Below are 72089 nucleotides of genomic sequence, written 5' to 3' on the forward strand. Positions count from 1 at the left end.
GAAGTCTCTTTATGGGCTAAAACAAGCTTCCCGTCAATGGTATTTAAAGTTTCACAAGATTATTATCTCATACGGTTTTATTGAGAATCTTGTTGATCAATGTATATACTTTAAAGTCAGTGGGAGCAAATACATTTTCTTAGTCCTATATGTAGACGATATTCTTCTTGCAAATAGTGATTTAGGATTGTTACATGAGACTAAACAATTTCTCTCCCAAAACTTTGAAATAAAGGATATGGGTGAAGCCTCTTATGTCATTGGCATAGAGATTCACAGAGACAAGAAACAAAGAGTCTTAAGACTGTCTCAAAAGGCCGACATTGAAAAAGTTTTACAGAGATTCGGTATGAAAGATTGTAAAGTCTCTGTAGCTCCTATAATCAAAGGTGATAAATTTCATAAAGGACAATCACCTGAAAATACATTGGAACAAGAGCAAATGAAAAGTGTACCTTATGCATCTGCAGTGGGTAGCTTGATGTATGCTCAAGTTTGTACCCGTCCAGACATATGTCTAGCAGTTGGATTATTGGGTCGCTATCAAAGTAACCCAAGACTTCAACATTAGATAGCTGCAAAGAAGGTGATGCGGTATTTGCAAGGAACCAAGAATTACATGCTAATCTACAGGCATACAGAAAATTTACAAGTGGTTGGCTATTCAGATTCGGATTTTGCCGGTTGTGTAGACACCAGAAAGTCTACTTCTGGATATATCTTTCTTCTTGCTGAAGGAGCTATATCTTGGAAGAGTATGAAGCAATCTATAGTTGCTACATCTATTATGGAGGCAGAATTTATTGCGTGCTATGAAGCAACGACACAAGCCATATGGTTGAAAAATTTTATTTATGGTCTTAAAATTGTCGATTCCATTCAAAGACCAATAAAGATTCTTTGTGATAATACCGCTGCAGTGTTCTTCTCAAAGAACAATAAGAGCAGAAGCAGAAGCAAGCATATCGACATAAAGTATTTAAGTGTGAGAGAGAGCATCAAATATAATGTGGTGTATATTGAGCACACCAGTACAGATTTGATGTTAGCTGATCCAATGACCAAAGGTTTACCAGTAAAACAGTTTCAAGGTCATGTGGATCGTATGGGCCTAACTAAAGTGTAATCTCTTATGTTACTATATAGAATAAAGTTGAATTCAATTTTAGTTTTGCGCATAAAGTAACGAATTTGTCATATCCATTAGGTGATTAAGTTGGACCCGAATGACTTTTAATAGTTGTTCATAAAGTATTTTTAAGGGATACTATGTATTGTGACACATGGAAGGGAAATGTTCACTATAACGAGCAATACCACCATGATTCGTATATAGGATACCTTAACAGAATTAAGGGCATTATTTTGGTCATTTCGGTTTTACCTATTAAGTGAACCAAGTGGGAGAATGTTAGACTTTTAGTTTTCCTAGAAAACCTTTGTCTTCCCTAAAGTGGTTCACTTCATATAAGATGATGCACTTCATCTATCAAGTATAGGTAATTGCCATTCATAAATAAAGTTGTGACCCTTGCTATTTTTTTATGGATGAAATAATGAGGGTAGCCTAAAGGTTGTAGGAGTAATAAATGAGGGTCCCTAGTCTTGCCTATATAAAGGGGCTTATGTTTTCCATTAGAATCACCCAAAAAGTTCTAAGGCAAAAGACTAGAAGTCCATTCCCTACAAAATCTCTAATCTCTTTTGTAGATCTGAAGCTTTCCAGTTATCAATCACAAATGGCCGGAGGTAAAAAATCCTATAGATCTTTTTATTCATTACAACTTTTTCTTACAAAGACACCATGAGCCTGGCTTCTTCAAGCCATTCTTGAGTCTGCCTGCTGCTCATGTTGCTCCTGCTGCTGCACTCAAAATGCTCCTCGTCCATGACCTGACTTCCGGCGCCGCCAGTAAAGTTATAAGCTTTTTTCTCAGCGTTCACAACCCCAAAGAACATGTCGTTCATGAAATTTGTTAGGTCCGGAACTGGTCGTTCTGCTTTAAGACGAATATCCACTAGTTTCTTTTGCAGGGTCATAGACCCAGCTTTGCTTTCCCTTGAACCGTCTCTGCTGAATCTCAACTTGTCCATGGCACAGCCCTCAATCCAAGCCCACACACACGGACGCCCGCGCGAAGAGAGAGAGAGAGAGAGATGTTGGCTGAGACGAAGATGGAGTTTGGCTATGTTTGAAACTTTGGGTTATTGATAATATATAGGTATGGAGGGATATGCGAGATGGACGAGAGAGTTTTGTCGGCAATTTCCGCTGGTCGTGTGTTATTCTGTGAGTTTTTGCATGTGTCTCCATGCGGTACTTGACAAGGATAGCAAACTGCATATATATGCAAATAATTATATATACATATATATAAACATCAAAATGTAAAAGTTTCGTACAGATTTTTTATAAAAAAATGGATCCCATCGTAAAAAAAGTATGAAAATTTTAATTTTTTATAGGTTCACTTTCTTATAAAAAAAATTACACAAGATATATGCATTTAAGATTTGTCTTTAACATTATTCAATTATTTTAATTTTTTTTTTTTTAATTAGAGGTACGTCCAACTCAATGTACGATCATTATTTTCTTCAGTTAGATCATGTGCCTTCGGCTTAAAGTGGAATTGATGAAAGCCTCTATATATGAATGGGAGAGGTGATCTTTTTTATTTTACAATAATGTTGAGGACAATTAAGGCCAGGGGATTCTCTGAATGGACAATCAAAGCGGATATATAGACGATATTTGTGTTCATGATGATCAACAGTACTCAACTTCTCCATCAATATCAAACATTGGAAACTCGATACCTAGCTATTTATTGGGTCAAATTAAGCAGGTTCGGATAAGGCAATGTAGGTTTAGATGAGTAATGCTAGATATAATTATAAAATACGTAAGTGTCGCACAATTATTTTAAAAAAAAGAGAGTTCACTATTAAAAAATTAATTTTTTCATATAAATTTTATATTTACTCACTTTTTAAAAAAAAGTACGCGCGCACTTTATAACTGCAAATATAATTTTTTTTAAATATATATATTTTTATATAGATCTTACATTTATCCACTTTTTAAAGGAAATGTTGATATTTGCACACCAATCACACCCTAAGACTAGCATTACTCTATCACAAATTTCTTCATTCCTAAACATACAAGTTACAAAGTTGAGTTAATCTATATATAGTCCCCATTTGGAGACTACTCATGCAAGCCCATCTAATTATGCTTAAAAAAAAGTTTAAATTACAATATGTTGCTTAGATGACCAACATAAGATGGAGCAGTGAATTGAGTTATATTTAAAAAATTAACAATTATAAATCAAATATACAATATAAAATATAAATAAAATATAAAGCAGCAATAAATATAAAGAGTACGGGTAAGAGAGAAACAAACTCAGTATGTTAAAGAGGTTTGGCCTCACTGCCTATGTCATTGCCTCAAGCTACTCCTCGAGAATCCCCAAATTCACTATTCAACCTTCTTCAGGTAGAGATAGAAACCTATTACACTTTTAAACAACACTGCTACAAAGAATCCGTGTAGAAAATCCTTTACACTTGCAATTACCTTACAAGTGGTGATTCAACTATTCCCTATATAAAACACTTTCTACATACACAAGGGTTATACACACTATTTTACTGATACAAGAGCTGATAGTGGATAGGTTATCAAAAAAATACTCCCCAATGAGTGAAATAAGAACAATACAGCGCAAACTATATCTCTCTCAAAATAAAAAATGTTTAAAACTTAATACTTAGAGAAGAGAGAATGAAAGATTTGAATGAATGTTGTAAATGTGAAACTCTCAAATGATCTATTTATATAAGACTTCATATTCAAATTTAAAAAGATTCACATGTCAAAAACAATATCATTCACTTTTTTAAAAAATTCAAATAAAAATTTCTTCTTTTTCATTTGTCAAATACAACATCATTTATTTTTTAAAAATTTCAAATCTAATATTTTTACTTTTCGCATATGACAAAAGGAGTACACTTTATTTTTCAAAATTTTCAAAAAAAATCTTCTACCTTTTACATAAGTCAAAAAGAGCATCAATCACTTTTGAAAATATTCAAATAAGACATACACATGTGAAAGATGACAATCAATCATCTTTAATATTTTCAAAATTTTCAAACAAAACCATTTATTTTTTGCATAAGTCAAAAAGAGCATAAATCACTTTTGAAAATATTCAAGTAAAGCATGCACATGTGAAAAATGACAATCAATCATCTTTAAAAATTTTCAAATTTAATTTTCAAAATATTCATGCACATGTGAAAAATGTATTTTAATGCTTTATGATAAAATATTAATTTTGAGTATTAATCCTAATTTCGAATTTTTAACAGATTTACAATATTATTATATGAGATTTAATGTGAATTTATTCACTTCTTGCTCATGCTTGGTTCCTTGATGTGCTTGACTCCATTGTGTAAACAACTTGAACTTGAAACTCCTTTATTTTTTGAATTCATTTGTTATCATTAAAATTTATGTGTAGATATATAATTATACGAAATTTGAAACTTTGGGTTCAACACAATAATATCCTTTTTAAAATGAACACGCAATCCCCCACTCAGGACTACAAATAGAATTTCTCTAGAAAGTTATCCCTATCAAAATCTTTTTTGCTTCTTGTTAGGGGTTAAAAATAATAGGCCCATGCCAAGCCCAGCCTACTAAAGAGTTATCATTAGGAAGTAAGTAGAAAAATAAATGAGGAAAGTAAGTTAGACACGCAAGAGAAAAAACTATCATTCCTCACCACTTCAAAGGGGCACGATAAAAGAGGGAGCCAATCAGATAAAAGGGAAAACTTCTTCTAGACTGTAGCGGCTTTTTCAACCTCATGTTGAGAGCTCCAGAAAAAGAATATTTTCTAGAAAATAGATCTCCGACCTCTATTGTATGGTGAGAAATGAGAGATCATGAGATCCTATCAAATACTTATATTATTGTATATTGTCCTCCAAACGACCTGTGGACGTAGGCGTAATATCGAACCACGTAAATCTATGTGTCTTCATCTCTTTTTATTTTTTCTATATTTATTTTCTATTCACCGCTTATAAGGGCATACATACAAGTATCATACAGCCGCTACGGACTATGAAACCACACCAATCAAGGTCCGAATTGTTACCATTGTGCTAGTTTTAGACATTAACACTTCTCTTTCAAATATTTTTTCCCTTTACAATTGAAAAGACGGCCAAATCTGACCATCTAGGGCCATCAATCACATAAAACTTTCTCTCTTCAAACATTTTTTCATCCAAATAAAAAAAAACTTCCTAGGGCTCTTCCTACCTATTCATCTTCTTTCTCATTTTCATCACCTAACTTCAAAACCTTAACCATTATCCTACCAATAAAAAAAAAAGATCTATCCCTGCCCCATAGATCCACCCAAACAAGACCAACCACTCCAGACATTGATAGTACAACATGGCCAAGAATCAAGACCCACCTAACTTAAACCTCATCATATCCCAAACTAAAGCTCTATCATGGGATGATATCACACTTGAAAACGAAACAGAAGCTGCTGAGCCGATTTCCAATCATACTCTCATAGGAAAAATGATCTCTTCAAAACCGCTAAACAAGCACACTTTCCACACCATAATAAAAGCAATATGGAGTTTCATTCCGGGCCTTATTATTGAAGATCTTGACATCAATACATATCTCTTCACCTTTCCATCCCAATAAGACAAAAACCATATCTTCTCTCAAAGACCTTGCAACTTCAAACGTTACCACATGATCATAAAGGAGTGGAATCCAACCCTTAGCTTCAATAAGGTAGATCTCCAATTCTCAACATTCTGGGTACAGGTGCATGGATTATCGTTGGAAAAGATGAATTCAAGAAATGCAGGAAAAATTGGCAAGGCCATGGGGCAATCGTTGGAGATAGACCCCATCACTGAATCCACATACACTGTCAAATAGTTTTTGAGAATAAGGGTAGAGGTAGACACAAAAAAACCACTCCTTGACAGTATTATAATGCCAAGAGTCCGTAGGATGCCAGCAAAAATTTCTTTCAAGTATGAGCGCCTCTCTGAGTTTTGTTATATGTGTGGTTGTCTAGGCCATCTATTTCAATCTTGTCCCAGGTACAATGAAAACATCACCGAATTTCCATATGGTCCAAGCATAAGAGTGGATGGAAATGATCCACGAAGACACCTCAACGAAGAAGAAGTTTCGGGGCCAACAAAAATATTTGATCCCCATCTTTTCAAATCCCCAGCTACTCTACCTCTCATAAAAATCAGAGAACAAAGTTGTTATGGAAATTCTTTGGGAAACAAGCTAGTAGATCAAGCAAAAAGAAAATAAAAAATCAATGAAACATCAGTACGGGCTAAAAATATTTTTATCAAAGAACATATCAGTAGCAGCAGCTCAATAGGTGAGAAGGGAGATACTGTTCATCATCACCAAGTTACTCTTCCATGCAACGAAGCATCTGCATGCTTATCACATTGGACACGTGGAACACAAATGAGGTACCAGACAACTCCTACTGTTACATTTAATGAAAGCCAAATGGAAGACAAAACAATTAAATTCCTGCACCCACATAGCCAACAACCAGTCAACCTACAAAGCCTCACATCTCCCCCTCTTCCACCAACAAACTCACTACTTCTTTGAACACGTAGACAAGACAAATCAGATACATTACAACTCAATCACTCCATCACCGACATGCCCCCCAGTTGAAACAGAACATTCAATAGCAACCGACAACTTCAAGATAAATACCGAAGTATCCTATCCAATAGACCCACCATCGTCCTTACGCACACAATTCCTTCAAAATCTTCAACCAAAACCGAGCCCTACTCTAAATCAACCAATCTGGCCTACTAACCCAACAAACCAACAATCACACAATTAAAATTTAACACTTCTCATGAGCCCAATAGGAAAAACCTGTATAACAACCAGCCCATTCCTCCTAAAACAAACTTCTCCACAACCAATACACATGCAAACCCATATCACAACAAGCCCACCCACCACGCAAATCAACCCATTCGGTAATCTCTTCACCAACCAAAATGAAAAACACATAGAAAAACACACAGCAACATCGCACTTACCACAAACACCGAACAATCTGTCAACATCTACCCCTGAACTCCCAAACACAGAGTACCAAAGAAATAGAAAGAGGAAAGAAGCATTATCAGAAGAGAGTAGAAATAGCAGTGACCAATACCCCTCCAAAAAATGCATCATCAGTTCTGGCGTGAAAATATTCGAGGAAGAGAACAGCTTATTCAAGCCGACCCAGCAGCAAAAAGATTCCAGCTTCAGTGCAGAAATACATCGTGCAGAAAAAAAAGAAAAAAAAAGTGCAGCAATCAAATTCTCAAAGGACAGCAGATTTAGCCCGTACAAAAAACCAACTCAAGAATCAAAGAGAAATTCCTTTGCAGCTCAGACTTTGCATTTATTCCCATTAAATCCAATGGCCGATGTGGTAGGGTCTAAAATACCACCATCTCAACCATGAAGGTAATCACATGGAATTGCCAAGGCTTGGGCCGGCCACATGCAATGAGGAGTAAAGGCCAGTGTCAGGACCCATAATCCTGATGCAATTTTCTTCTCGAAAACTCTTGTTCTGAATGTGAATACTGTTTATATTGTAAAAGGATTTTCCCAGTATATACATATTTCCCCAACTAGAAAATGGGGAGGTCTTTTGTTTATATGGCGTGTTGGCGTAGATGTTGATGTAATCTTTACTTCCTGTAATATATTATCTATGTTGGTGTACTCGGATCCTAGCCACAACTCTTGGATGTTAAATCTTGTTTACTACCTTGCTCAACGCTAAAAAAAAAAAATCATATTCTGGGAAAAGCTTAATTCCATAACTGATTCTTATCATGGCCCGATCTTAACAATAGGAGATTTTAATTCTGTCCTTAACCAAACTAAAAAAATAGGAGGTAGACCAGTAGCAAACACATTCTATCATACAGGACTCTAGCTTCATATGGATAAATATGGTATGATAGATTTAGGATTTTCTGGTCCAAAATTCACTTGGTCAAACAATAGACATGGTTCCCATAACATTCGAGAAAGACTTGATCGAGGTATCATGAACCTTCAATGGAACAATTTTTTTCCAAATGCCTCTATCAACATTCTCCCAAGATGTGCCTCAGACCACTCTCCCATGTTACTTGACACAACTAGCACTCAAAACCGTCCAAAGTCTTTTAAATTTGAGGAATTCTGTACAAGAGACCCTTCAAGTGTAAAAATTGTTAAAGAGTTTGGAATTTAGATGTCAATGGTAATCCAACCTATGTTCTAACAAAGAAATTGAAAGCAACAAAAATGGCCTTGAAATACTGGAATAAAACCTGTTTTGGCCACATCCAAACTCAGATAAAAAAAATCAACACCGCAATTACAATGATACAAAGCCAACCCCCAAATCAATCTAACATCATCAGAGAAGAGAACTTAAAGGAAAATTTGAATGAGCTCTTGAAAAGAGAAGAATCCCTTTGGCGACAAAAATCTAGGGTCACCTGACTTACCACAAGTGATCTCAACACAAATTTTTTTCACGCTTCAACCTCCATATGAAGAAGAAGAAATAAAATAGAATACCTCAAGATAGGACCTCGACAATGGACTTCTGACCAAAACAACATTAAACAAATTTTTCAGGAACACTTTAAAAACATTTTCAATACTTCAAATCCCGAATTTCTTGAAAATCTTGAAAACCTTTTTCCTCAAAACATCTCAAATTTAGAAAATCATTATTTCAGTTAAATACCAGATGAGGAGGAGATTCTGAGAGCAATTTGACAGACTCCTCCGACCAAAGCTCCAGGCCCAGATGGCTTCACCGGTTTTTTTTTTTTTTTTTTTTTTTTTTATAAATTCTACTGGGAGGTCATAAAAGGGGATATTCTCTCTGCTATTAATAACTTCTTTACACAAGGGAAACTTCTCAAAGAATGGAATCAGACAAACATTACCCTTGTCCCAAAAACAGAAAGCCCTAATGCTCCGCAACACTTCAGACCAACTAGCCTTTCCAATGTCTATTATAAAATTATTGCAAAAATCCTTTCTAACAGACTCAAAACAATTATGCTAAAACTTATATCCCCGTTCCAAACGGCTTTTGTTTTGGGAAGGCTCATTCAGGAGAATACAATCATGGCCCAAGAAATTTTTCATACCTTAAAAAAGAAAAGAGGTAGATAAGGATTAATGACCATAAAGATTGATATGGAAAAAGCCTTTGATTACATGGAATGGAACTTTCTCTTGTCAATCTTCAAAACTCTTGGTTTTAACCAAACCTGGATTAACTGGATAAAAGAATGCATTTTCATAGTCTCTTATTCCATCATCATAAATGGAACTGCTACTGGCTATATTCTTCCCTCACGAGGAATAAGGCAATGAGATCCTTATCCCCCCTTTCCTTTTTATTCTTAGTAGTGAAGTACTAACAAGACTTATCATTAGAGAAGAAATGGTCAATAAATTGAAGGTGTCTCCTACTCCAGAAGGGGTCCGTCTATATCTTACATCCTGTTTGCATATGACCTTATCCTTTTTGGCAAAGCAGCTACTCAAAATGAAAATACATTTGCCCAATGTCTTGACACATGCACTGCATGGTCTAGCTAAAGAATCAATAATGGGAAATTTTTTATCCATTTTAGCAGGAATAATCCGACTCAAATTACCCGTGAAATAAAAAGGATCTTGAACTACAAATCCTCTCCTCCCAAACTGAGATACCTCGGCCTTCCTTTATATCTTGGCGAGGAAAAAAAAAAAAATTGTTCAAGAAATAAAGGAAAAAATCCAAAACAGAATTCAAGGTTGGAAAACAAAAATCATTTCTCAAGCAGGAAGAACAGCTCTAATAAGATCGATAGCCAATGCAATCCCTTCCTACACAATGTTAATTCTTTAGATGCCTACCTCAATAACAAAACAAATGGATAACTCCTGTCGTAATTTCTGGTGGGGTAATAACCAAAACACACGCAAATTCACTTCAAAAGCCTGGAACTCTATATGCATCCCAAAGTCTTTAGGAGGTATGGGTATCAAGAATTTCTCGATCTTTAACAAAGCCCTTATTTCAAAATTTGCATGGTCTTTGTTGAATAACACAGATACCCATTGGAAAAAATTTCTAGCTAGCAAATCCTTGAAAACTTCTTCATTTGAGGAGGTCAACTATAAGGCTTCTGATTCCTGGCTCTGGAAAGGTTTTCTAAAATCAAGAGATTTCGTTAAGAAAAGTATGTGTATCCAGATCAATAATGGAACAACAACAAGAGTGTGGATTGACCCTTGGATCCCCAATATGCCTACTTTAACACCTCTCCTCAATCCAAATAACTCAAACATTGATCATGAAATAAAAGTGGCTGAACTAACTTTGGAAGAACCAAGAAGATGGAACAATCTATTTCTTCAAGCACTCTTTACTCAAGATTCAATAAATGCCATTCAAAAACTTCCTCTGTCCACAATAAATTATTCCTCCATAGAAGATAAACCCAAATGGATCAATCACTCTTCAGGAATTTTCTAGGTCAAATCAGCCTACACTGCTCTAGCATGGCCCCAAAACATCAGTCAATCACAACTCCCTGAAGAAGACTAGAAAAAATTGTGAAAAATTAAAATACAAGATCGACTAAAACACTTCCTCTGGAAAGTAATGCATCAAATCCTTCCAACCAAATCAAGACTTAAAAGATTTATCCCAATAGAGGAAAATCAAGATCTTTGTCCCTTGTGCAATACTGAAGAAGAGAGCATGTCTCACCTATTCTTCAACTGCCCTTTCTCTCGAATTCTATGGAGACAATCTAGATGGCCAATAAACATTGAAAATTTTGCTCAACTTCTCATCTACAATTGGATCTCAATTATCCTTAATCCCTCAAGAAAACTTGGGATACCGCAAGAAGAAGCTCACCCTTTCCAAATTTTTGCGATCCTTGCAATGGATAACATCTGGTTCACTAGAAACCAAATCACCCATGGTGCTCAATGCCCTCCCATTAACTGGTTTGTCACAACAGTCACGCAAAAATTCAAAGAGCACCTAGCAGCCTGGACCTACATAGAAGCTCAGCATGAACCTACATGGCAACCACCGCCAACGGGATTTTACTCACTCTCCTAAGATGTAGCTGTTAGACAAAATTGAAAGCATCATAGCAGCTATATGTAGAAATGAAAAAGAAGCTCATTTCTTTGCCCAAGCAAAAGTCATCCAAAATACAAATCCCAATATAGGAGAAGCTTTAGCAGCACTAATGGCAATAACAGAAGGTGAAAAAAATAGGCCTTAAAAAAATCATCATTGAAGGAGACTCAACACAAGCAATTTTGGCCATCAACAACCAGAAAGCAGCAACAGATTGGACCATGCAGACAACCACAAGAGATATTCATTTCTTGCTACAAGGCTTAGAACAGTGGATCGCGAAAAAAATTCATCAATCACAAAATTGATGTGTGCATCAACTAGCGCAATGGGCAGCTTCTAAGCAAGTCTTTGGAAGCATACCCCTAAACTAGATCCCTCCAAGTCTCCTGGATTTTCCGAGTGGAAAAAACCCTCTCTTTGATACTGTTTAATTATTGTAATATTAACCCGCTACTCTTTTGTGTTAGTGTTTTTATTTTTTTATTTTTTTTTTCATGAATGCATATATTGCTTGGAAAAAATAAAAAAATAAAAAAACTTCCGAACAATCTGCGGATCCAAGCATGCAGTTAGCACCGGCTTACGCGCGAGACTATCCATAGAGTTTGCATGCCCTTTCCATGACGCTAGAGGACAACCAGAACTCAGAAAAGTATAGTAATGGAAACAAAGAAGAATAAGACAAAGGGAAATGTTGCCTGCATGCCCCATCTTCTAATCCTTCGAAAATATCCACGGATTTGAAACCAAATAAACAAAACAAAGTCCATGCATAATTAATTAAAGTATTAAACCCCGCCCCAAGCATATCCATCTCTGTAACGTCCTCACAACCCCATCCTTTCAAAGTGATCAGGAGCCATTTTCTTGTAAGCGCCAGCAAATACTTTGAGCCTTTGACTATTTCTGCTCACTTTTTTACCCATAGTTTTATTCAAAAAGAAAACGCATAATTGTTCTTTTGGGTTCTTCTATAAAAAGGGACGTACCGAAAGTACAAGTACTTTTTCCCATCCCAGGGTCAATAGATATAGAATTACATCATCAAAGCCTTTACCTTTGGGTGACTGATTGCAAGTGTCAATGGAGCCAAAACGTGGAACAACTATCTTAGGTTCACTTCTTCTCTTCTTTTGCATGGCAGCAACTTGTTATGGAATTGTTCTCTTCTCTTCTCTGCCAAGAACCCTGCAAGTCACTGCTTCATTCAAACAAGGGCAAGGTACCAAACCTCTCTCTCTCTCTCTCTCTCTCTCTCTCTCAAAAAAGAAGTCTCTGTTTTGTTTTTCATTTCCAACTTCTCAAGAATAGTCTGTCGTTTAGTGATTTTTTTGCTGAGATGAGAGCGCGCGCGCACACAGAGACTGTCCAAGAAAGTTAATCAACCATACAGAATCTGCAATTTTTATCACTTGGGTTTCTTAAATATTGAAACTTGAGTTCATTAGAGTGAAACCTTTTATGGATCAAATTTATAGTTCTGAAAGCTGGTGTTGATAAAATTACCTTAACATGGGGTCTGAACCAGAGCCTAGCGGCTGGTACTTGCCCGTCAGCCAGGTTGACCGAGCGTGGAGGAAGACGGTTGACAACCTAGCCAAAGACAAGGCATGTCAGTTCAATATCGTTTCTAGTCCGTACGATAAGCGGAACCAGACCCTTTAGTGGACGGTGGGGACGGTGGAGCGTGACGTGCCCTCGGGTACGTACTTCGTACGTGCCTTTGGCTACGACTCCGACGACGTCGAGGTGGCTTACGGTCAAACAACCGATGCCAAAAACACCACCAATATGTTTGATGTCCAGGCAATCACCGGCCGCCACGCGTCGCTCAATATTGCCTCCGTCTGTTTCAGTGCTTTCTCGGTTCTGTCCTTGCTTGGGTTCTTAATTGCCGAGAAGAGAAGGGCAAAACTGTCTGAACGGAAGTAAGAGTTGACGCAATATAACAATAATAATATTCTTAACCCCTTTCACCTTTGTCCAATAAAATCGTTACTAGTAATTTGCATGGTGTAGTTTTATGGGAAGTGGGAACATGGTGAAGATAAAATCTATTTAGATTTTAGAAGTGTTATTTCATATCAATTATGTTAAAAAATTATGTGTTTTTATTTTTTTTAAATTATAAAGAGTCTCACTATAAATGATGTGCTAAAACACCAACTTCTATGTAACAAAACTCGTTTGTAATATACCGAAACTTATAGTTGCATTTTGGCTATCAAAACTTAATGAAATCTATTACATTTTGAGAAATAATAGTTGGAAAAGTCTTGTTGCAGGCAGAATGCGGACCGAGTTGCGCACCATTGCTGACGTGGATAAAATGAAACGCGGCGTTTTGCTTGGACCGGGAATTCATTTCCTCTTCTTCAACTGTTTTCCTTCGGTTTTCAATCTTTTTTCCCTCTTTCTCACTCCAAACTCCCCAATGCACTGCAAGTAGCAGCCCCATCAATCACCTCCTACGCTCACTCCCTCTTCTATGTTCTGTCTATGCGAAAACCACCCCCCCTCACTCTTCTGTCTATGCGAAGTCCCCGCCACCCCACCCTCACTCTCCCCTCCCTACGAAACCCCCCACCCTCACTCCCCCTTCTCTGCGAAGCCCCCCCCCCCCCCCAAAAAAAAATCCTCTTCCTTAGCGTCAACCACGGCTTGCATGCCACCATCGCCGTCGTCCAGATATCGCACCACAACGACGGGACAGACACGGTGGTAGACGCAGTAATCGCTGACGCTGCCGAGCTTACTGTCTCTGGCGCACCAAATCCCCTGCTCCCCATGATGATGGCGTTGAGGCCTAGCCTCTCAACCTCCAGACACAGCCTCTCCCTCATATCGTGGTCCTCCACGATGTGGATCTTGTATGGGATCTGCGTCTCCCGCAACGGCCTTGCTAGATCTGCGGCTTTCAACGCCGTGAATGCGTCGAAATCGTCCTCCACCTTTTGCTCGGACGCTTTGGTGGCTGTGGTGGTGGTGCCGTTCTCGTCAACAACTTCAGTGGAGGATATGGAGAGGTCGATAGAGCCGAAGAGGATGGAGGTGGGGCTTACATGGAGGAGGATGACAGCGTCACCGGGGTGGATGTAGTGGTGGACGGCCCAACGGACAGCGTAGGCGGACTCATCGGAAAGATCGACAGCCACGACGAAAATGCAGAGGACGTGCTCGCAGAGGCTTCAGCGGACGGACGGGCGGGAGAGATGAAACAAATATTCTGAAGCTCGTTTCGTGTTTTCCCTCTTCTTTTTACTGTTTTGATTTTTTTTTTTTTTTTACTTACCACGTCATCAATGGTCCGCATTTTCGTCCGCGGTATGCTTGCATGTAGAACGACACATAATAGTTACAGTTGCAAACGCGCAAGAAAAGTATAATAACTTTGAAAAAAATGAATAAATACGAAACTCACAAGAAAAGAAATTAATTTTTTAATAGTAGATCTCACTCTTTTTCAAAGTGACTACATGACGTTTGTTCATTCTACAACTGTATGTAACATTATTCTAAAAAAATGTGTTTTTAAGTTGTTTTTCTATGATTAATGTAGTCACATAGTAGCAAGTAGTGTATTTATAATCCTGACTGCTAAGTAGTGAAAGTCTTATATGGAATGGATTTGGTTAAGGGTTCAGATGGGGTTTGGTACGAAAGTGTCTCTGTTTGTAGAAAATATGTAAGAACAAATCTGTTTGATTGTAATAATATTGACATATTTGGCCAACATTGTCAAAGACCCAAAGTAGCAGCTAAAAATGTGTCCTACCTGTCTTTACTTGTTTTGATTGGTACCTTAGAGTAACATAAGACTAGTTTTTTAGGGTTGTTTTTTCCTATAACCAATGATATCAAAGTCGCTATTATAAGGCTAAAATATGAAACATCATAAGAAGAAAACACTCCAAACTCCAGCAAAATAACCTGATCCATCACTCTATCTGTCAGATTAGCCTGTAATAAATTGCACATAGCAAGATCATCTACTAGTTCTCCATCGGCTTGTTGAATGATCATATGTAATTACTCTCTCTAAATCTCTATATCAACAAATGAACAAATTAAGAGTGGGATCAAATTTGAGAGCTAGCCTGCACAATCTCAATTAATGGGGAGACGGAGTATTTCAAAATATATGATTTTAGTGCATGATGATCTTCCAATAGATTAACCTGGATTATAATTCCTTTAAGTTTTTGTCTGAAGTATAGGCCTAAGTTGAAGAGAAATATATATGTAGTATAATTGTGGAGCACACACTTTGTGTTTGTGTTTGTGTTTGTGTGTGTGTCTGTGTGTGACTGTGTGTGTAGCTTTTTGGGTGCTGGAATTAACAAAAAAGCTATCAACTGATATGAAGCAGTATGTCATTGATCCTAGAGAAAGTTCAGGAGTTAGTTGCTTAAGCTACAAGTTACTGACCGACCTGCCACAATTTGCAGATATTTGGAGTAATTATACGCACTAATAGCATCACATTGCTCTTCAGCATGACCAAAACAATAAGAACACAGCAGGTGAGCATGAAATTTTGAAAAGGGCCACGCATGGCTGGTGTTTCACAAGGCCGGTACAGGTAGCTATAGATCAAGATAAAAACACAAGTATCACATGAAGTACAAGGGATATTAGAACTGAAAGAAGATCTAACAGAGAGTATATGCAGGGTTACCCATCATAAGCAGAATTGGGTAGAGCAAAAGAATTTGTTCTCTCCGATATTTTGCAAGGGAACCCAGCTAAATCTTGAATACTTTCAATGATTCCAAATGAATGGTTTTGTGGAGATAATGTACACTCCACATTGTAATTAACAGATGAGTATCAGGGTTCTTTAACACTGTTATTCTCATAAGTCTGATTGAGGCTGAAAACACATGTCCATGCTCTGCATTCTATCTGTACCAATAAGTGATAGCCTGTCATCATAAACATTCACAAAACCGAATGCGTCCGTGCCTGGAGGGCATTCTAGGGCAGCTTCAAGGACTCTGTGGTGTATTCCACGGGAGTCAATTGAGTGCCCACCTTTGTGATCATGTCCAGCTAGACAAACCTTTACACAATTGTATCTGTGTATCACATCCATCACTTCATCGTAATTCCAAAGAAGAGCTTCTGTATTTGAAGCACCAGGATCTAGAGGTAGATGGCAACAGATCACCACTTTCTGTTTTAACTCAGATGCTTCTTGAAGTATACCATCTAACCATTCCAATTGTTTTTTCCCAACTGCTCCATTGAACTTAAGGAACCTTCTCTCAAGGCCCACTAGTCCAGATGGACTGTTCTTTTCAGAATTTGGGTTCTTTTCACGAAGAAAATTGAAGGCTTCCAAAGTGTTTGGATGATCTTGAGGCCAGCCAATGGCACTGATATCATAGCCATCCAGTACAATGAATCTGTATTCTGGAGTTGGTGTAAAATCAAAATAGGCATGATCATTATGACTTGGAATCTTCAACAAGGGAATTAACTCGCTGCGTGGAAGATTGTAGAGGCAGTGATTGCCAATCATGTGATAGACTGGGCCATTGAATTTGGAGAATTCATTGACAACTTTCTTCACAGCAGTAAGGGATTGGATCTTTGGGCAAAATCCATCAACAATGTCCCCAAAATTGATTGCAAATTTAAGCTTCTGGTGGTGGTTCCAGTTTTGAACTGCCCTCTGCAATACAATAATGCTATGCCGATAATATCGTGGAATCCCAATAAATGAGCGACCATCAGGAATATCAGCATACTGAACGTCTGATATAACTCCAAAAGAAAAAAGAGGTTGCTTCTCTTGTGCACCTGCTGACCCATCTGTTGAGCCCATGGTGCAGCTAGCATTAAGAACCTATCAAGTAAAATGAATGAATTTCAATGAGCCAAACTTATCTAGTGTAATAGTAAAGGATCAATGAAATTGCAGGGATGCTTCACTTAATATTGACCAGCGCCTCACCACCCACCAAAAAGGCAAAAGAAAAAAGGAACTGTGATCCTAGCAGTTATGACGCGTGTGATTTTCAAGTTGAGGGTATTTTTATAAGAAAAACTAGAGTTTGCGCTTGAGGCTTCTTTACACACTTGTAAAGAATCTCCATTCATATCTCTAAAGGGTAAATAGAATCACCAATGCATGAAACGTTCTGTGAAAATACAGTTAAAGAAAGTTCTGTGAAAAAAATGTTCATAATGTAGCTAATTATGGGCTATTTATCATTAAAGAAGTTAACTCTCTCCTCTTTTTATTGAAAAAAGGGGAGGGGGGGAGGGGGGGAGGGGGGGGGGGGGTGTTTTTAAAACGCTAGGAGATAAAGAACAAAAAACTGGATTAAATGAAAAGCAACTTCTCCAAGTAAATAGTGAGGCAAAAAAATTATAATGGCCTACAATTATGTTGGAGGTATAAAGCTCCAAGATTTGATGATTAGCACATTTAGAAACCCCAGTTCAAAAACTAGGACAAAACAAATAAACATCTGAAAAGAAATTCAATACATCAAGTTAAGAAGTGCTGAAAAAAATTTCACTACGTTGCAGAAATTGGTTTCATAAGCCTCCAACAAACATTCCCAAAGCCCCCATGGGAAAGAGGCAAAATTTAATTTGCTCAATAAACCTGCTTTTATAAACTCAAAATTAATGGTTGAACTCCATTTTTTTCATAATGTTAACAAATAATGAAGCATGTCTACAAATCGAAATATAACTCCAAATTAGCACATAGGGGGATAAATATGCGTTCTAACAAACATAATAATCACCAATCTAGGACATGTCATCCTACATAAACACCAAATTATCACAAAAGCAATAAATAAATCAGGAGACAGAAATTTGGCGACGAAGTAAAACTTTTTTCTTCTTCAAAGGTAAACCTTCTAGTCTAGGGCAGCAAAACCCAGAACATCAATCCACAAGAAGAATTAAGTTTTACAAATAACTCCTTTTACAACTCCTTGTAACAAACTCCTTTGCTACCAGACAACAACCCACTCTGGAAATTTATTCTATATGGCTTCCTCTCCCAAAACTATGGTGGCTTCTTCTTAGATGTTAAATAATAGAATTCTTGCATGGCGGCTTCTGCTTGGATCTAACAACTCTAAAAACTAGTCTATCCTAGCACTCCAATCAATGACCTGATTCCTTAACAAAAACTCAAGGTGAACGTAAAAAAACTTATAGGAAGTAAAATTCTCCTATCACGAGTGACATAGCCTTCTCCTCTACAGAATTTCATGCATAGAGACCCTTTAAATAAACTGTAAAAGTTGCTGACTTTTGTATGAATTCAGAATCCTCAATACGGTAAGTTTTGAGGTGGACGGTAAGATGCAAAGTTAGGAATTCTCTAGAGTTTCACGATTTTTATTGTGGTGCAATTAAACTTCTCTCCGTTTGGACATTCATACAAGCTATTCTGTCCAAATTCAGAAAAATAAGTCCAGACACCCATGATAATGTCCAGCTGTGTATCTTATATTCAAGTTCTTGAATGCACATATAAGTCTGGATATCGAATTTCTCTTGAGAACCCCGTTTTGACACACTAAACACTGAAAATGAGAACTTTCTGTGAAATACAAAGTTATAAAATTTTGAATAAACATTTCAACGTCACCAAGTTTCCCTTCATCCAATGTATAGATCAAGATATATTTCCGTTTTAACTTTGACTAGGTTTTTCCCAAAAAACTACATACATAAACTGGAATCTTTCAAGTCCTGTATCGAATTCATCACCAACTTACCCCTTAACACTGAATATTTTAACACAAGAACATGTTTTGACACGTGAATTTGCCAACAAAAAATAAAACATAACAATCAACGCGGAAACCAAATGATCCAAGCAAACAAACACAATACAAGATTTAAGTAATGATTGTTGTGCCGGCTAAAGTACTGATTCTTGTTTGGTGCACCAGCAGCAGTGTTAATTAAAATCAATCCAAGCAATCGTATAGAGAAGAGAGTACCGAATAAAACATGATTGAGCATAAAACCCTACGTCTATTGACAAAGAAGATGATCAAACAAATTATATTATAAAATTCAGCCTCTAGTACACCCAAAGCGAACTACCGATGGCATCTTTCAGATGCAAAAACCATCAAGGTACTCCTTTACATGGAGAGCACACCTTAGGCCCAAGCCACTCAATGTTCAAAACAGATCCTGTTAATAGGCCCCAGCTTTTATACCTTTGCTCAAAAACATGAAAACTCAAATGAATTAATTGACTCATAATAGAAATTTGAGGCGCTCATTTTAAGCAAAGATTACAAACATAAATGCACATGGGACAATGAAATCTACAATACAGAGCTCAAATTCTTTGTAGATAACCGAAAAACTAAGTCGGTGGGGTAATGGCAAAGAGAGAGAGACCAACCGAGAAAAGAGAAAGTAGCAAAGAGCAAGTGTAAACGGAGAGAGAGAGTCAAGAAGTACGTACGGTTCGTCGACGATGAGAAAAACCGATCAGTCTTCGGCGTCTGGTGGAGACAGGAGAAGGAGGTTGCTTTGGGTATTTATAGGACGCATCAAAACGCGGAGATCCTGTGCTCCGCAGAGAATACACGACAGCGTTTTGGTGGAGACGGAATTTGGAACAATACACTGTCGGCATTGCTTTCATCGAGGTGAGAGGTTGTTCCGCGCGTGAAGTTAGGTAGTTAGTTGCGCTAGACAGAATTACTAAAATACCCTTTCTTCCACTTATAATTACACACTTGCCAATTGAATTTCATTTTTTTTTTTTTTTTTTTTTTTTTGGGAATTGCCAATTTACCCATAATATATTCATACACCCACCCACGAGATATATATTATCTGCTGGAATGAGACGCGTGGTGCATAATTTCTCTCGATTTTGTTTATTTTTCTTTATAAGTTGTTTTCTAGATTTTATTTCAAATTATTTATATATTTTAATCATCTTATTTTAAGGAAAGATGATCTGAGAAGGAAGTAGAAAATTCTAACATTTTTGAAAGAAGATCGAGTCCAAATATCTATTTATTTAATTAATTAATAATGTTAAATACAGTTTTAATATGTGTAATTTCTTATATTTTATTTGAATAAAAAAATATGACTCATTATTAAAAAGTTAATTTTTTTATGTGGATATCAGATTTGTCTAATTTTTTTTAAAAAGAGTGTACAAGATTTATACTTCTTAAAATTGTACATATCATTTTATTTAAGAGAAGTGATATTTACAGTCTTAAGGTGTATAAACCACGCGTATTTCCTTTAAAAAAAATTGAGTAAATATAAAATTCAAATAAAAAAATCATTTTCTAATGTTGGACAAAAAATTTTTTTTAAAGAAAATATACAAAATGTACACATCTTAAATTTGTATCTAATATTACTCATTATTTAATTATTTATGGGCCTGGCACTCCTTTATGCCAAGTTTTTAAATGGTTTGATGCTTGAAAGAAAATTTTAAAGTTATGGACAAAAGAAATTATGGATTTGAGTTTTCGTGGATGTCAAGTTAAGAGTATGGAAATTAATGTCTATTCGTTTTATTCAATGCTTTCTAATATTTGTTCTTTTAGAAATGATAGTTGTCTTAAATTTGTAAGCATCATACAATTATTTTAAAAATAAATAAATAAATACGAGATCACATAAAAAAATTTTTTAATTTTTTAATAATAAATTTTACTTTTTTTCAAAACGACTGCATCATATTTATAATACGCAACATTACTCTTTTAAGAATTGAGTTTTTCTTTACGTGGGTCTTAGATTCGTACACTTTTTTGAAATCTTATATAAGTTTAATGAAATTAGACTATTCAAATCTGATACCACTTAGATTCTCATTTGGTCAAACATCTTAACTTTGAGTAATATACGCACACAATCTGATAGCAGTTGCACCTGCTCAGATTTTCTCATAAGGTCATGGACAGTTTCTCATGGTCAGATTCCTTTTGCTGCAGTTTCCAAAAGATATTTTGAATGATTTGCGAAAGAGCAAAGCCTCATAGAAACAAGCCCAGGATTCCAAGATGATGATCCTGATGACTTTAGAATCAAGGTACCTAGAAGATGTGCAAATGAACTTATGTATTTGCAAATGAAGTTATGTTTCATCAGTTTCTATCAGCTAAATAGGCGATTATTAACAGGTGGGTATTTACTAGACTCTTGAAGGTATTTATTGAAGGAATTCATGAATCCTGTTTTGGAAGAACACTCCCCATCTTTGGTGTTAAGCTTGTTTTACATTTGGCCAAGGGATTTCTGGAGGAGAACTCCCATTACAGAGCACAATTATTGGTGTTTTGTATGTTAGTTCAGAAGTGGTGCCACTTCTTCCTTCCTTTTCGGTTTATTGAGTAGTTAATGCTGCTCGAAAAATTCATTCGGACAGAAATCAATGTTGTAGAGTGAAAGAAATGTGTTTTTGGTTGATGCACTTTTGCATTTGTATTCAGTCTACAAAAAATAATATCAGAGATTACCAACAAAGAAGTTCTTAATATCATTAAGGAGACAGCTCTATGGCAATGGATAGATAGAAAAAACATAACAAACAGATGACTATGGATGTCTTATTAAGTAGAATGCAGCACTGGTACAAGGAGAAGAGATGTTTTCCTCCGAATGAGTAGCCTATAAATCTCAGTCATGTCAAAGTCCTCCACAGTTGCACCATCAGGCAACTCCCAGTCAAACCAGTAGAGGAGATTGGCCAACACATATTCAGCTTCTATGATGCTGAATGACATCCCAGGGCATGCCCTTCGTCCCCTACGAGAGGGGATGAATTGGTCATGATGGCCTTTGAAAGCAACGGAGTTGTTAAGAAATCTCTCTGGGAGAAACTCCTCTGACCTGTCCCATAACTTGCGATCCCTTTGAATTGCCCATGTGTTGATCAAGATGGTTGTTCTGGGAGGAATATCATAACCTACAAGTTTAGCACTTGCAGATGTGCTGCGAGTAGCCATAACAGGAGGATGTAACCTCAAAGTTTCTTTGACAATGCACTTTAAGTACTCCATTTGATCTAGATCAGCCTCATTTACTTTTGATTTTTCTCCCACCACTGTTCTTACCTCTTCTTGGGCTTTCTTCATCACACCAGGATTTTTCACAAGCTCTGCCATTGCCCATTCCATGGTTGTGGCAGTGGTATCAGTTCCTCCCACAAACATGTCCTGCAAGAAGACAAAAGAAGTACTTAGTTTTGGTCATGTGTGTCTGAATGAGTGAGTGAGTTGGAGAGATACCAGTAGGAGTGCTTTGATATTGTCTTTTGTGATATCGATATCAAGCATGCCATTCTTCTGAATATGGAGAAGAATATCCACAAAATCTTTCTTATCAGATTGGTTGCTATCCCCTCTATTTTCATGTTCTTCAATTATTTGATCAAGGACTGCATGTAATGCTTTAGAAGTCTTCCTCAATCTTGCAGAAAATCCGGTCAGAACATCAACCCATCCCAGCCATGGAAAGAGGTCTTCAAAGCAAAATGCTCCTATTACTTCCATTGCCTTCCTTGATAACTGCCCACAATTCATGCTACCTTCTTCTCCTCCATACTTCTGACCAAGGGAGGATCTAGAAGTTATGTCGTTTGAGATAGTAACAAGCATCTCACCTATTTCAATTGCTGCTCCATTCATACACGAGCTTCGTATCTTCTCGACCATCTCTGCAACTTCTTCTTCTCTCACAAACTGAAATGCTTGCACCCTTTTTTGGCTTAAAATCTCAAGAACACAGATTTTCTTGGCTTGTCTCCAATACTCACCATAGGGACAAAAAGCAATGTCAGTGCATCCATAGAAAAGTACATTTGCTGCCCTTATTTGGGGCCTATTCAAGAAAACCACATCATGGTCCTTCATGAGCTCCCGAGCTATTTCTGAGGATGAAACTATAAGAAATGGGGAATTTCCAAAGCGTAATAGCAGAATAGGGCCATACTTCTCAGAAAGAGCATGGAGAGATTGGTAGAGGAGTGTCCCTATCTGGTGAAGGTTGCCAATTATTGGCAATTTAGGAGGAGAGGGAGGGAAATTGAGTTTTCTACCTCTAGTGAGCTTAAGGAGATGCAGTAAGGAGAAGAGGAGAAGCAGGGAGAAGAGGAAAAGATTTAGCAGTGTGCTTGAATGTAGAAGTTGCCACCATTTATGCAGCAAGGTCATTGGATCCATTCCTTGTTTAGCTCTTCCTTCTGCTTCAAAGATTTTGCGGTAAGTGTCTAGATAATCACAAGTATTTGACACATAACAAACATCAGCCTGGTTTTAGCCTAAAGATTATAAAACCTTAGCAAATTTCAAGCCCACGCTGCACTGGTTTTGCCATGTGAAATCAGAGTAGTTTATACCTAGAGTATAGTATGGACACAGCGCTTTTGGATGATGGTAACCACCTGCTTATTTTTTCAAGGCCACTTGTTCAAGACAAAGATTGTCAAACCTCTTATTAAATTTGAGGACCACGGTTGAAACTGAGTCATATTGTTAGTATATAGTTGGGATTTTTGAATCTCTCTTCCAATCAATTTAGAGTTTTGGGACAAGTGTGATTTAACGACAGTGAACTTCACGTGTTTGTCTCTCTCTCACACTTAAGACTCTTAAATTCGGATAGAACAATCTTGGCCCAACATACGGGGATAGATGATAGAAGTCCCACTTTCTTTCCTTTTTTAACTTCAATCGTACTAATGAAATATCTGTATTGGTCTAAATAGGCAGGTGACACTGATTTGACATTTGAACAACTTAACCAAATTTCAGCCCGAAGACGATTAAATTTCTAGCAATGTCAATGCTATCGCATGCTTCAGTGCTCATGCCAAGTGAATCCGAATACCGAAAATGTCTAAAATATCGAGGTTGAAGACAGTGTCAAAGTCTTTTTTAGACAAATATTCAATGTAGATTCTTTCACAAAATGTCTAAAATATTCCAACTTCACTTTCACAAAATCAGAACATAGAGTCTTTTCTTTTTTTAGCTGTGTACAGTTGAAGCCTCCTCCTGGCTTTCTTTTTCTATCTTTCGCTCCTATTCTTGAATCTTTGTTGCTTCTGAGTGTGGTCTGAGCTGTTCGACCTTGATTAGATTTGGAACGGTAGGCGTGAATTCCTCAAAGCTTCCGACCATAGGACAAACCCATGTGAGGTGGGTCATTTTTCAAGGAGATATATTGGCTTCCTAAATTGTTTTGTGCATTAATTATGTAGGACCCAGAACCTGCTGTAACCCATCTCAACCGCTACTTTTGTTCAGCGTGTCTTGGATAAGAGGTTTTCCTTCGGTAGTTCCAAAGCATTTTCAGCTCTTCAATCCATGGAGCAAGCAATTGACCAATGTTTAACAGTAGTGGAACCAAAAGTTACTGGTGCTATGAATGCTAAGGTGTTGAAGGAGTTTGTTGGCTGAGATTTTGAAGCTGCCTTACAGCAGATGGGTCCCCTTAAATCCCCAAGGCCAGATGGCTATGGGGCCTACTTCTACCAGGCCTACCGGAGTGTAATAGGAGAGAAGGTATGCAAAGCTATCTTTAGTTTCTTGAATGGGAGGGGAGTTTGAACTGTTGTATTAACTTTACTCATAGTGCTTTAATTCTAAAGGTTGATAATCCCTCTAGCAGTTTGTGAATTTCGACTCATTAGTTTGTGTAAGGTGCTACATAAGCTTGTTTCCAAAATGCTAACTAATAGGTTGAAGAAAGTCCTTCCATCCCTTATTTCAAACAGTCAAAGTGCTATTATTCCGGATAGATTGATCATGAATAATATCATAATTGCATATAAAATACTACGTACCGTGAAAAGCGATCATGAATAATATCATAATTGCATATAAAATACTACGTACCGTGAAAACCAAACTAAAAGGAAAGGAGGGATGCAATAAAGCTAGATAATATCATGTAGCATATAAAACACTCCTGCTCTTTTCTAATGTGTTAAAGCTTTAACAAGTATAGAACACTTGTTTATAAATTTTACCACATTCTTCTTCATTCCTTCCCATCATAAATGATGCTTTAGATCTTGGTATATATTCGTACTACCGAAGGGCTACATAGAAAGTGTTGTGAGCTTCCTTAAAATCCTCTCTTAATACCCGGATGGCTAGGATCATTTTTGATCGACTAGGATCACTTTTTGATCCTTGAAATATAAAAATAGTTTAATAATTTCATATTAACATTTTTAAATTCATTAACAAATTGAAGTATGTCCGTACACGTTGCCAATAATATAATTACCGCGTATTTACCGTACCCTATAGCTAATATATTGTGTATCAATGAATAAGGCGCAAGGGAAAAGCCTCATCTGATTCGGTAGTGACTTCCGTAAGACTTTTCTGAACATGATTCTATAACATGGAAGATTAGAGGAGAGATGGCAAGGCTCGCAGAGTCAGGGTCTTATTAAGATTTTAATATTTAAAGAAAATTCAATCCATCATTCAAATAGTTCACAACTAAGTCAAAATACCATTTCCTTGTATATACTTCAGAATTTTGTTAGCTGATGATCCAAAGACTAGCCACTAGGTACAATGCAACCTAAAAACTACCAAATCAAAATGATCAAAGCAGCGATTGAATGGAGAGAGGTATGCCACAGAGGTGAGAGTGTGAGACAATCTGGACACCGGCAGGCCACCTTTCAGTCAGTGCGTGATATTTACAACATTCAGATTTTAACATCAATCCTTGGACTGGCCAAAAAGATGCCCGGCTGGAGGCATATTCCCAGCAATTCCCTCTTCCTTGTAAACCCACAAGAAGCGAAACCTCAATGTGCTGGACCGGACTCATCTCCTAAGATGGTCCCTAGAAAAGAATGGATGCCTAAGGGCCTCACGAGCTGTTAGTCTATCCGACGGATCGTATTTAAGCAACCCCTGCAATAGATGTATGAGATCCCCCGCTGAATGATCAACATGCTGCATTATCAGGTTCTGGAAACAAAATATTGAAGATAATAATAGATTAGTTAGCATAAAACTTTGCAAAGGTCATATTGGAATTCATGCAAGTATTTGATGTGTAGAAACCTGAAGCCGGGGAAGCTTCATTACAGCCTTAATACTCTCCCTTGAAGTTGCACCATCTGGCCAATCCAATCTACCTCTTCTAACATACTTCTCTGCATGTCGACTGGAAGGACCAATCCAAATAAATGAGATTAATCATTAAATATTCCCTTCAAAATCAAAATTGAAGTGTAGGAACCTCTGTGTACAACTTACTCTACTCTCTTCAACATGTGTTGTGGTAATGGACCAAACACCCGCACCATCATAGCTAGATGTTCCAAATTCTCGTGTGTTTGAAACAATGCCTCGCCCTATAAATTGGTCCGTATAATATGCATAAATATAATATTAATCATTCATAATCATACTGTCACAACTAAAAAGATTCACAGAAGTACCGTGCACAACTCCACTATGATGCAACCAATACTCCATATATCACAAGGATAACTCCATCCAAGTCCTATAAAATCGTTGAAAAAAATTCAGTTCAAATGCTGTAATATAGCAAAAAACAAACATGAAATTTTGTTTCCAAATAAAAAACTAACCAAGGATGACCTCAGGTGCACGGTAATGTCGTGTAGACACAATATAACTCTGATCTTGACGCTCATAAGTTGTACTGCCAAAATCAATCACCTTGATGGCACTTGACTTGGGCACTCTTTTAAAGTAGGAGCCATCTTTCGGTGATCGGGAAGAATTCTGCATGTGGCAGCATATTTTAGAAGAAATGCTCTCCAGAGCCATTCATTTGTCAAAAAGCAAATAGTATAAGCAGCAAAAATAAAATGCATTTAACGGTGCAAACAAAATGCCAAAGCCAGGCATGGCATGTTGTTACCAGCTAAAACTGAATCTTAATGTCAACCAATATATATATATATATATATACATATACATAGAGAGAGTGAGTCAAATAAACAAAGAAAAACACCTTATAATCCCTGTAATCAGGAACTTTCACATATTCTGAAGAAACTAGGAGTACATTCTCTGGCTTCAAGTCAGTATGTATCAGATGCAAGTCATGCATAACTGCAAATGCCAATTAACACGAAAATATTCAGGAAACAAAACCAGAAAAAATTAGACGCTGGACCCAGTCAGTGAAAGCATTGCAAACCAACATCATTCATAGCCTATTCCAATGATTTTATGTATTTGATGAATGAAAGAAATGGAGATAAAAGTGAATGATGTATATGACCCAACAATATCACTAAAGAGTAAATGGAGATTTTTTTAATCAGTATATAAAGTAAATGGAGATTAATCAGCATATCACATTCAGACCAAACAGACTAAAGAGATAATAGCAAGGCAGAGAATCATATTAAAAAGTGAAAAAGTAACTAGCATAGAAAATTACTACACACATGCTACACATTCCAATAGTTGTCTGCCAATCTCACGGACTAGATCAATGGGAAATGAGCGATAATTGTTTTTCCGTAGAAAATCGTATAAGCTTGGTCCAAGCTTCTCAAACACCTGTGGACACCATTTGAATTCACCCACAAGTCTTAACCCCAAATTATTTGTGAGTTGGGGAAATTAATCCATGATGAAATCAATCATATACTTACAATACAGATATGGTTACGATAGTCAAACCAGTTCCGTATTTGCACACAACTGCAAGGAATAAACCCATTTAACAATTGCCAATTGCCAAAGAGCTCATGAAAGCTTCTTAATAGTACCATTATGGGTAGAAAAAAAAGTTAACCAATAAACAAAGTACTCACCGGTTGCCACCTTTATCATGTTTACCAAGTTGTTGTAGCATTTCAATCTCTATCATAGCTGCTTCACGATACTTCTTAATTCCACGGACAATTTTGATGGCAACCATTTCCTTCTTTTCTCTATCCCAGCACTCCAAAACCTGTCCAAAAGTACCTTCACCCATTTTGTTGTGGATCTTGTCTGCAAACATCAACAAAGACATAAAAACGTTTAGAAAATTAAAGTAGATACATCTAGAAATTGATTTAATAAAATCGATCCAAATACAAACCCACAACCAATAGACACCTAATTTCCTGCATGCCTAGTTATATGTAGATCATAACCATTTCTAATTGAAGTCGAAAGAATTTAGAGTGAGAAATCTAACATAACTGTGACGTATAAACTTAAACCCTATCCTACTGCAAGAACAAAAACTAGTAAATAAAAATATATGAAAAGGAATTGTTAGCATTTTCAATTTCATAAATCTGACAAACAATAAGCATAAATGTCTTTAATGATGGTAAAGTGAAATTACAGCGAGAAGTTAAATTTTCTCCAAGCTCAAACATGTAATGCCCATCTTTGTCATCATCTCGCCTTGGGGGAGAACCATTTCGTGCCACTCCCTTCTCATATAAAGATGAACAAGTGGTATGGTCTGAGGGTGCTCTTGAAGGTGCAAAGCTCGTAAGATTCCCAACCTCTTGTCCACAAAACATTCCTACCTGAGCCTACACACAGCCATCCATTCATGTACCACTCAAGAGATCAAATTATATTCACACCCCTCCCCATTTCTTAACAACCTTTGCCAACATCCCTTGATTAAAAATTCCCAAATATCACAGTGAAACCATAACAGTATAAATTAAAATAAGGAACCCAGTAAATCATGTAGGAAGAAAGGTGTAGACTAAGCACACAAATAATATATATTGATCCGAGTGTTATGGGCAAGACAAACGAAATAAATTTGGATCAATATATTTTTAATGCGTAAAAATATCCATTGAACTTTCCCTTTTTTGATATCTTTTTCACAAAATAATGAAAACCAAATAGAATTTCTCCAGAATAAATTAATTTCACTGATTCTTCAACCAAAAGAACGAGTACCGCTATATGGTCGGAATAAAAAAATCCAGAATATACTCGAACCAGAAATTCCAATCAAATAAGTGCAGATCTAGTTCCAAGCAAACGTATTTTATGACATCAACCTAACCCACTCTTCAGCGAGACCCAAATCTCGACGACTAAAGGATCTATACAAAAATTTCCAGTAAAAAGGTATAAATATTTGATTGACGGTAGCAGATCCCAATCAAAATAAGTACATAGATGTATACGTATGCATACGGAGTCAGATCCATATCTTTAAGTAGGTAGATCTGCCTTTTCTTTCAAAACGAACAAAATTCATATACATGATTTGATATTAAAATTAGGGGAGAGGGGGGATTTAATAAAACCAATATACCGAATAGCAGATCTGGCGAAAGAAAAGGAAAATCTGTAATAAAACACAGCTTACACGCAGAAATCAGACCAGATCAAGATCTTGAAAAACATGATTTGTTATCATGGAAAATAATCGGATCTGAAATCATTAGCTGGGAAGGAGGCGAAAGATTATACCTTGGGGGCCTGAGGAAGAACGTCCCAGCCCAAACGCGCCCTCTTTGCGGGTCGCCTATCCATGTGCGTGTGAGGAAATTCCGTCACGCGCTCCATCTCCATGATCGGGAAAAGCATCAAATAACAGATTTTTTTCACAGAGAGAGAGAGAGAGTTTCCTTCCGAGAAACAAACAGAGGCGAATGAATGAGTTCTAGGCGAATCCGATCTAAACCTAACCCTAATTTTAACCTCGCATAAAGGCGTGAGTCGGTTGTTGAGGCGAAATCTGTCCGTCCACGTGTCGACTATCTAGCCGTAGTTTTGACTGTTGCCCGCAATTATGATTCTTATCCAGCTCGCATTACCTGTAAAGTCTTTGGGCCCTTGGGTTCCTTAACTACAGTTTATTTTGGTCCAGAATAGACCATGGTTAAGTTACCTTTTCCACAATTTCATTTTTTTTTTATGGGAATGATTATTATTCATAAAAAATAATATTTATAATTATAAAAAATGTAAGTGTCCAATAATTTTTAAAAAAATAAATAAATATGAGACTCGTATAAAAAAATAAATTTTTAATAATAAATTCTACTTTTTATTAAAAAAGTACGTAATATTTTTCTAACTATATCTAATATTATTATTATTCATTGCTTTTTTTGTGCTATTTGAATGTGAATTAAAAGCTTTTAGACATTACCTTTTTGTATAATTTATAAATAAATAAATTCAATCAATCAATATAATTATATAATTTAATTAAAAAAATTTGATTATATAAAAATTGACTTCAAAAGTAAAAAAGATTAATTTTTATAAAATTGAATTGATTTTTAATTAAATTATATAATTACATTGGCTGATTGAACTTATTTTTTTTAGATTAATATGCAACAACATCACGTTTTCGGACTTTTAATATAGATTCAAATAGCAAAAAAAGAATAATATTACCTTTTTTTTATAATAATTTTTCTTTTATTTTAAATTTTTAGGCCATTGTTCAATTTAGAGATTAAAATTTAGATAATGCTACTCAAACCGAGGTTGATAAAGAAAGTCAATTGACAAGTGTAAATACATTTTTTATTTATTTTTAATTATTTTTTAATATATTTTTACATATTTTTAAAAAATAAAAAATAATATCAATTTATTAATAAATACTTTCTTAATAATTAAATTAAAAAAATTTAAAAAAATAATCCATTTTATCGGTAGAAATTATTAGTTCAAATAACATTTTCTTTAATATTTACATCATCAGAAATTAATTGTAATGCTATAGATTATATTTTTATCCTATTTTTATTTTATTATAAAATATGACACATTTATTATTATTAAAACTTTTTTTTTTTTAAAAAAATTTAAAGATTAATGGATTATCACTCTTCATTATAATGGAAAAAGAGTAGAATGAAAAAGTAGTCGTAAAATCTTTCAAAAATTAAATCTAAATTAGCAATAATTATAGAGTCATAACACGTCGGTTACAATGATTTTACAAATTTAAAAACACGGCAGAATTAGAAATATAAATATAAATACAAATCATTCTCGAATTTCCGAAAGTAAGCACACAACAACCACAGATGTGGTATGTACCTCAAACTTCTAGAAATCAATCGAAGATTTCAAACATAGATGAAATATTTTATCTACCTTATCTCTATAATAATATAAAAAGAAAATGGTTAAAACACATAAATTTAAATAGACCAAAAAATGAAAAAACAGCATTAAATTATTGGCCTTTACGGCTCAATATTATAGATTTCTACTAAATTATTGGCATTTCGGACACAATACTATTATGAGTTTATTATAATGTCTTTTGATTTAACTAATACTCACACCACTTTCATAGATATTATGAATAGAGATTTTAAGGATTATCTAGTCGAGTTTGTGGTAGTTTTTATTAATGATATCTTTATTTACCCTTGATGTAGTAGAGAATACGAAGATCACTTGAGGGTCCTTACAAAATTCAAGAAATGTGAGTTCTAGTTACAATAGATCACTTTCTTGGAACAAGTGGTATCAAGAAAATGAATCTTGGTAGAAATGACAAAGATTGAAACAATAGTGAAATGGGCCAAGCCAAGTAATGTTAATGAGGTACAAAATTTCTTTTAAGTCTTGCCAGTTATTATAGAAGATTTATAAAAGGATTTTTGAGTATCACAACTCTAATAACAAGGTTAACAAGGTAGAATGAGAAGTTCTTATAGATGGATAAACGTGAGAAGAGTTTTCAGAACATGAAGAAAAGATTAGTCACTGTGCTAGTTCTTACTATCCCCTCAGGAAATGGTGGGTTTCTTACATACAGTGATACTTCGCTGAAGGGATTTTGTGTTTTAATGCAACATTGAAAAGTTATTGCATATGCTTCCTGAAGGCTTAAAAACTATGAGCATAATTATATGGCACACAATCTAGAGCTTGTGGCATGGTATTTACCTTTAATATATGAAGACATTATCTTTATAGAGAGAGGTGAGAGATTTATATCGATTAAAAGAGTCTAAAATATTTTTTATTTTCACGCAAAAGGAGCTAAATATGAGGCAACGTAGATAGTTGAAACTCTTGAAGGACTATGATTGTAGTATTAATTACTATCCAGGCAAAACAAATGTTATAGCAGATGCCCTTAGTCGGAAATTGTCCTCCAATACACTGGTACCATGTATATCTCCCAAAAGTATATATTGTTGGATATCGAATGAGCAAATATTTAGGTAGTCGGATACCCAGGCCAGACTAAATATTTTAAACTTAGGTGTGACATTGATGGACCAAACTAAGGTTGCCAGGCCAGTGATATATAGTTGACAAAGATAAAAGGAGAGATATTAAAAGGCAAGAGGTCCGGCTATTTAGTATCAAATGATCACACCCTGAGGTTGAGAGGGAGATTATGTGTACCTAATGATAGAGAGATTAGGGATTTGATTTTAACAGAAGCTCATTGTTCGTTGTATACAGTTCACTCAAGTAGTACCAAAATGTACTAAGATTTAAAGAAACATTTTTTGTGGAATGGAATGAAGGGTGAGGTAGTGACATGAGTAGCATAGTGTTTGACTTGTCGATAGGTCAAAGCAAAGCGTTAGGGGCCCTAAGGTACATTTTAGCCACTTCCTATAACAATTTGGACCTGGGATGAGATTGGAATGAATTTTGTTTCGGGGTTTCCTAAGGTACTAAAAGGCTAGGAGGCAACATGGTTGATTGTTGACCGATTGTCAAAATCAGCACACTTTATCGCTATTCAGATGACATACTACATGGATAGATTGGTAGAGCTATACGCCAGAGAAATTGTAAGATGACATGGGATATCATCTAAGATTGTCTCTGACAGAGATACTCAGTTCACTTCGGCTTTTTGGAGGAATGTACAAAAGGAGTTGGGAACTCAACTAACTTACAGTACAACATTCCATCCTCATGGTCAATTAGAAAGGACAATTCAGATCATAGAAGATATGCTCAGAGCATGTATGATGGAGTTTAATGGTAGTTAGATACGGTATTTAGCACTTATTGAATTCGCATATAACAACAACTACAAGGAGAGTATTCAGGCAACATCACATGAGGTTCTCTATGGATGTAAGTGTGAGCCACCCCTCTATTGGGATGAAGTGGGAGACTTTTAGATACTTGGGCAAGAAATTATTCAAGACATGTCTGAGAAAACTTCAATTATCGAGAAGAAATTGTAGTTACACAATAAAGACAAGAGAAATATGCAAATGAATGGAGACGAGAATTAGAATTTGAAGTAGAAAACAAAGTATTCCTTAAGGTTGCGCCAATTAAAGAGATAAGGGGATTTGGTAAAAAGTGGAAGTTGAGGTACATAGGCCCTTTAAGATCTACAATGTACATATTAACAATTTCACCTCAATTATCTGCTATTGACGATGTGTTCCATATCTCTATGATCCAGAAATATGTCTCGGACCCCAAACATGTATTGGAGTACAAGCTCCTCCAGATTTGTGATGACCTTGTCTATGAAGAGTATCTAGTGGGAATATTAGCGCAGAAGACCCAAGTCCTACGAAACAAAACTATCCAAATGGTCAAGGAGCTCTTGAGTCACCACATTGGGAGAAAAGCCACTTGGGAACGTATGGATGCCATGAGGGATAAAAATATCTCTAACCTCTTTTTTTTATTATTATTGAGGTATAATTCATCTCGAGGATGAGATTTCTTATAAGAGGGAAATTTGTAACATACATGTTGTTGATTTTATTATTATTATTATTAATTTTATTTATAAATGGGATAAATGTATTTAAATATTTTAAGCTTTCGTTCCTCTCCCCCTCCTTTAGGAAGACCTTTCAGCAGATTGAAGCTACTATAGTCAGTAATAGACAAAATTGGAACCCGTTGAGCATCTCTCCTACAATCTCCTCAAAACCGCAATAGTCTACTCTCACATCAATCACCATAGCCAACAGCCATAGACTTCCTCACATACTCATTAGCCAAGAGCCAAGCACTATCATTCACCATCCCAACAACCTGGATCTCCTCCCTCATGCCAACAGTATTATCAAGCTTGTATAACCACCAACCCCTGTTTTTCATAAAAGAGATAGAGCACCAATAGCTCCTATCACCCCAAGTACCAAAACGAGAAGCCCAACTTTCCAAGTCGACGTCATCCAGCCACTAGAAGCTAAGTATTACCCACCAGTTGGGGAAACTAGTACAAACTCAGACATCACTAACCTCTAACGTACCAAATCCATCCACCGATTGGGGACAACATAATACGCCAACCAGTAAATTTTCCTTACACTCCACAATGGGTGTTGACCCTGCCTTTCTCCTCTATCATTTTCCCTCTCAACCGTAAGTGACTAATTACTTCTGCGAGTATTTTGCTTCTACCTGCTGACAACCGCCGTAGGGAGAGTTGGAAAACCACTCAGTCTACACAAAATCAATTGACCGAAAGCCTTTTGTCAACCTTGCAATGTTCCTGTAAGCCTACATTTGATCTCTTTCCTCCTTTTTCCCATTATCTTCTCAGTCTAATGGCATTGAACTTTTCTTTGCCTCAGTGTTCCACCACCATGCACAAAGGAACTCAATTAGTCGCCCATTGTAGTCTTTGACTCAGTCACCCAGCTCTGTCGCATTTTCCCTCTCACTTAGTGAGTCTCGAGTCTTCCTCTATTGCTCAGTTACTCTTTCGTTCACAAATGAAGTTATCATGTGACCTCTGCAAAGTATGAAACACGTAGACTTGTAATTTGAACTTGCTTTACATTCAGTTTGTATTACTTTGGGCTTACTTTATTATTTTTAGTCTCAAAATTATACTGATAGCACTTATAGGTTTAATCTATATTATTAAGTATTAATTTTTACAATTAGATTACAGTAATATATCACCAGAGGTTGATTTAGGTTTGAAAACTTTATATATGGTATTTATATATTATTAGTATATATTAAATTTATATAGAATTGAATAATTATTAAATTATTTTATATAGTATGTAATTAATTAAATAGAATATTATGACACGTTTTTTTAGAAAATTTAGTGACGAAGTGAGATTTTGAAATCAGTGATGTAAGGTAAGTAACTTGATCATAAAATTAGGATTGACACACATTAACTAATTTAGATAGATTAACTATTAAAGTTAATTATTTGGAAGCCGACTTTTGTGTACCACGCATGACATGGAATATGTAAGCATGACATCCATCATAATACACGATTATGCTTAATTCTACATTCTATAGTTAGTAATGTTATTATGTATGACATACATCTCATGTCACATAAAACACATAAGTTTTCATATGATAAAGTATAAGATAAATATCAAGCTTAAATATAAAATGTCTATAATAATACATGGTACCAACGTAGTCATGGGTGGATGTTTAAGCCACGAACATAAGCGTGGCTTAACACAATTTATTATGATACAATCAGTGGCTTCCCTTGTGGCCATAGAATGTGAGGCCAATGCATAACCTACACATATGATTAATGTACGGTGGTCAATCATATAAGTCAAAATAAAAGAAAATATTTATAAGTTATGGATGTCACGAACATATGTTTGAATAGTCAAATTTTATTCTCTCAAGCATTTAAAATTTTTTGAAAGACCTTTTGCATTTGCTATGTTTATGTTATAGTGGGTTTCTTATTGTCTTCAACACATTTTAATTTTATTTTGTATTTTTAACCAACCAAGTGAGGAAGAAGATGAGGACAAGCAAGCAGACCAAACCTTGCATGGAGCAGTCTGATCAAATCTAGTCCCACACTTTTAGATAATTTTACATTTTGATAATAATTTTCTCAATTTAGTTTGCTTGGAGAACTTTGGTTACTTTGATATTCAAGACATGGTTTATTTAATCACCTTTATATGAGATAAACAATTGTTTTATTAATTATGCAAATCTCTTACTTAGCTTTATTTACGAAAGTACGTGACATCCCTAACTTAAGGGAAGTGGGTGTTATAGAAAACATTAGCTTGTTGTAAAAAAAACTTGTGTTTAATTTGGTTAATGCCACCACTTTGTTTTTTGCAATATTTTACGTTAAGATAATAATATTTTATCACTATATAGAGTTTAAATTAATAATCTAATAAATGTTAAGTGGAGTAAGCAAAAGATAAAATATGTTATATTAGTTAAATTTTAACTAATAGGATAGCTAATCCAATACTACTGCTCCCAAGTACTCAGTCATCCTTACCTTAATCAATGCTAACTACATCCATGGATCAGTTTATTAATAATGCTCACTTTGGTCCTTCTGATTGTTTCAGTAGTTTGCTTATCTCCTCGCTCTTCTGCTTTTACTCCCAACACTCTCCATTGATCATAACTTTATCATCTAGAATGGTTACAAATTATTATTTAGATATAACTATTAGAAATCAAGCTCTTACCAATATAATTAAGAATGTAATAACCGGAAAAGGTTTGGATAGTAAGTTACTAAGTTGAAATGGGATGAAAGTTAAATAAAATATTATTAGAATATTATTTTTTATTTTAAAATCTAAAAAAATTGAATTATTTATTATATTTTGTATAAATATTTGTGAAAGTTATAAAAATTAAATGAGATAAAATGAGTTTTAAATACATGCAAAAGAGTCCGGTTTGCACTAGGAGGGTAAAATCTAACATAATCTTTTCTCTTATGGGTAATAATGTCACTATTTTTTTTTTTTATCTTAAATTTTGATAATCTTGAATTGCAGTGGTTGACATAATACATTTTAAAATATAATGACGAATAATGCTACGTATAAGTCTTAAATAAATAAGTTTATTGTAGATTTTTTAATAAAAAAATAGATCGCACTAAAAAATAATAAATTTTTTAATATATTTTTAAGTGTAGTTTATTTTTATTGTTTTATAAAGACTTACACAAAATTATTTTTTCAAAAATAATTATATGGAGAATTTTTTTTTTTTTCAAAAATCTTAAAAGAGTTCAAAAAATTAAAAAAATTTCAACAAAACAGTTTCAAATCTATATATATATAATAATAAAAAAATCTCTTTCAAAATGGATGGACCCTTCAAAATCTTGTTTGGTTTAACTAAAATTTTCAAAATATTAATTTTCAGCTAGGCCTCTTTTGGATACAAAAAGAATTTCATATCTAATTTCTTCATTATAATTTTTTTTTAAATTTTCATAAAAAATATAATAAATAACTCAACTTTTTTAAATATTAAAATAATTATAATAATTTTAAAAAATAATATTATATTTAACTTTCAACTTTCATCTTAACATACTATCCAATCAACACCTTAACATTAAACCAAACATCTTTAATTCTTTACAAAATTTCTATTCAACAACTTTTCATACAACTTTTCAACTATAGTTATTCTCTTTTACAAACTTTAATATAAAACTTATTTTCAAAAAGTAAATTTATTCAAAATCTCTCTCTCTCTCTAAAAGTCAATCTAAGAAAATCTCTTAAATATTCTCATAACCAAATATATATACGAGATTACGATTCACAACCCCACGAGTGTGTGGTCCTTAATTTATTCAATGAAAAATGTTAGTTATTATACTCAAAAAAAGTCATGAAAATAAATTGACAAAGAATATATTTGTTATTGAAAAAATGATATTTGTAGTCGTAGTTGTACAAGTATCGTACAGTTTTAAAAAAAAAATAAATTAATATAAAATTTATAAAAAAAATTAATTTTTTAATCGTAAATTTTACTCTTTTTTAAAATAATTATATAATATTTATATATTTTATAATTATAGGTAACATTACTCTTATTATTGTTTGGTCACACCTTATCCATTGACGTGTTAAATGATTATAAAAGTCTCAATGACATTACAGGTATAACATTTTGTCGTCTTACGGCCTCGATCAATCTATAGATTCTCATTGAAATTAGTGATCAAATAAAATGAAGTTCAGACGACTTCAAAAATACCCTTATAAACCAAATTAAAAACAGAATAAAATTAGGAATGCTACTAGGTATACAAAAAATTATGTAAAAATAAATTTATAAATTAATATGAATTTATGACAACCTTATGATAGGAGTTAAACATAAAATTCTGTTCTAGTGTGATTTTTCAATTATGCTAAACTAAAGATCTTTTAAATAAAAATATTTTTAAACTTTTGCTATGATATTTTTGTGATAAAATATTTCTCTAAATTAGATATTTTCATTTATTTTGTTTTTGGAAAAGTTTAGCAAGTTGCCTAAGTTTGCTCCCTATATTAACCGCTCACGTATTTAAAAGTTTTTTATTTGATGTTTGAAAGTGACTTTTAATATGTTAATATATATAAATATATATTTTATAAATATTTAAATATGTTAGAAAAAAAAAATAACTAGTGGGCAGACCACGCGATAAAGAGAGCTCCAGCAGTTTGACCAACTTCGTCTTGCCGATAGAGCATCGACTGCATAGATACGTCCTTCCTATGGATCCCTTCGTTATCTATGGCGTTCCCTTTCTTCTATTTGTAGTACTCTTTCTCCCCAAATGGCTCTCCATAATCCCTCCTAAAAACGTGCCGCCTTCACCGCCAAAACTTCCACTCCTTGGGAACCTCCACCAACTAGGTTTGTATCCTCACCGCTCCCTTTCTGCACTGGCTCAACGCCATGGCCCGCTCATGCTGCTTCACCTCGGCCGTCGGCGTGCTCTAATCGCGTCGTCTGCAGACACTGCTCGCGAGATCATGAAAACCCATGATTTCATCTTCTCCAACAGACCAAAACTAAGCATTTCCGACAGACTTCTCTATGATGGAAAGGATGTGTCGACAGCTCCCTATGGGGAGTATTGGAGACAGCTGAGAAGCATTTGCGTGCTCCAGCTTTTAAGCAACAAGAGGGTTCAGTCTTTTCGATCTGTAAGGGAAGAAGCAGTAGCCATTTTCCTGGAGAAGATAAGAGATCAGTGTTGTTCGTTGTCATTGCCGGTACATTTAGGCGAGATGTTTGCATCGCTAACCAATGATATCATTTGCAGAGTGGCTTTTGGGAAGAAGTATAGTGCAGGTGATCAAGATGGGAAGAAGTTTGGAAAGTTGTTGGGAGAGCTTATGAAACTGTTGGGTACTTTCAATGTGGGGGACTACATTCCATGGCTTACATGGGTAAACCGCATCAATGGTATTGATGCTCGAGTGGAGAAAGTCTATAAAGAGTTTGACCAGTTTTTGGATGGCATACTTGAACAGCACAAAAGAAAGAGCAGAACTGGGGATGGAAGTACTGTTCTAGGTGAAGATAGAAAAGATCTGGTGGACGTCTTGCTCGAGATTCAAAAGGTCAACGCTGCTGGTGCGCCCGCCTTGGACGACGAAAGCATCAAAGCACTAATCTTGGTACTCTCTCTCTCTCTCTTCAAAAAGAAGATTATTTGATTAATTTAACCCAAAAAGGGTAAAAAGATTCTGATTGCCGGTGTTGTTACTTAATTTAACCAAAAATAATTTAAAAACAGTAAAAACAAATGAAAAAGATTATTGCGGTTGAGAAACGTTTCTTCCACGCGTGAACTAAATTCATAAACTGAATGTCCTGCAACAAATTATAATTTTTTTTATTATAAAATAGATCTGATATATTATATTAAGAAAAAATCTGATTGTTAGCAATTCTGCATATCAATACGTGCACTCATTCAACGTGATTGGTCAAAAAGTCAGATTTTAATAAAAATAGTACCAATTTAAATTTTGAATATAAAGACAATAATATTGATTAGTAAATTCTTTTGTACGTAGCAAAACTCTTATATTAATGGCTCTTTCTCATTTTGATTTAAAGATAAGATGAGATTGTATCAAATAAAAGTTAAAAGTTAAATAAAATATTATTTTTTTAATATTATTATTGTTTTGAAATTTGAAAAAAAAAATTGAATTGAGATTTGAAAAAATAGAATTTTTTATTATATTTTGAGTGTGAATTTGAAAAAGTTATAACGATGAGATGAAAAGATATGAAATGAAATACTCTCTGAATCCAAATCAACTCTTAAGTCACATAAATTTCTAAATTTACTTTCCTAACATATGATATACCACTTCTCTTTATGCTTAAAGTTCATTAATATTAGATAGTTATCATTAAATAAGATAGATGATAAACTGTCCACATGAGTGCTGCCTATATCCACCTTGATTTTTCAGAATTTTCAATATGCAAAGTGGTTCTAGTCTTGTGGTTGGTGTTATTAAAGAGAAATGATGGTTGTAGTCGTGATTGTGCAAATAACACACAATGAATTTGAAAAAAATTTAATTTTTTAATAATAAATTTCACTTTTTTTAAAAGTAACTACACAACACTTATGCATTCTACTACTATACGTATCATTACTTGTTATGAAAAGCCCGAGTTTGGGTTTTTACATGTCGACAAAAAATAGGCAACCAGCTTTGTTAGTTCAGCCTGGCTTCAAAAATGTGTGAGTATATAAGATTATTTTGACTTATGATAAATCATGCAAAAATAATGCTTCCTTTTCATATAAAATTGTATATGTATATATATACGAATTGACTTGGTTTTGTTTTTCTCTGTGAATATCTGAATCGATTTCATGCCTTGGGTGCAATTTTTACATGCTTTCTATTGCAAGGTATATACAGCATTTACCTGCCAATTTATTTGTAACTTTTTTTTCTTCTGAAGTTTTCATCTTTGCCATATAAATTTTAGTCTACCTTTGATTATTGCAGAATATGTTTGCTGCTGGAACTGATACTACTTACACAGTCCTAGAGTGGGCAATGTCAGAACTCTTAAGGCACCCTAGAGTCATGAAGAAACTGCAAGATGAGGTAAGGGGGATTTCCCAAGCCAAAACCAGCATAAACGAGAAAGACATAGAGAAAATGCAGTACTTGAAAGCAGTGATCAAAGAGACCCTTCGGTTATATCCTCCATTCCCATTATTAGTTCCTAGAGAATCAACCCAAGATGTTGAAATAAAGGGCTATCACATTCCTGCTGGAACCATAGCCTTCATTAATGCATGGGCAATTGGAATGGACCCTGCACTGTGGGAAGAACCCGAGGAGTTTCGACCCGAGAGATTCTTGAATTCTTCTATAGATTTCAGAGGACATGATTTCCAAATGATCCCCTTTGGAGCTGGAAGAAGGGGATGCCCAGGAATCACATTTGCCATGGTTACCAATGAGCTTGTGTTGGCCAATCTTGTGCACAAGTTTGATTGGGCATTGCCTGGTGATGCATGTGTGGAGGATTTGAACATGACCCAATGTGTTGGTCTTACCGTCCATAGAAAGGTTCCCCTCCTTGCTGTTGCAAATACTCGATCCTATGTATAAGTCGGGGAAATAATTCTACCATTTATGGCATGGTGGCTATGTGTTGCTTTGGAAATAATGAAATAACTTTACCATCTATAAGTCGGTGTAAAAATGTATCATTTGTGGTAGAGAAGTGTCATTTATTATATTTTTAATGATCGTCCTGTATCAAATGATCAAAACCAAGAGGTGCAAGAAGTACTCCTAGTCACATTTTATCAATTTTTTTTTTTTTTTGAATTTCTAAATCTTCATCATTTTAATAGCTGATGTATCATTACATTTAGTTATGAGCATAAAATTATAATTATAGATAATATTTTTTTTAAATTTTTTAATTTATAAAGTTATGCAACTCTCAATTTATCTTATTAACCCTCTTCAATTTCCAGCCACTTCAATCTCTAATTGATTCAAGGTCCAGCCTCTTCAGTTTCCACTGAACTGTATTATTCCTTCTCTGTTGAAGGTGATTTGCAATGGAGAAATTTTGCTACGATACTAATGAGTAATCAAGCTTGAAGTTGATAAAGCTTGAATCGTCCATACAATGGAAATCACCCTCCTTGAGCGATAAACTGTGTCTATTTGCTCCATCAAAACTAGCATTAAGGCTCCAAAAGACCATCGCTATTTAACACATTCAATATTCTTTTCAACACTAAGGTAATTGCCATGACTCAAAGGTCACGATATTTTCATCCTTACGTTTAAGATGATTTGTTTGTTCTACAAGGACAACTTATTCCTTGAACAGCTCTCACTCAGCTTTATGAACACTATATATTGGGCTTTCCAAAATCAATCTCTCTTTCTGGGGCAGGAGGAGAGTGATGGAAGAGAAGCCAACTGCTAGGCTAGAGTCGGCAATGGCTCAACTAGAGGCACTATGTTATGATTTCAATTCAATTGTAATGAAATTTAATGGAAGGAATGGAGTGAAGATCGAATTCTCAAGAAATTATGTAATATTATTGATAAGGGGGATTGTTCGAGACAGTCCTAACCTCCAAGAACTTTAATGAGCATACATTTTTCAGATGATTTTTCCCCCATATGGTTCCTCACTCTAATATTATCCCCAAGGCAAACAAACTAAGCAAATATGCTCTTAACACGTGTAAAGCAAATAATGGAATTACACAAAAATGCAAATAAAATAACTGTTGAACTCAAGATTTCAAGTTTCATGTGATTATAAATCTACACATGGATTTTGATGATAACAAATGAATTCAAAGAATAAAGGAGTTTCAAGCTCAAGTTGTTCACACAATGGAATCAAGCACATCAAAGAACCAAGCATGAGCAAGAAGGAAACAAGTTCACATTAAAGTCATAGAGTAATGTTGTAAATCTCTTAAAATTCAAAATTAGGATTAATGCTCAAAATTAATATTTTATCATAAAGCATTAAAATACATTTTCTACATGTGCATGAATATTTTTGAAAATTAAATTTGAAAATTTTGAAAGATGATTGATTGTCATTTTTTGCATGTGCATGCCTTGATTAAAGGGTTGAACTTTGAAAATATTAAAGATGATTGATTGTCATCTTTCACATGTGCATGTTTTATTTGAATATTTTCAAAAGTGATTGATACTTTTTTAGACTTATACAAAAGGTAGATGATTTTGTTTGAAAAATTTGAAAAGTAAAGTGTGCTCATTTTGTCATATACAAAAAGTAAAAGATTAGGTTTGAATTTTTTGAAAAGGAAAGTGTGCTCATTTTGTCATATGCCAAAAGTAAAAGATTAGGTTTGATTTTTTTTTGAAAAAGTGAATGATGTTGTCTTTGACAATTGAAAAAGAAGAACCTTTTATTTGAATTTTTTGAAAAAGTGAATGATGTTATCTTTGACATGTAAATCTTTTTAAATTTGAATATGAAGTCTCATATGCCTATAAATAGATCATTTGAGAGCTTCACATTCACAACATCCAGAGCATACAACATTCATTCAAAACTTTCATTCTCTCTTCTCTAAGCATTGAGCCTTAATCCTTATTCATTTTGAGAGATATAGTTTGTGCTGTATTATTCTTATTTCACTAATTGAGGAGTGTTTTCTGATAACCTACCCACTATCAGCTTTTGTATCAGAAAAAAGGTGTGTATAACCCTTGTACGTGTAGAAAGTATTCTATACGAGGAATAGTTGAATCACCACTTGTAAGGTGATTGCAAGTGTAGAGGGTGTTCTACACGGATCCTTTGTAGAGGTGTTGTTCAAAGGTGTAATAGGTTTCTATCTCCACCTGAAGGAGATTGAATAGTAAATTTGGGAATCATCAAGGGGTAGCTTGAGGTGAGGACGTAGGCAGTGGGGCCGAACCTCGTTAACATACTAAGTTTGCTTCTCTCTTACCCTTACCCTTACCCTTACTCTTTATATTTATTGTTATTTCATATTTTGTTTATATTTTATATTTTATATTTGATTTATAATTGTTATTTTTTTTAATACAACTCAATTCACCCCCCCTCTTATGTTAGTCATCTGGGCAACAATAACATTAGTCTAAAATGTGGAAATGACTCTAATAACTAAAAGGAACCGAGGCCAGCCAGTCGTTTTCTCTCCACAGGTTAGCCAGCTATCAGAGCGTCCTCGCACAGGGGAGGGCTGGAACTTCGTCCCCTCCCACCCTCAGCATGTCCAGTCGTTGTATATATGGCTTTATTTCCATTTATTTTTAGTATTCCTGTGATAGTACCTAGATGTTCCGATCTGCTATTCTCCGGTCGTTTTTAATAGCCAAGCGCCCCTCCATCAGACTCCCCAGCCACCGATCTGCCGGTCGGTGGTAGAAATATTTCATTTTGTGTGACGCGTGTAGCTCATGCACGGCTTATAGTGCGCGTGGGCCTCACGCATCACCGTGCCATTAGAAGTTTCCAGGTGCCACACGCGGTGCCTTCGGAGCCGGCAACTTCAGATCTTTCATATCTGAGTACTCTTTTGTTCTTTAGTGTAGTGTGTGTCTCTCACGCGCCACCACTGTTGGCAGTGGTCCTTCGCCGGTGTATTGGGTCATCTTCGAGCTACTATTCTCTTATGTTCCTGCTTTTCCTAACCAGTGATCAAGATAACGTGTTCGTGATAGTCTCCTACAGTTGAACCAGATTAGCAAAATGCAATTCACCTCTCTTGACTGCGGCTTTAGTCGTAGGTTTATAACTGCTTTTATGCAGCATCCTCATGTGGGATTGGGTTTGAGCCAATTTTTTGGCGAGATAACCCACTTTGTTTTTTTTTTAAATGCTGCTTTTGTTTGTTTTGGGATGATATTGGGGACTCCCACCCTACTGAATCTTGTGTCATTGTAACCACATAGTTTATCTATGAAATAGTTTGCTTGCAAAAAAAAAAAAAAAACTAAAAGGAAACACTACGTCTCAACCTAGTACTCCCTCATGCTCCATCTTCTTGTAAAACGCTGCGTTCCACTGAATGTCAAAATGTTGTGTCCCGCTAAGCGATACGCTACATTTATGGCCCCCTCCTTCTGCACGACAAAGCCAACTTTAGTCTTGACTGAACTAACACTCCTGCTACTCAGTTCCAAGTTCCACTTCGTGAGGCTCTCTCTCTCTCTCTCTCTCTCTCTCTCTCTCTCTCTCTCTCTCTCTCTCTCTCACTTAAAGAATCTTTCCCACAAGGTGTGGGTAAAGTTCTTAAAGCTTCCAGAGGAGCTCCCAACTATTGTCTTCAGATGATTCCCCAACTCACTTGATCAATACTTCCATGACAGAATGGTGGCCCTAGCGTTTGAGGTGTGAATGGCTTCAAGCTCGAGTTGTATCTCCCACCTGTGTTCACGGGGCGCATGGAGGGAATGGGTTGAATCTGGCTTCCAAGTTTCCATTTCAGGTAGGAAATGTGGAAAAGAGGGTGGATTCTTAAGGTGGCCGGTAGGTTGAGTTGATAGGCCACCTTCCCTAGCAGTTGATCACTTGGAAAGGCCTGTAGAATTTCAGTTACAATTTTAGGTTGTGTTGCACTGCTAGAGATTTTTGTCTAAGGGGTTGCAATCAAAGGTAAACCCAGTCCCCTTTTTCAAGCTTCCTCTCGATTCTTTTTTTTTATTCGCATAAAATTTCATTCTGTGCTTTGCAATTTCCAAATTTTTTTTTTCAATATTACCTTGATTTATTCCCTAGTGCATAATAATTGGTCAACAGAGTCATTAGATCTAGTCCTTGCTATGTAGAATGTGAGTTTAGGTGAAGGGTAGCCATATAAGGCCTCAAAAGGTGAGATCTTGGTGGAGGTGTGGTATGAATTATCATACCACCATCCGCCCATAAGCAACCATTGAACCCAACCTTTCGGCTTAGATCCTGCATAATACCTTAAGTTGAGCTATAGTTCAAGAACGATCCTTGCATGGTAAACAAGGTCTTCCAAAAGGTACGTAGAAACACTCGGTGCCTATCTAAGATTATGGCCTTAGGGAGACCTTGTAATTTAAACACTTCCTTTCGGAACACGGAGGCAATTCTAGAAGCTGTGTAGGGGTGGGATAGAGCTAGAAAGTGACCATACTTTGTTTACTGATTAACCACCACCAAAATGACACTAGCACCCTGTGATAAGGGCAATCCCTCAATAAACTCCAGGGAGATCTCCTCTCAAGCTTGCCCTAGAATGGGTAGAGGTTCAAGGAGACTTATAGGGGAAATTGTTTTATGTTTGTTGATTTGGCAGACATCACCATATCTAACCAATTTTCTTTATATCTTTCTTCATCTATTTTTCAAAAAAGCCCTTCTTTGCACTATGGTAGATTTTAAGATATCTTGAATGCCCTGCTTGCATATTCTCATGTATAAATTGAAGGATCTTCTCCTTAAAAGGGGAATTAGGGTCCAGTACAAATCTCCCCTTTTTTAGTACGATCCTTGAAGTTTGGATAGAAGTTCCTTCAGTTCAGGTGAGGTGGAATAGCTCATTTTGAGCTCATTTATTCATACTAGGGTTAGGAAGGAGATAATAGTAATAGCCAACATCTCTTATGTTTTTTCTTCTTGCTCATGCTTTCCAGAAAGAGCATTCGCTATCTTATTCTCCCTGCCCTTTTTGTACTTAATCTGGAAGTTATACCCCATAAGTTTCGTAACTCATTTCTGTTGAGCCAGTCCCCACCTTTTGCTCCAATAAAATTTTTAAAACTTGTTGGTCTATTTTTATAATGAAGGATTGGCCCAATAAGTAAGGCTGCCACTTTTGCACAATTGTAACAAGGGCTAACACTTCATAGGTGAAGAAAGCAAGAGCCCTCCATTCTAAAGCCTTGCTTAGATAGGCTATAGGCCACCCTTTTTGCATTAGGACAACCCTTATTCCACAACTACTTGCGTCACATTCTATGGTGAAAGGGTGAGAAATTAGGTAACTTCAATACTAGGGGGTGTGCTATAGCTGCCTTGAGCTCCTGAAAAGCCTTGGTAGTATTCTCCTTCCATGTAAATGAATTCTTTCTTAAAAGGATAGTCAAAGGGACAACAATGAGGCCATAGTCTTTGATAAACTTCCTGTAATACCCCATTAAACCCAAGAATCACCTAAAGGATTTAGTGTTGGTTGAAATTGGCCAATCAAGCATAGAAGCCACCTTTTTGGGGTTAGCTCTTACTCCTTTTTCCGATACTAAATGCCCTAAATACTCTACTTCGATTAGTAATTCCAAATTTACATAAGGACATCTTGGCATACAATTTATGGGTCGACAAAATTCTCAACTCCTGTTTTAGGTGGCATAAATGGTCTTCTTGGCTACAGTAGTAAACCAAAATGTCGTCGAAGAAAACTAGTACAAACCTTCTAAAAAATGGCTTAAAGATGTCATTCATCAACTCTTGAAAAGTTGAAGGGGTATTGGTAAGCCCAAACCTATTTTCCAGAACTACCGTAATTTGGTGGCATGTAGACCACAGGTCCAAATTCAAAAATACCACTACCCCGTGTAATTCATCCAATAGCTCATTAATGACAAGGATGAGAAACTTATCCTTAATAGTCTCTTGGTTTAAAACCTTATAATCCACACATAAACACAAACTCCCATTCACTTTTCGCACAAATAAAATAGGAGAAGAAAAGGGACTTGAGCTGGCTCTGATCACCCTTAGTTTTTAGAGTTCAGCTACAATCTTCTCAATTTCTGTCTTCTGATAATGGGGTACCTGTAGGGCCTTGTAGACATTGTTGTGGTTCCTCCAACAAGATTCTATGGTAATGAGTCCTCTTAGGTGATAACCCTACTGGTTCTTCAAACAAATTCTTTTAGAAGTTGAGTTATCTCTAGGTTGTTTGCAAGTTTGGGCTACTATTCTTCCAAGGGAACTAGTTGTAATAACAATCCTTTACCTCCGCTCATGTTATCTAGCAACATTTTCCTCCCATCTTTGAAAGTGGAATTCTTCAGCCTTAACCCAACTAATCCTACCATTTTCCCTTTCCATTAGTATTCCATAGATAACCTCAGGAAATCCCAAATAATGGGCCCTAGAGTCTCTAGCCACTGGACCCCTAACACTACATCACAATTAGCCAAGGCTAAAACATAGAAGGAATGACAAAATTGAATACCTTGAAGTTTAGTGAATATATTGTTGCAATGCCTTTCACTTTGAACAGTCTCCCCATTGGCCACCTGGACATTCATCTTTATAGCCACCTCAATTGGTAATTTGTTCCTATTGACTATGTATGGATTTAGGAAGTTGTGGGGCTTCCCGAATCCACCTATATCACTACCACCTTAGTACCAATCTTGCCATGCAGCCTCATGGAATTGGGACTAGGAGTACTAGTACTTGCATTGAATGAAATCTCGAGATTCCCCTTTGTATTAGTGACTGGAACATTTTCTTTAGCTTATTTGAAATCATAATAAACCTCATCACCCTTGTCTTCTACCACCTCCTCAATTCCTTGTAGAAGATAAACCTTGAGAGACTTGCATACAAAAGAGAGATTTCACTTTTCATCACAATGGTAGCATAATCTTCTTTTCATCTTTTCAATCATTTGTATTGAGGATATTTTCCTGGAAGGTGTGGAGTATCTTTTTTTCCCTTTATTATGTGTTTCTGCTTGTGGAGTCCACTGACTCAAGTTGCTCCCTGACTGAGTGTTGTCATTATCTACCCAACCCTTTACTGATTTCTTGGCACTGGCTAAGTATTCTTCATGGATTTTAGCTAAATAAAATGTAGTATTGAGATTCATAGGATTGAGCATTTAGATTGGAAGCTAAATCTCATCCTTGAGGCCACCAAGAAAGCATCTTAGCTTATGTGAGTCTAAGAGCGCATTTAGCCAATTCGATAGAGCTTCAAATTGGGTTTTGTAAGGAGCCATTATTGAAATTTGAAGTTTTGTAAGTGCCTCCATGGGATCGTCATAGGCAATGGTTCAAACTAGATTTGCAAGGCTCTAGTAAACATCTCCCAGGTATTGAATTGTCCACTTTCTATAGCATCTTGATACCAAATTAATGATTCCCCCTCCATATGATATGAAGCCATTAACAAACAGTGAACAGGTTGGGTGGTTTGATGGAAGTTAAAGTAATATGTGGCCTTGAAAATCCAATGTGCTAGGTTTTCTCCATCAAAATGGGGGAATTCTAGTCTCACAACTCTATTAGAGCCTCTGCGATGGTCCTAGATCTCAAGATCTTGTTCTAGGCGTGGATCTCAACCAGCCATTTGAGTTTGGTTGGTGATAATGATCTTCATCATTTCGGTCAATTGAGCATGTCTCTCCCACATTTCCTTACTTTCCTCTTGGGTTTCAACTTGCATTTGAAGTGTTTCTTGCTATTGCTTAAATCAAGTGTCTTCTCCCATCAAGATCAATGGCTCTAGATACCAATTTTTATGATTCTAATTTAGTTATAATGAAGTTTAATGGAAGGAATGTAGTGAAGATCAAATTCTCTGGACATGATGTAATAATATTGATAAGAGGGAGTGTTCGAGGCAACCCTAACTTTTGAGAACTTCAATGAGCATATATTTTTTTAGATGATTTTTCCCTCATTCGGTCCCTCCCTCTAATATTGTCCCCAGGGTTAACAAACTAAGCAAATAAACTCTTAATGCGTGTAAAAGCAAATAATGGAATTACAAAGAAATACAAATGAAATAACAACAATCCAAAATGTGGAAATGACCTTAATAAATAAAAGGAAACACTACGTTTCAAGTTGTGTTAAAATTCTAGGATCAAGACAAAATGGTAAGAGATTAATTTCATTCTCATTATTCTGTTCTTTCCTATACAATAAAAACACATTATATAAATATATATATATATATAGATATATATGTATATATACTGAAAAGAATGCACTAGAACCTATCAAAAAGGAATAAAGAAATAAAAAAATGAATGTGCCAGCTAATGGTACAGACCTATACAAAAGAAGACAAAACCATAACAAAATTCACTCTTGCGCAGCAACCATGTAGTGGAACGAGTTACTCTGCTACTAGAATGTGGGAAGAGCTCCTATTCTGATACAAGGTTGTAGGGAAGTCCAATGCTCTTCTCTTCTTGCTCTTGTATTTCTTGAGACTCCCCCTCCCAATACCTTTTCCCGAACGAAATGATAATCCAACTCTACATGCTTAGTTCTTTCATGAAAGACAGGATTTTTGGTGAGGTGAATGGCTGATTGACTATCACATAAAAGAAGTGCAAGTTGTTCATGACTTGTATTGAGATCCTTGCAATGTGATTAACCATACTATCTCACAACTAGTATGTGCTAAAACTCAGTATTCAGTCTCAATAAAGGACCAAGATACAGTCAATTGCTCTTTAGACTTTTAGCTGATCAAAGAGTCTCCAAGAAATATACAAAAACCCGTGATTGACCTCCTTGTATTGGGACATGCTACCCAATCTGAGTCACTATAGGTTTTTAAATGTAAAATTGAATGGATCAAAAGAAAATGCCCTGTCCAATTAACCCTTTCAAATATCTGAGTATCCTATGAGCTACGTGCAAGTGTTCTTGACTTGGCTTGTCCATAAATTGACTAAGAACATTCACTGCATAGGTTATGTCAGGCCTTGTGATTGTCCAATAAATCAGCCTACCAAAGAGCCTTCTATAGCTAGTTATATCAGATAAGGGATTCTTAGAAGCATGTGACAGCTTGTGATTTTGCACTATGGGAGTGTTGATAGATTTGCACCCTAATAATCCAGCATCTTCAAGAATTTGCAGAGTGTATTTCCTCTAACAAATATGAATACTAGTTGATGATCTCGCAACTTCCAAACCCAAAAAGTATTTGAGAGCTCCTAGATCTCAGATTTTGAATTGAGTGTGCAGATAAATTTTGATTACTTCTATAGCTACTGAATTGTTACTTCCCACTATGATGTCATCAACATATATGAGGAGAGCCATAAAATCACTCTCATCAATTCTTGTAAATAGAGAATATTCTGATTGTGATTGTCGAAACCCAATAGTTAGAAGAGAAGTAAATTAGGAGTTCCATTGTCTGGAGGCTTATTTCAAGCCATAAAGGGACTTGTGTAACTTGCAAACAAGTCTACCACCCTCGGCTTGAGACTCCCCCTTAACCTGAAAACTCGGGAGAAGCTCAATATAAATCTCTTCATAAAGATCCCCGTAAAGAAAAGCATTATGGACATCTAACTGGTCCAAATGCTAATTGAATATGGATGCCAAAGGCAAGAGCAATTTGATAGTAGCGAGCTTAGCTACCGGAATGAAGGTTTCTTGGTAGTCAAACCCTTCTCGTTGAGTGTAACCTTTGGCTACCAAGTGAGCCTTATGCTTATCAATGGACCCATCTGATTTGAGTTTCTTCTTAAAAACATACTTACACCTAATGGTCTTTTTGCCAAGGGATAGAGAAGTAATGGACCAGGTGCCATTGGCTTTAAGAGCATCAATTTTAGATTGCACGACGGCACACTAATGAGGAGAAACTACAGTCTCTTCATAAGTTTTAGATTCTTGTATGAGGGAAAGAGAAAAGGCATATGATTTATGAGAGGGAGATAATTGATCATAAGTAAGATGATGTGAAAGAGGATGAATGGTAGGAGAAGAAGATAGATTATTGGTAGATGAGGATGCAACAAGTTGGCAATGATAGTCATTCAAGTATGATGGGGTATGTCTAATTCTCTTAGATCACCTAAGGTGAGTGTGTGGCCATGATGTAGTAGGAGAAGAAAACTCAGGATGTACTTCTTCACTTATATTAGGAGTAGATGCTTCTATAGGAGGGGAAGAATCTGATCCGAGAGAAGGGGATGAATCTGATCCGATAGAAGGAGAAGGAGAAGAATGAGATACAAAAGAAGAAGAGTCTGAATTGGAGGTAGGAACGAGAGGGGAATTGGTGTTAGTGGGAATTGATGAGGTACTGAAGTCAGGAAAAATAGGTGGATTAATGAAAGATGAATCAAGTTGAGTATTAATGGGAGGAGTTGAGTTTGAATCCTGGAATGGAAAAACTGATTCCATAAAAATGAAATACCTAGAGATAAGAGTAGTTTGAGTGTTTAAATCAAACACCTTATACCCTTTAATCCCTGAAGGATAACCAAGAAATATGCATTTTCTTGCCCTAGAGTCGAATTTCAATCTGTTATGCTTAAGAGTAGAGACATAACATAGGCACCAAAAGACTCTCAAGTGTGAGTAAGTAGGGAAAGAAGAAAAGAAGATCTCATATGGTGATTTGTCGTCGAGAATTGGAGCTGGTATTTTGTTAATCAAGTATGTGGTTGTCAAAATTGTATCCGCCCAAAATTTTATTGGAAGGGAGGCTTGAAAAAGAAGTGATCGAGTTACAATGAGCAAGTGTTGGTGTTTCGTTCCTACCACTCCATTTTGCTATGGTGTATAGACACAAGTTTTTTGATGGATGATTCCATGAGAGTGGAAGAAATCTGGCATATGGAATTCTAAACCACTGTCAGTCCTAATTTGCTTGACTTTGGAGTTAAATTGGGTTTTTATCATGTGAATGAATGATTGTAGAAGCTGTTTAGCTTCAAATTTGAATTTCATCAAGTAAACCCATGTAACCCAACTATAATCATCGACAATAGTTAAGAAATAGTGATGTCCTTGTAAAGAAGGTTGTGAATATGACCCTCAAATATTACAATTTATTAATTCAAAGATAGATGAAGTAAAAGATTCACTCAATTGAAAAGAAATTTTTTTGCTTTGCCATGTGACAAATAGTACAATGAGTTTGTTCTTTACACTTTACATCAGAAGAAAAGGATTGAATTAAACTCAGCCTTTGATTGGATAAGTGTCCTAATCTCAAGTGCCAAATCTCGAACTCCTATTGTGTCACAGCATTGCAAATCCGAGTATTGGAGGAAGGTGAGTGAGTTTTGATTTTCTGGTTGGAGGAATACACTTGAGTTAACTGAGATCAAGAAAGTATAGCCCATGATGAACTCTAACAAATCCAATCGCTATCTATGAAGATCAGACTTGTAGAAAAAAAAAATTGATCCAAGAATACTAAGCAAACAAGAAGGTCATGAGTGAATTTGCTAATAGAGAGTAGATTAAAGTTGAAGGTAGGAATGCAGAGCACATTTTTTAGTATGAGTGACAGCAACTTAAGTACCATTAGGCAGTTGAACATAGGCTTTGGTGGTGCAAGTGATTGTTGTAAGAAGAAAATGAGAACAAATCATATGATCTGTAGCTTCAGTATCAATAATCCAAGGTGTGTCATCAATGCTATACGGTTTGTGATGTAAGAGTGATAAGAAATGGTGATGCTAGGAAGGCGAAAAAAGAGACAATGTTGATGTAGTAGAAAGACAATGAGATATACATTCCATATTGGAATAAGCAGCTATGGGTAGAGTAGATTCTGTGTTGGCAGAGGTTGTTCCTTGAGGAGTAGAAAGATGGTTATGACTAGGCTGTAGAGATTGACCATGAACAAGTGCCAATAGGTTCCGAACCTGATCTTGAGTTAATGATAGCTAAAGACCTTCCAAAAACCCTTTCCCTTGATTCTAAGACACAATCTAATTAACCAAGTGAGAACCAGAAGAACCATTGTTCGAGTACCCTGGCTTAGTCTTTGTGGATTTGAAGTTTGAAGGAAACCTTACTAGCCTATAGCATTTCTCTAATGTATGCCCTGCCTTTCCACAATGTTGACAAGTCATATTAGATTTTTCCTTTATTTTGAACTGAGCAGCAAGAGTTAAAGATTCAGTGGCTAGTGAAACTAAGCTCCTGGTTTGCCTTTGCCTTTCTTCTTGTAAAACCAAGGAAAAAGTCTTGTCTAGTGAAGGGATTGGGCTCATAAGCATTATTTGTCCTCTAATTATTTCATAGGAATCATTCAATCCCTTAAGGGATTTGAACATAATCTGATTACTATATATCCCCAACCGAATTAAGTGCTTTACAGTACAAAGCCTACAAGAATAGCAAGGTAATGGCCTATAGTTGTGCAATTCCTCCCATATACCATTTAGCCAAGTGAAGTATTCGTTTACCATCTGTCCCTTGCACAATAGTGTTGAGTTGCTATTAAAGTTGAAAAATCCACACATTATCTAGTTGAGCAAAGCGAGTCTTGAGCTTTTCCCATACCTCATTTGCAGAGTTGATGTAGAAAATGTTGGAGGCTATTTCCTTCGAAATAGAATTGAGTATCCATGAGAGGATTAGGTTGTTGCAGTGTAGCCAAGGAACGTAGAGAGAATTAGCCAGATATGCGGTTGAGATGCTCCCATCTAGAAAGCTCATTTTGATCTTAATCGAAATAGCTAGAGTAAAGGACCTGTGCCATGTGAGGTAGTTCGACCCAATGAGGGGGGAAGTGCTGACCACAATGTGGGAGTTATCACTGTGATGAAGAAATTATGGGCTGTTTGGGTTTTCTGAGGGGGAAATGACGGGTGCTAGAACATTGGGTGGAGGAGTGTTGGAGGAATCATTATCCTTTGCCTTTGATGAAGCAACGATTGAGAAAAGGGATGGCAAAAAGATGAAAAACCAAATGCAGAGAAGGTGATTGATAAAATGACTAGAAGAAAATAAGGCAATATGAGAATGAGGAAATCTGGCTCTCTAATACCATGTTAAAGTTCTAGGATTGAGACAGAATGGAAAGAGATTAATTTCTTTCTTATTACTTTATTCTTTTCTATATAACAAAACACATTATATATATAGTATATATACTGAAAAGAATGCACTAGAACCTATCAAAAAGAAATAAAGGAATAAAAAAATGAATGTGCCAACTAATCGTATAGGTCTATTTAAAAGAAGACAAAACCATAACAGAATTCACTCTTGCGCAACAGCCTTGTAGTGGAATGAGTTACTCTGCTACTAGAATGTGGGAAGAGCTTCTATTCTGATACGTGGTTGTAGGGAAGTCCAGTGCTCTTCTCTTCTTGCCTTTGTATTTCTTGAGAGGCAGTCCCCCTTGCTCCTTCTCGAAATCCCACTAAGTGATGCTCTATGTTTAAGTCCCCACCCTTCCTACATGACAAAGCCAATTCTAGTCTCGACTGAACTAAACACTTCATCTACTCAATTCCTAGTTCCACGCCGTGAGTCTCATAACACACTATCAATCGGCCACTAAGATACTACAAAAAGCCTTTAATGTTCGGAAGGAAATTCTCATCAAGGCCAAACTAACTAAGGTCAGATATTTTGTTAATAAATTAGATAATACTTGATGCATTTTAAGCTCACTTGATGTACCAAATTAGCAAAATTTCTATCTGTATCGTATGACATTTGGTGCTTAAAACAATTTGAAACTGCTGATGCTCCTCTTTAGATTAAACTGGAAACTATAGAAGTCTCTTCCTCCTATCTCTCTCCTTTCTTCCCCTTTTAAGTTATCTCTTTTGCTTTATGTTTTAGGCTATATACCATTATTTCATCCTACTAAGTAAGATGTAGTACATTCATTGTCATTAGATGATAAAAAAATATACAATAAATGATAATTCAATAGTGATAAATATGTCACATCTTACTTAATAAAATGAAAGTGAAATAATAGTATGATATATAGAATTTTCCTACACCTTATCCCACATCTTTAACCGTATCTCACTCGTCACTTTCACCATTTTGCAAGTTATCAAATTATCAGCTTTATTCTTTATCTCTTGGCAAGTTTTGTCTTCTATTTTCTTGCTTGGTTATGAACCTTTATCATCTCGTGGGCTGGATCACATGCTTTTCTTATCCCCAACACTAACGGAAATTGAAAGTAAAAGGCCAAGAAGTGGATATTTCTTTCAAGTACAAACTAGGGATAAGTAAAGTTGATTGGCCCGTGCTTCCTTTTTTAAATCAAATTTTATTTTATAATAATTTAAAGATTTTAAACTTTTTGAATGGGGACTGTGTATGCAAACCGCACTTAAACTAAACGAAACGTTTAAGAACAAACTTGTTCTTGTGCGTTCGCACCCCTTCGCCCTCCTAAGCCTCTTCGCTCTCCTTGTGCCTTCGTCGTTCGCCCCTTCACCGTTTACCGTCACCCCTTGGAACGACTGAAACTCCCTTCATTGTCGCCCCTTCGAATGATTGAGACTCCCTTTGCCTTCTTCGTCTCGTTACCTTCGTTGGCTGGAGTCCGCCCTCAACAAGGTATGAGCTTGATTTATGGAATAAATTGAGTCTGCTATAGCCTATGAGCTTGATTTATGCTGCCTATCGAAATGTTGCATTGTTCTTGTGGGCTATTTTCATCTGAAATGTTAATAGAAGAAATAATCTTGTGATTGTCGTGCATCTCCCTTACATTTTTCATTATCAGATTTCTTGAGCTTGAGTTGAACCTCATGGTACATCTAGATCATATAGAGTTTGGGATGGGCTCGAAGTTGGATCTTTTGGTCGTTTCTATTGGTTTATTTTGAGATTATTCTTCGAATCGGAGTGAGTGTAAAGTGCTATAAATAATGCTTGTTTAGCATAAAGATCATTTCTATTGTTTCTATGCATAATGATCAAATACTACATTGCACTGGAAGCCTGAATTTTGGCTTATAAAAACAGGGGCTGCTTTGTACTGGTTTTGCTTCTCTATTTTTGAAAGAAATCAGTGTGTGCTTGGATTTTGTTATTAGAGGGGAGTATTTTGCTTTAGAATCAACTTAAAGTAAATAATTTTTCCTTAGAGTAAGCCAATGCTTGTAGTCTTGTAGAAGTTGTTGGTGATGTGGCTCTTTCGGCAGTATACTTTGATTATCGTTCTGCCAGTGCTAGAATTTAGTAATTTTTCTATTATGAAAGTTTGATGAAGATTTTTTGTGTAAAATGTATCTTCCGTGTGGATGTCTTTGGATCAATTACTTTTCTGTTGTGATTTATTCTTCTTGAAACCCTCAACTTAAATCCAACTTCGAGAAATATTTGTTTTTGTTGATTGGGGCTTGAAAGGATTAGAAATGACACCTACAGAAGGGTCTATCTTGTTAACTTTGAGCATAGAATCTACTAGGAAATGAATAGAAAATGCTTATCCTTGGAACCTTATGTCTCTTAACAGAAAAATAAATAAAGGAATGCTTTATATCTGTAACTATTCTCTCTTCTGATTCCTTGATAACATATACCTCTAACTATTCTTTCAGTTCATGGTATCACTAATCATGTGGTTGATTTAACAAAAAGAATATTTTCCATGAACTTCCTGTTAGGCGCTTGTAGTACGGGGCATACAATTACAACTGAAGTAGAAATGAGAAAGAATAAAAGAAATAATAAGGAACTCCAATTGTAGAAGAATTTCACTTATAGCAAAAGGATTACAAGAATTTCTCTCTTGAATAAGGAGAGCACAATTGACAATATCCTCTCTTATAAAAGGAGAAAACTCACTCTTTCTTATAAAAGGAGAGACAATATATAGGAGAAACCTCACTATTTTTCTCTATAAAACTCTCTCTCTTTCTTTAAATTTTTCTTTCAAAATGGGATAGGTTTTTAAAAGCAAAAATATGTATTTATAGGAGTTAAAGGAGGTGAAAGATGGCGGAAGCAAATGTGAACGCAAGCTTGATGTAGGTTGTCAACTAGCCACCATTTTTGACCCATAAAGGTGGCTTTGGAGGTGGAAGATGGCGGAAGCAAGTGGAAGATGGCGGAAGTAAATGTGAACGCAAGCTCAACTAGCCACCATTTTTGACCCATAAAAGTCCATAAAAGTGGCTTTACCGCTACATATCTCCCACTTAAAGTCACTTTTGTAATCCTTCTATCCTTTCTACACTTTCCATCTTCATGCCGCTTACATATCTGCTAGGCCTAAGGAGGATCGACACCAGATAAACTTGTCATTATTAATTGGCTTTGTTAATATATCTGCTAGGTTGTCTTTTGTATGGATTTTTTGTATATCCACACTTCCTTCTTCCACATTCTCACGAACGAAGTGATACTGAACTCGTATGTGCTTTGTCCTTGAATGAAATGCTGGATTCTTTGCCAAATGCAAAGCGCTTTGACTATCACAAAATAAATCAACCTTCTCTTGTACATGTCCGAGCTCTTCCAGTAGCATTTGCAACCATATTGCCTCTTTGCTAGCTTGTGTAGCTGCGACATATTCTGCCTCCGTTGTAGAAGTAGCCACGATAGACTGCAATTTTGAAACCTAGCTTACAGCTCCTCCAGCAAGAGTAAACACATAACCTGAGGTGGACTTGCTCTTGTCAAGATCATCTGCATAATCTGAATCAACATAGCCTCTGACAGTAAACTCTGATCCTTCATAACATAATGCGACATTTGAGGTACCCTTGACATATCTCAGGATCCTCTTTACAACACTCTAATGCTCTTTACCAGGATTCGCCATGTATCGACTAACCACTCTCACTGATTGTACAATGTCTGGTCTTGTACAAACCATAGCGAACATTAAGCTACCCACTGCTGATGCATACGGTACTCGAGACATTTCCATTCTCTCTGCTTCATTGCTAGGACTCATACTTGAGGATAACTTGAAATTAATAGGAAGAGGGGTAGAAATTGGCTTACAATCTTGCATGTTGAAGTGTCGCAAGATTTTCTTCAAATAATTTTTCTGAGAAAGCCATATCTTCCTATTATTTCTGTCTCGGTAAATTTGCATCCCTAGAATCTTGTTTGCTGGTCCCAAGTCCTTCATTTCAAACTCCTTAGCCAACTGTGCTTTTAAGTCTGTAATACGATCTTTGTTGGGGCCTGCTACCAATATGTCGTCAACATACAACAATAGAATAATGAAATTACCATCACCAAATCTCTTGTAGTAAATACAAGGATCTGAACTATGTCTGTTGTATCCAAGGCTCGTGATAAAGGAATCAAATCTCTTATACCAACATCTTGGCGCTTGTTTGAGACCGTATAGAGATTTGTTCAACCTGCAAACCAAGTTCTATTTTTCTTTTTCTTCAAAATCTTCTGGTTGGAGCATGTAAATTTTTCTTCAGTTTCTCCATGAAGAAATGCAGTTTTCATGTCCAGTTGTTCTAAGTACAAGTCAAATGTAGCACACATCACAAGGACTGCTCAAACCGTTGAAAGTCGAACAACAGGAGAGAATATTTCGTTGAAGTCTATGCCTTCTTTCTGAGCGAATCCTTTCACCACCAATCTAGCACGATACCGCTCCACTTGATCATTGCCATTTCGTTTGATCTTATAAACCCATTTGTTTCCGATGGCCTTTCTTCCTTGTGGTAGTGGTACAAGATCCCATGTTTTGTTTTTATGGAGAGCTTCAATTTCTTCTTGCATTGCAACCATCCACAGAGAAGCTTCTTGGCTATTTGTAGCCTCATGGAAATTTGACGGTTCTCCATCTTCTATTAGTAGACAGTATGCGACATTTCCCTCCATGATGTACTCTGAGTGCCAAGTTGGTTTTCTTCTCTCCCGAGTTGACCGTCGAACTTGTGGAATTGCACACTCAGCTTGTTCTTGTACTTCGTGCTCTGATATTGCTTCAGAAGAATCTGGAACTTCTAATTCTTGTCTTTCTTCAACTTGAACTGTAGTAGTCTCTGGTTTCTCTTTTGAAGCGCTATCATTTTCTTTTTCTTGTACCTTATCTTCTACAAATACAACATCCCTGCTGATTAGCACTTTGCGGGCAGTGGGATCCCACAGGCGATACCCCTTGACTCCATCAGCATACCCTAAGAAAATACATTTTCTAGATTTTGGATCTAGCTTTGATGTTTCTTGGGCGTTGTACATAACATAAACTGGACTTCCAAATGTATGTAAGTGAGAATAATCAGCTGGTTTATCAGTCCACATCTCTTTCGGCGTTTTTAGATCAATTGCGGTTGATGGTGACCGATTGATCACATAACAGGCAGTCTTGACTGCTTCTGCCCAAAATGACTTGGTCATTCCTGCAGTTCTCAACATCGCTTTTGTTCGTTCTAACAAGGTTCTGTTCATCCGCTCTGCTATTCCATTTTGTTGTGGAGTGTATGCCACCATGAGCTGCCTTTTGATACATTCTTGTTGACAAAAGCTATCAAATTCAATACCAGTATATTCTCCTCCATTGTCTGTCCTTAAACACTTGATATTCTTTTCAGATTCAAGCTCAACCCGTGCTTTGAATATTTTGAAAATTGGAAATACATCTGCTTTATTTTTTATTGGATACACCCAACATCTCCTAGAGTAATCGTTAATAAATTACACAAAGTATTTTGCTCCTCCTAGGGACAAAACTGGTGCTTGCCAAATATCATAATGGATTAGTTCTAAGATAGCTTTACTTCTAGCAGAGGAACTACTGAATTTCAATCTGTGCTGCTTACTAGTAACACAATGCTCACAAAAGGGTAATGAAACCTTTTTGAGCCCTGGAAGAAGCTTTTGTTCAGCAAGAATCTTCAAACCTCGTTCCGACATGTGGCCAAGCTTACGGTGCCACATCATTGTTAATTCTTCTGCAGAACTTACCAACGCAGTGGATGCTTCTCCTTCTTGTTGTGTTTCTCCTTTAAGCATGTACAAATTTGCAGCTATCTTTTCCGCTTTCATCATTACAAGCGTGCCTTTAACTATTTTCATGATCTCATCTTGAATATGGGTTTTACACCCACTATTATCTAATTGTCCTAAAGACAATAGATTTTTCTTCAGGCCTTTCACATGTCGTACCTCCTGAATGGTGCGAACTGTATCGTCACACATCTTCAATTTGATGGTACCAATACCAGCAATCTCCAAGGCATGATCGTCTCCCATGAACACAGATCCTCCTGAGATAGGTTCATATTGATAGAACCATTCTCTCCGGGGAGTCATATGCCATGTTGCTCCTGAGTCAATAAGCCAGACATCAGCAAATCTTCTTCTACCTTCAGTAACTGTTGTTGCCTCACTGTATAAAATTTCACCATCATCTGAGGTGCTTGCTACACAACCCTGAGCTTTTGACAACTCAGGGCCTTTTCCTTTGGCTTCTTCGTTCTTCTTGAGATGCCAACACTCCCTTTTGTAGTGCCCTTTTCTTGCCACAGTGATGACACTTGACATTCTTCTTACTTCTGGATTTTGATCTACTCTAATTTTGACTCCCACTGGGGCCACGTTCCGTTGATCTCCCTCTCGTCATTACCAAAGCTTCGGCTTGTTGTGAACCTCCTGGTCTATCTTCTTTGCTTTTGCGCCGACTTTCTTCTTCAAGAACTGCAGCTGCAATATCATCAAAGACTAGAACTTCAATGTTGTTGGTTAAGTTGATGATGAGTTGATCATACGAATCAGGTAGACTTTGAAGTAGAATTTCAGCACGTTCACCCGTCTCTATGTTATGCCCCATTGCTGTGAGCTATGAAAATAAAGTGTTGAGGGTGTTGATGTGGTCTGTCACCATAGTTGACTCCATCATCCGAAGAGTGTAGAGTTTTCTTCTCAAGAAAATTTTATTGTGTAGTGATTTGGTCTCGTACAATTTTGTCAGAGTATCTCATATCTCTTTTGTTGTCTTTTTCTCCGCCACACTTGACAATACTCTATCAGCTAGTGGTAGGTGCAGATTAGCAATAGCATTGCCATCCATCTTGTTCCACTTGCCGTCGTCAGTGATCTCATCGGGCCTATCTCCAATTGCCGTCAAGCAATTATCTTTCCTCAAAATTGCTTTTATTCTCATTTTCCACAATGAGAAATTACTCCCATTGAACTTCTCTATTTCGTACTTCGTCGCCATTATTGAAGATGCCTCCTTTCCACTAACTGGATCTAACTATAGCACGAAAACCAACTATAAATCTGATGCTCTGATACCACTATTAGGCGCTTGTGGTATGGGGCATACAATTACAACTGAAGTAGAAATGAGAAAGAATAAAAGAAATAATAAGGAACTCCAATTGTAGAAGAATTTCACTTATAGCAAAAGGATTACAAGAATTTCTCTCTTGAATAAGGAGAGCACAATTGACAATACCCTCTCTTATAAAAGGAATAAACTCACTCTTTCTTATAAAAGGAGAGACAATATATAGGAGAAACCTCACTATTTTTCTCTCTAAAACTCTCTCTCTTTCTTTAAATTTTTCTTTCAAAATGGGATAGGTTTTTAAAAGCAAAAACATGTATTTATAGGAGTTAAAGGAGGTGGAAGATGGCGGAAGCAAATGTGAACGCAAGCTTGATGTAGGTTGTCAACTAGCTACTATTTTTGACCCATAAAGGTGACTTTGGCGGTGGAAGATGGCGGAAGCAAGTGGAAGATGGCGGAAGCAAATGTGAACGCAAGCTCAACTAACCACCATTTTGACCCATAAAAGTCCATAAAAGTGGCTTTACCGTTACACTTCCCATGTACTGGACCGTAACACCATCCTTCCTCATGGGGGAGCGATTTTCAGGTTGAGCTGACAAAAGGTTTTGGGGGATGGAGGTCACCCTCAACTGGGGCAAGAATCTCTTACATAATATTCATTCATCCCTAGAATACAAGTGGTCCATTCACTATTCAATGGTCTTTAAAATTTTTCTCACTCAGCAAAAATATGGTCCAAATGGGTTAAAGGCTATAAAGTATCAGTTTTTCTTTTTGTTCTCTTGGATGAGTACAAAAGTAGCAGTTAGTGTTGTTGGGGATTCCTTTCGGGCTATGTGCTACATTATATGCATGATGATATCTGTAAAACACAGTAAGATTAAGAGTAGTTTCTCCACATGATCTAAAGGATTGCAACTTGAGATTGTTCACAGGAAAAAAAAAAAAAAAATTGATGGCAATCTTAACCAAACATTTTGTAATCCTTAAAAGTAGTGGTAGCATCCTTAAAAGACAACTTCTATTCCAAACAAAAAACCTCATTTGCTTATTCTAACATCACAAAGCACAAGCGCTTTTTTCAACAAATTATAGTTTTTATTTTACAAACTTGATACTAAAATAAAATGACAATCAAGGAAATTGATACTGCGAGCATATTTTCAGCGTATAAAATTGACACTAAAAGCATATTTTTAGTGTATAAAATTGGATTTGGATTTTCTTTTTTTTTTTCTTTTTCTGAAAGGTTGAACTCAAAGAAAATTGGGAGACCAACCCCCTCTTTTTTCTAAAGTATTTTTCCTAGACAAAAGATACCGTTCAAGAAGCCAGTATTAAAGTTTTCTTAAACCACAACACAAAAACATGTGGAGGACATACATATAGAAGACTTTGTATGGATAGATGGATCTTTTTAGTGTCAAAATAGCACATATGGTGGTCGTAAATTGTAGACAGCTACGCATGATAGATCCCTACGTATAAAAGTAAGTGATTCTTTGCCTTCAAGTTAGGCACAAGGGTTTTTTACTCGTAAAGACAAGGTTCCATAAATATGCAGCGATACCATGGGCGAAAATGATATATTGGAAAACAAATAAATATCAAAGAATGTCGGGCCAAAAAGTACACGTACATGTGCACAAACATTTAAATAGGAAAAAATTTAGTTATAGGAATAAGTGTGGACTAATATGAACATTATATTAATGTGATTAATTAAAAAATAGATTTTATTAAAAATAATACCAATTTAATTTTTGAATATAAAGGAATCAGTATTGATACAAAGATTAGTATGTGACTTTGTTTATATGTAGTGTTGTGCGTAAACTTTGACTCAAACTAATAAACTAAAAATTTAGTGTAGTTTTACTTGTAAGTATACAGGTATTGTAGCACTTCACAGGGTCGAATCCACAGGGATTGACTTTTGTGATAAAGAAAATAAATTCAAACAATGAAAAGAAATTACTAAAAAAAACGTGCAATCGAATATAAATAAAATTACTGAGATAAAGATTTGTAAAATAACTAAATAAAACTAAAATGATAAAATGAATTGATATGGAGAAAAACTAAAATTTCGAAGATCCGTTTAATAATTTATTATATTGTTTCCGATCGATTTACTTCAATTAAACTAGAATAATAATTCCGTTTAATTGGAAGATTTAGTATTTAAAATCAAGAAAAATAGTCGCTAATGATTAAGCATGAACGATCGATGATTAAAATATTCACAAATATATTTAAATATCACAAAGATTTTTCAAGCATTCATTGTATTCGAAAATCATAATAAATCAAGATAAATATATAGATAATTAAAATATCCAATAATAAAATCATTCAATCGATTAAGCTCACAAAAATAAATTTTATGCTGATTTGAAAACAATGTTTAAATTATTAAACTTCACCTCTAACTTTAGTATAAAAATTTAGCCAACCATGCTCATCATAAGTGCTATAGAAATTACATAAATATTCTCTATTGAAAAATGAAAATAAAATACAAGAAATATTAAAAAATAACTTAGAAGTAATAAAATCTGTAAACCCAACTGACACCTCTCAACTCCAACATCTTTCCCTTACCTCAACTCTCCCCCTCTCTACCGTACGTCCCGAATAGAACAAGGAATATCAAATTAAATAGCTGAAGGGACCTTCAACGTGAAGACTCCACTGAAAATATCCTTGAATCCAACCGACTCTCTTTCCCTCTATCAACGTAAAAAGCCAAACAAGCAACAAGCTGCCTCGTATCCAAGTCAAACAATCAACAAGGAAAATTATTAGCTGCCTCATGTCCAAGTCCAAGACGCCATACATGAAGTTTTTTCCTCCAAAAAAAAAATAATATCTCTTGTCTTTTTCTTATAAATGTTCAAAATTCACCACTAATCAGCCTCTTTTTTTCTTTTCCTTTCCGTATACGTCCAGACCATCCACCTCCATGTCCTTCACTTCTTCTTTTTGCCAAACCTGTTCTTGACGTTTACATTATTTGTGTTTGTCCACCGCAAATTATTTTTTTCACCGCGTGCGTCTATGAACAACCAAGGTAAGAACCGCCGAAAAGTCATCTTCGTCTTTTTTTTAGCTACCCAAGTACACCGCTTTCTTCATTTTCTTCATTCCTCTCAATTAGTATGCGCTTTTGGTCAAAAATTCCAACCGGATCCCATGAATTTTATTTAAGCTGAAAATAAAAATAACACTAAAAAATAAATTAAAATAAAAAATAGATTATCAAAAATATATCATATTTGTGAGGAAATATTGTCCAATCAAATCATAGTTATAAAATTAAATATAAGCATGATATCAATCAATTAAAAATCACAACTTGTATTTATGCTTATTAACCATTTTTTCATCTAAAATCAATAATAGTGTCACGAAAAATTTAAAATACATTGATTTTAAATAGCTAAAATATGCAATATTTCAGTTCAATCATGTAGTAAAACTCATGATGACTCTTTAGCAAACATATAAATTCCGTTAAGCATAATAAGAAGAAAATCAAAAGTCTAACTCGAATAATCAATTGAATATGGTCCAATTCAAAGTATAACAAGCACCCAGAACAACTACGAAACACAAGCACCCAAAACAAAATATTATAATAACCACCTAACTCCTTACTTAACATGGATATTATTTTTGTATTGGTATCCCCTACTCATTTAGCATATCTGTTAAATTCTTTTGCGCTAGTATCATCCGTGTAACAGCCCGCTAGAAATTTAATTATGAAATTTCTATTAACTTTAGGAACCTCGTGAAAACCCCATAAGTTTTCACGAATCTATTAATTGTATAGGTTTTTGTCTAACTACATAGTTAGTGTTATTATTTACTATGGTATCAGAAATTTGTTTTTGATTATTGGAGATAGTTAGAAGTGTCAAAATGTATTATGATTTGTGCCATTAGACTCGGAGGGTTATTTAAAGTCTTATGACGCAATAATTTTTTTTCATATTTTCGGACAAAACGTCTCTTCAAAACTGTAGATATTATTGGATAAAAAGAAATATTTTGAGATAATTTTCGTAAATATTATTGGGTAAAAATATTTTGAGTTGATTTTTATAGATATTATTAGATAAAAATATCTTGAGTTGATTTTTTATAGATATTATTGGATAGAATATTATGAGATAATCTTTTATAGATATTTTGGGTAAGAGAAAACTACACTCAACTCTCAACTCCAGCCTTATCATCTTCCTTATCTCTCCATAAGTAGCTCCGGTTATCACCTACAAACTTATCTTCATTTACACGTTCCTTTAAAAGAATATCAAATACTTTCTCTCGGACAGCTTTTAGGAGTTCTTTTGCACGCCCATTTCGAAACTTTTGTAAGTATTTTATCATAAAGTCTCCTTCATATAAGTTGTTCCTTTTTTAGTCTAGTTTACATGGATATATTATTTTCCTCATTTGAAGATCATTTGGTCAGTCAAATATTATATAAACTATAGAAAGGTCATTCTAGGAGATAAACTGGAGAATATGTTATAGTTTGGAGTTTTTGACCAAGCTAATGGATAGATATTGGTCCGAAATTTTTATGGAGTATTGTTAACATGTATATGTGACTATTGGTTGAGGATTTTTGTATGATTAAAGGTTTTGATGAAATATTTTCTTAAATTTAGAAACTTAGAAACTGGAAGAAGAAAAACAGTTTCTGTTTTGAGAAAGTTTAACTCTTTGGTGGTCTAAACCAATTCTAATGACTTTAATAATTTTATTGGAGGATCCTAAGCATCTTATATACATGTTATATTATTATTTTGAAGATATTTGATGTTAATTTCAAAGATATGAAATTTTATGCAAAGAGATATTCAGATAAGCTAAAGTGTAGATATTCTTGGCTAAATTTATGTTTTGGTTAATTTCTAACCATGTGATCTTGAATTAGAAGCTTATATATGTTTTAGGACATCTTTTTAAACCATGTGATGGTTTGGTTTGAAGATCATATATTTATAAGTCATAGATCAAGAGATTTATCAAAACTAGTTGAGGAAAAAGTTTCTGTTTTTGGACTAAGTGTAAAACCAAAAACTCCAAATGTTATTTTGTGATTTTGGTGACTTTAGTTTGATGATTTAAATCATGGTTGATGTTAGGATGATATTATGAATATGTTAGAAGTAAGATTTGATTTTTGAAATTCTTGGAGATGTTTTGATTTAAGGTCAAAACTTGTGATTCAAGTGCTTGGATCTTTTTTAGAAAAAAGTTTGGTGTTAATTATTATCTTTTTCTAAATGGATGTTTTAAGTATGGTTTTGAACTTAGAATTGGAAGATATTTGTTACAAAATTTTGGTTTAAGCATGAGTTTTAAAATTGGAAGGAATTGCAACAAAAATCAAGGGAAATGGCCTATGGATGTTTCGGCCATAGTGTGTTCTTCATAGTTGTGTTTTGTTTTAAATTTTTCTGAGTTGATATTTAAGTTTAGGACAAAATTTACATGAGGAATGTAAATTTTTGAAGCTTTTGGAGTTAGTATGCAAAATCCTTAAGTTATGGATAAAACGGTTATTTTCCCACATGTAGAGAGTAAAATGAAAATTTTACTCTTTAAGTTAGTATTTTTCATATTTCAAATTATTAATGATTTAGTTCTAACTTTTAGAATCACTAATTACAGTTTCTCGTGATCGCACTTGAAATTTTATAAAAAACGCGGAGATCAAGGTAAGTTAGCTTTTAACTTACTAGCAGTCTACTGTATATGTGTGCTAAGTAAAGGAATTACAGTGTATGTATGTGTGTTATCATATATGTCATGCCATGCCAAGTTATCACGTAATTGTCTATTATACAGAATTTATTCTGTCATCAATTTTTTATCTGTTACATAATATATTCTGTCATGTATTACTGTACCTTACAAGTATGTCATGCTAAGTATGTCATCTATTACATGTATGTCAAGTCATGTAATATTCACTGTTGCAAGTATGTTATGTTAAATATGTTGTCTATTATATGTTATGTCATGTTACGAAATGTTTATATCTTAAGTTGGTCATGTATTTCAAGTTATATTCAAGTCACGCTATGTTACGTCAGGGCTTCAGTCATTTCGTATTCCAGTCACGTTTCATCTTGATTACTTATGTATGGGGTCACAGTAATTGTGGCGCATACACTACGTGAGACACAGCAATTGTGACACGTAGAATACATGGGGCCACAACAACTGTGGAGTATGTATTTAAACAGTTAAAGAATAAGTTTCCGTAAAATACATGGGGCCACAACAACTGTAGAGTATGTATTTACACCTAGAATACATGGGGCCACAACAACTGTGGAGTATGTATTTTTCATGTTAATTCAAGTTTCAAAGCAAATTCATGCTAAGTCAAGTTTCAGATCAAGTTCATGTCAAATCAAGTTCAGTTCATGTTTCAATTTAAGTTATGTCAATTATGCTATGTTGTACGCCAAGTTATGCTTTAATTATTTATGAATTTGATTATGCATTTATGATTTTACTGTCATCCATGCATTATTAGCTTGTGTGGAAATTTTTTTGTTAACTTACTGAGATTTGTAATCAAATCTCACTTTGGTAATCCCAACTATAATTCCCCCCCGAATGGTAGATCTTGTTACAGGACCTAAAGGAGAATCATGAGTTGATCAACTAAACACAGTTGACTTAGCGACGGTGCAACATAAATGTTAATATAGTAATTAACGTAAATTACTACTTGTACGATTGAGTTGCATCTCTAGTACTTTTTGGATCATAACCATTTTGGACTAGTGTTGTGATCTTAATTGTTCAATAGATTTTTATGTATGAAATATGTTTTAAGCATTTGAGATATTTTCAATTTGGTGCATAGTATTGATAAAAAAAAAAAATTATCCGCTGCGAATATTGCATATTGTTAGATGCATGTTAGGAATATTGCATCTTATATGTCATGAACGGGGGCATGTAACCTTGTGTTGTATGTCTCGACGCTTCAAATGTCCGTCCGATCCCAAACGAAAAAAGGGGGCGTCACAATCCGTCTATGCCCACGAATTAAACTTATACTCCTAGGTGTCAACAACTCATGATTATGCTAGAGTACAAACTTGGACACAACCCATTTTTCTCCATCCTTCTTTGTTGTCATCATTGCCTTACTTCCACACTTTGTTTCTCCAACCTCAGGTTTTGCTCTCTTTTTAAATTTAGAATTATGGGGATGAAATCCTTCTCTCGAACATACATACTCTACTCAAATTAATGATATATCTATATTTGACAACCAAGTATTTACTCACTAAACAATGAGTAGCACAAATGCTATCCCAAATACAGGAAGATATTATGTAATAATCAAAAATAAAATTCATAGATCGTCTGTTCGGAAAAAGTTGTTTAAATTCAAACTCGTATAAAATGGTAAAAAGTTTCACAAATAAAAGTGATGGTATGTACAATGAATGAAAGAGTGCAACAGAAATAAAAATGGCACTAGTCATAGACTAGATTCATATTTTCAGATTTTTGAGTGTCGAAATAGAATGTAAAAAACTAACAAATTGAAATTAATAATTAAAAAATCAACTAATTTAAAAAATCATCATTAATTAACCTGAAAATTAAATAATAAAATTAAAATTATTTAAATCCTAATTAACTTTTAATCAATTTAAAATGTAATGGAACTAAGAGATTAATAAAATTAAACTAAGAATTAAACTAGATTAGAAAGTAATTGAAAAAATAGGAGCATAAATCCTAATTAACCTTTAATCAATCTAAAATGCAATGGAACTAAGAGATTAATAAAATTAAATCAAGAATTAAACTAGATTAGAAAGTAATTGAAAAAATAGGAGCATAAAATTGAAAAGTCCCCAAATCAAGATTCTAATATTCATCCGTATATTTAAATTACAAATTCTCAAAATTAATCCATAACAATTATAATCACAGTTAAATGAAAGTTTAAAAGAGCATGAAAAATAACGACATCAAATTTAAACATACTGAAAATAAAATAACTAAAATCAAATGATTCTAAATTAAAAATCTCAAAAATACATTCTAAATTTTAAATTAAAATTAAATAAAAAGTAAAGAATAAAAAGAATTAAATAAATAAACATAGAGATGTAAATTAGTGAAGGGAGCGGAAGACGTTGGACCCGGAAGAGTTCTTCAATGGCGGCGTTGGAACGTCAAGAACCAGAGAAATATACATCTTGCCTACTGTGCGTCAAAGACCAATACCAACATTGAGTAATCTCCGTGCGGCGGGCCTTCTGCTTGAAAACGAAAAGAAGTTCCGCGCGGCGTGCAAAAACCAAAAAGCAAGGAATTCCTTCAAGTGCCTCCTGGTCCCACGTAAAAGCATGCTTATCTCAATAGTTAATTAAAAAAGAGAAATGCTACACATCATCCTACACTACACATTTTATATATTAAAATATTATTTTTTATTTTTTTTATTTTTTATTTTATTTTATTCTTATTAAACTAATTAAATTATTCTATTTATCATCCACACACTACATATTTATTATAAAAAAACTGAAAAAAAAATTAAAATAAATGTAGTGTGTGAAATGTGAGGATGACAAAAAAATTTTTCTATTAAAAAATTTAGTTATAAGCACTGCACATTAATATTTATATTAATATAATATGATTAATTAAAAAATAAATTTTATTTAAAATATTATTAATTTAAATTTTAGATATAAATAAATTAATATTAAAATATAAAGTAATACACGATTTTACTTCACTCATACGTAACAAAACTCATAGTCAATGCCATGCCAAATAACCTCCCTGTTTTGAGCAAGTATGCATGCGTGAGTCACTTGCAAACCATCCAAGAGAATTCAACATATGGGTCCCGCGTGTGAGTTTGATAGAAAACCGAAAGATTTTTATAGACCATGGCTGCATATAAAGAAAAATAAAATAAAATAATAAAAGTAGAATATATATAAAAAGATAGATGTTGTACATATAAAAAAAAATTATTCAATTAAATTATAAATTTTAAAATTAAGTATAAATTATATTATTAATTAATTTAGATCACAATTTAGATTCATGTCTCTTAACCATTTTGTTATCTAAAATTAATAATAATATAATAAAAAAATTACAATATATTAATTTTAGATGTATAAAATATATAATAATTCAGCTCAATCAAATAGAAGTTATTTGAATGCTAAAACCAATTCGTTTAAAGAAAACTTTATAGCAATTATGTACATTATCTAAATCGTCAAATTGCAACTCCACGTACAGTTCTACATTTGAAAATGACATTGTATAATTTATCTTATCTTGTTCAACCTCGTCATCATTTTCAAAAATTTTAGTTTCATCGGAAGTAAAATCATATAAAATCTCAACATCATCTCTTCTTGAAATACTCATCATTCAACATGATATCAGAAAAGTAGCTGAATTATTTTCATAAATATACAGGTTTCTTTGGTGGGTTAGACATAGTAGTTCTGTCATTTATTTTCAAAAAGTAGAACCATGGGAACCATATATATATAAATCATGTGAATCGTTTGATTACGTTTTTGGACCACATAAAGACCCATCACATCTCTCTCCTTCATTTGATCAAATTTTTGAATCACATGAAGACAAAGACATCCTATTGTTATTTTTAGACCACATGTCTTGTGACCCTAGTTGTTATTTAGGGACCAGATGAGACCCTAGTTTGTCGCCTCTCTCTCTCTCTCTCTCTCTACATATATGTATAGGGGTCCTACCTGATATTGTTAGACCAGAAAATTAAAGTGATTAGTTTTGAGTGATCAACAATATAATATGTTCCAAATCTTATTTTATACGTTGTGAACTTTTTGCACTCGTGCTGTCTTGGGATTATTAAGATCGGTGGTGCTATCATTGGATCAATATTTTATTATCTGCAGCATATCTAGTTAGGAGCTTGAATATTAATAAAGCAATATGCAACCTTTCATGAATAAATCGTGTACAATTTAAAGAGCCTGACTATATGAACCAAGAAAAGATCCACATACAAATCGTGTACAATTTAAAGAACTTGGCTATATTTCCCACAAATCATTTTTAA

The 72089-nt window shown here is 35.1% G+C and overlaps 4 protein-coding genes and 2 pseudogenes across 6 annotated transcripts; 2 read left to right on the forward strand and 4 right to left on the reverse strand.

Moving 5' to 3' along the window:
* Positions 1-12803: 12803 nt before the first annotated feature.
* Positions 12804-13267, forward strand: LOC122289308 (annotated as a pseudogene).
* Positions 13268-13880: 613 nt separating this feature from the next.
* On the reverse strand, positions 13881-14604 carry LOC122289310 (annotated as a pseudogene).
* Positions 14605-15711: 1107 nt separating this feature from the next.
* On the reverse strand, positions 15712-19941 carry LOC122290310 (manganese-dependent ADP-ribose/CDP-alcohol diphosphatase). The gene is made up of 2 exons (XM_043097945.1): positions 19753-19941; positions 15712-17142 (listed from the first exon to the last, which is right to left on the reverse strand). The coding sequence occupies exons 1-2, from the start codon at positions 19933-19935 to the stop codon at positions 16147-16149; spliced, it is 1179 nt and encodes a 392-aa protein (XP_042953879.1). The 5' UTR covers positions 19936-19941; the 3' UTR covers positions 15712-16146.
* A 1839-nt stretch (positions 19942-21780) lies between these two features.
* LOC122289585 (cytochrome P450 71A1-like) lies at positions 21781-25637 on the reverse strand. The gene is made up of 2 exons (XM_043096724.1): positions 22556-25637; positions 21781-22483 (listed from the first exon to the last, which is right to left on the reverse strand). Exons 1-2 carry the CDS (start codon positions 23486-23488, stop codon positions 21878-21880), a joined length of 1539 nt encoding a protein of 512 aa, XP_042952658.1. The 5' UTR covers positions 23489-25637; the 3' UTR covers positions 21781-21877.
* A 147-nt stretch (positions 25638-25784) lies between these two features.
* On the reverse strand, positions 25785-29935 carry LOC122289586 (serine/threonine-protein kinase AFC2). 3 transcript variants are annotated; one of them, XM_043096725.1, is made up of 11 exons: positions 29726-29935; positions 28623-28818; positions 28099-28279; positions 27937-27985; positions 27727-27841; positions 27285-27385; positions 26896-27052; positions 26743-26807; positions 26558-26655; positions 26363-26465; positions 25785-26266 (listed from the first exon to the last, which is right to left on the reverse strand). In XM_043096725.1, exons 1-11 carry the CDS (start codon positions 29840-29842, stop codon positions 26120-26122), a joined length of 1329 nt encoding a protein of 442 aa, XP_042952659.1. In that variant the 5' UTR covers positions 29843-29935; the 3' UTR covers positions 25785-26119. The 3 variants fall into 3 exon arrangements, with proteins under 3 accessions (XP_042952659.1, XP_042952660.1, XP_042952661.1); XM_043096726.1 differs by lacking the exon at positions 28623-28818 and having other exon boundaries at positions 29726-29883; XM_043096727.1 differs by lacking the exons at positions 27727-27841; positions 27937-27985; positions 28623-28818; positions 29726-29935 and having other exon boundaries at positions 28099-28262.
* An 8745-nt stretch (positions 29936-38680) lies between these two features.
* LOC122290214 (cytochrome P450 736A117-like) lies at positions 38681-41887 on the forward strand. Its single transcript, XM_043097801.1, has 2 exons — positions 38681-39642; positions 41005-41887. The coding sequence occupies exons 1-2, from the start codon at positions 38731-38733 to the stop codon at positions 41617-41619; spliced, it is 1527 nt and encodes a 508-aa protein (XP_042953735.1). The 5' UTR covers positions 38681-38730; the 3' UTR covers positions 41620-41887.
* Positions 41888-72089: the final 30202 nt, after the last annotated feature.

Source organism: Carya illinoinensis, chromosome 12, assembly GCF_018687715.1.
Source record: "Carya illinoinensis cultivar Pawnee chromosome 12, C.illinoinensisPawnee_v1, whole genome shotgun sequence".
Classification (NCBI taxonomy): domain Eukaryota; kingdom Viridiplantae; phylum Streptophyta; class Magnoliopsida; order Fagales; family Juglandaceae; genus Carya; species Carya illinoinensis.

Excerpts from the sequence above, each read along its gene's own strand:
- LOC122290310 (XM_043097945.1), bottom strand. The coding sequence starts at position 19,935 with ATGAAAGCAATGCCGACAGTGTATTGTTCCAAATTCCGTCTCCACCAA. Across the intron at positions 17,143-19,752 it reads TTTCTCATCGTCGACGAACC|GTTCTTAATGCTAGCTGCAC; the intron begins GTACGTACTTCT and ends TTTACTTGATAG.
- LOC122289585 (XM_043096724.1), bottom strand. The coding sequence starts at position 23,488 with ATGGATCCAATGACCTTGCTGCATAAATGGTGGCAACTTCTACATTCA. Across the intron at positions 22,484-22,555 it reads ATATCAAAGCACTCCTACTG|GACATGTTTGTGGGAGGAAC; the intron begins GTATCTCTCCAA and ends GTCTTCTTGCAG.
- LOC122289586 (XM_043096725.1), bottom strand. The coding sequence starts at position 29,842 with ATGCTTTTCCCGATCATGGAGATGGAGCGCGTGACGGAATTTCCTCAC. Across the intron at positions 26,808-26,895 it reads TGCACCTGAGGTCATCCTTG|GACTTGGATGGAGTTATCCT; the intron begins GTTAGTTTTTTA and ends ACGATTTTATAG. Across the intron at positions 26,656-26,742 it reads TCATAGTGGAGTTGTGCACG|GGCGAGGCATTGTTTCAAAC; the intron begins GTACTTCTGTGA and ends ACCAATTTATAG.
- LOC122290214 (XM_043097801.1), top strand. The coding sequence starts at position 38,731 with ATGGATCCCTTCGTTATCTATGGCGTTCCCTTTCTTCTATTTGTAGTA. Across the intron at positions 39,643-41,004 it reads GCATCAAAGCACTAATCTTG|AATATGTTTGCTGCTGGAAC; the intron begins GTACTCTCTCTC and ends TGATTATTGCAG.